General features: G+C 42.2%; 4 protein-coding genes across 5 annotated transcripts; 2 read left to right on the forward strand and 2 right to left on the reverse strand.

The window, feature by feature from the left end:
* Positions 1-2,398: 2,398 nt before the first annotated feature.
* On the forward strand, positions 2,399-26,355 carry utp20 (UTP20 small subunit processome component). Of its 2 annotated transcripts, none has more exons than XM_026148304.1 (61): positions 2,399-2,810; positions 2,986-3,066; positions 3,162-3,228; positions 3,332-3,464; positions 3,553-3,741; positions 4,005-4,086; positions 4,487-4,624; positions 4,735-4,890; positions 4,967-5,119; positions 5,225-5,359; positions 5,492-5,569; positions 5,647-5,825; positions 5,904-6,071; positions 6,935-7,023; positions 7,429-7,534; positions 7,666-7,816; positions 7,973-8,035; positions 8,115-8,282; positions 8,979-9,055; positions 9,306-9,385; positions 9,504-9,759; positions 9,849-10,031; positions 11,225-11,315; positions 11,450-11,535; positions 12,062-12,187; positions 12,727-12,893; positions 13,336-13,544; positions 13,661-13,804; positions 13,893-13,972; positions 14,069-14,304; positions 14,846-14,990; positions 15,125-15,212; positions 15,375-15,518; positions 16,773-16,826; positions 16,975-17,127; positions 17,233-17,388; positions 17,499-17,639; positions 17,721-17,858; positions 17,959-18,098; positions 18,185-18,267; positions 18,357-18,649; positions 18,742-18,881; positions 18,987-19,143; positions 19,491-19,589; positions 19,704-19,871; positions 20,961-21,127; positions 21,289-21,436; positions 21,544-21,660; positions 21,751-21,921; positions 21,999-22,130; positions 22,290-22,400; positions 22,485-22,634; positions 22,765-22,947; positions 24,097-24,228; positions 24,315-24,447; positions 24,534-24,715; positions 24,825-24,896; positions 25,005-25,295; positions 25,395-25,521; positions 25,625-25,770; positions 25,860-26,355. In XM_026148304.1, exons 1-61 carry the CDS (start codon positions 2,760-2,762, stop codon positions 26,013-26,015), a joined length of 8,439 nt encoding a protein of 2,812 aa, XP_026004089.1. In that variant the 5' UTR covers positions 2,399-2,759; the 3' UTR covers positions 26,016-26,355. The 2 variants fall into 2 exon arrangements, with proteins under 2 accessions (XP_026004089.1, XP_026004091.1); XM_026148306.1 differs by having other exon boundaries at positions 2,400-2,810; positions 5,907-6,071.
* Positions 26,356-26,416: 61 nt separating this feature from the next.
* Positions 26,417-32,857, reverse strand: arl1 (ADP-ribosylation factor-like 1). Its single transcript, XM_026148309.1, has 6 exons — positions 32,763-32,857; positions 31,018-31,155; positions 28,347-28,428; positions 27,856-27,967; positions 27,504-27,682; positions 26,417-27,411 (listed from the first exon to the last, which is right to left on the reverse strand). The coding sequence occupies exons 1-6, from the start codon at positions 32,764-32,766 to the stop codon at positions 27,381-27,383; spliced, it is 546 nt and encodes a 181-aa protein (XP_026004094.1). The 5' UTR covers positions 32,767-32,857; the 3' UTR covers positions 26,417-27,380.
* Positions 32,858-32,967: 110 nt separating this feature from the next.
* Positions 32,968-48,214, forward strand: LOC113009777 (protein LCHN-like). Its single transcript, XM_026148308.1, has 9 exons — positions 32,968-33,872; positions 38,336-38,435; positions 38,648-38,806; positions 43,466-43,622; positions 43,714-43,852; positions 44,163-44,294; positions 44,436-44,586; positions 45,224-45,292; positions 45,571-48,214. Exons 1-9 carry the CDS (start codon positions 33,485-33,487, stop codon positions 45,764-45,766), a joined length of 1,491 nt encoding a protein of 496 aa, XP_026004093.1. The 5' UTR covers positions 32,968-33,484; the 3' UTR covers positions 45,767-48,214.
* Positions 48,137-58,637, reverse strand: LOC113009776 (FYVE, RhoGEF and PH domain-containing protein 4-like). Its single transcript, XM_026148307.1, has 16 exons — positions 58,345-58,637; positions 55,681-55,821; positions 54,989-55,553; positions 54,387-54,864; positions 54,032-54,177; positions 53,645-53,801; positions 53,426-53,564; positions 53,184-53,242; positions 51,894-52,037; positions 50,655-50,827; positions 50,509-50,539; positions 50,319-50,402; positions 50,053-50,178; positions 49,817-49,960; positions 49,578-49,718; positions 48,137-48,609 (listed from the first exon to the last, which is right to left on the reverse strand). The coding sequence occupies exons 1-16, from the start codon at positions 58,463-58,465 to the stop codon at positions 48,310-48,312; spliced, it is 2,949 nt and encodes a 982-aa protein (XP_026004092.1). The 5' UTR covers positions 58,466-58,637; the 3' UTR covers positions 48,137-48,309.
* Positions 58,638-62,335: the final 3,698 nt, after the last annotated feature.

The raw sequence follows: 62,335 nt of genomic DNA on the forward strand, positions 1-62,335 counted from the left end.
TTCTTATTAATTAACAATAAACTTAGTGTACATGTACTCCTAAATTTAATGAAAGTGATAAAAAATAGACAGCTCTGTCTCTCTTTATTCTGACATTTAACTAATTCAAAATATATTTCAATATTTATCTAAAACAAAAGTTTACTCTAAATTGATGTTGTACAGTAAAAATGTTTTATGTTTTCTCCCTAAAGTGTATGTAAATATCTGGTTACAAATGTGAATATCCTGCTGTGTACTGAAACCCCTCTTGTTTTGCATAGAAATATACTGAACAACATACAAAGCATAATATATAAAATAACATTTACCTGAGTTTTTTCTTTGAAAGAACCCTCTAATGTCCATTCTTATATTTCAGTACATAACTGAAACCGATTTAGTCGGGGAGGGTAAGAACTGAAAATATGAAATAAACACACGTAAGCTAAGACTCTCTAAAAAATAGCATTTGTTCGGCTTTTCATTTCGCCATTTGTTGATTCACTTGAAGAGCAAGTAAAATAATATTGGTCAAGTGATCAGTTTCATATCAATCTTTCGTGATGCACCGTCATATTTACATTATTTGTACGGTACGAATGATTTGCTTTGGTACCTGCTCAAACTTAAGCTCTCCTTAGTATGGCTGGCTCCGTCTCTCCAACAGCGCACTCACGGGCAGCAGCTCCCCCCGCCCCCTCGCTCGGTCGCTTAGTGCCTGAGCTTGGATCATACCAATATCAGGGGGGGATTCACGCACAGTCGTAAATTCCCACCGTGTGCACTATGTGCTTCGAATATTGTGTGTACTTTTTGTTTTATACAGTTGTCAGCCAGGCATCTAACTATGAAAAAATTACACTCCAAAATACCCCGGGCTTCTGACAAAACAACCCGGGCTTAAGCCCCGTAAGCCACCCCCCCGCTCCGCCCCTGGATACACGGCTCAGAATTCAGCAAAGCAGATAAAAAGAGGGAAGGGACTTGAGAAGTTGTGTAAAGTGTGATTTTACTGGCAGTTTTGAGAATGTGGACTAGATTTTGAAAGTTATGGGACTGGATTTTTCTGGATTTGAATCCTTGTTGTTGCTGCAGCACCAGAGTCAGCTGGGCTACAGTTTATCAGACTTTATCTTTATCAAACCTTGTGTGGGATTCATTAATCATTTCAAAAATAGGAATATAGCAATATTCATTTTTCTAGAGTAGACTATGATATAGATGAAAATAATATCTTATGTTATTGTCTATAAATATATGCTATAGTAATGAAATGTCTGCACACACACAGACTGTAAACACCTGGAGAATCAGAATCTTTATTTCAGACCTATATGTAATAAATGTTAATAAAGATAAATAAATGAATATGAAATAAAAAAGAAAGACATTATATTCAAATGATGAGAAATATTGATCATTCCCTGTTTGAAACTCAGTAGGAGGTAACACATGCTTATTAAGTCCAACCCCTATTTAGCTGATTGTATATATCTGTTTTGATTATACAGTCTAATATATACATAGACATTATCCATAAATAAATTTACATTTTTTTTATTTTACCACGTGTGACCTTAAAAATAATGAATGTTTGTGCTACAACCCTTGTTAACTATACTTAAGCACCATTATTTCTATTTTGTATGACATGGTGTACTTTTGTAAATGGTAACCCAAATCTCCACATAGTAACTCAAGTATGATAAAAACCAGTGAACTACATCAGGTATGCAATGATCTTTGGGGAGTATATAAATGATTATATACATATCATCCTTTATATAAATTCACTCCCAACATAGTCCTCACAAAGGGGAAAATATGTGTTTTTGTATGAGGCTGTAAATAAGTTAATTTATGACTGAAGATGAACATTTTAAAATTGGGGACTGACTAACTTTTAAAGCCATCTTCAAATAGCCACTCAAGAAACTAAACTCTTTCCAAAAAAAGCGCCACTACCATGAAAAAATAATATAACTCTAACAATTTATACATTAATAATAAACCATAAAGTATGTTTTTTTCTGTTTACAGCAAGCCTCTCACTTTTGGTAAAGACTCAGATGTTATTAGTGTGAATAGTTGCTTGAGTGGCACGTTTACCAGTCTGGTCACGTCTTATTTGGATGGATGGGCAGATATGATGATGTCCTTTATGAAATAAAAATGTTGCATCCACCATAAATATTTTTTCTCCAGTCAATTAAACCTTTAAATGAAACATAACCCATAACGCTTACAATAATGTGAAAGTTTAGTGGACACCAAACTCTGTTGTCCTTGTTAAATGTAGGTAATCGGGATATGGTCATATGATTTGGACCCAGTGGCGCTCCGTAGAACGATTTCAGGCAGGTTTCAGTTAAATTATTTCAGATAAACACTGCTTTACTATTGTTTTCTTTGTGTCGAAGTCTATTCTGGTATGTCTAACAAAGTCTAAAAAAATCCTTATTTGTTCTTTTTTTGTGCATTTAGAACCTAAATAACTTGAGAAGCAGAGAGACGAGAGAGCACAAACGAAACCGGAAGTAACTATGGGTTACTTCTCTCGCCTTTTAGCTTGTCTTCGGTCTAACCACGCGGAGAGAGGAAAACTTCCCATAATTCTTTGCTCAGCATGGCTGCCTCCTGTTGTCGGCGTGTGTGTAAACAGTTGTAACATTAGCTAAAAGAAAGAAAGAAAAACAAAGTGCAGTTTTCATGAGTCTTTTAAGCCGCACACAGATCTCTGGAAATCCGCTCTTTTCTTATCAAGCGACGAGGCCAAGATGAAGATCAAATCCAAGTCTTCGTATCACAAATCTGAGAACACCTTCAGGGTAAGAGCCCACAAACACTGCGGCGTGTTAATAGTACAGCAGCAAAGACAGAGCTGGGGAAAAGCTAGTTTGGTATGACTCTGTCACATTTAGAATAATTTGTGTACCATCTGCAGCACGTTTAAAGTCATGTGATCTGGGTTTGTTTTGTTTGTTTGTTTTTGTCTTTTTTAAGTTTCTCACATTTGCTGAAAGACTCGCCAACGTCAACATCAACGTGATCCATCGCATTGACAGAACTGGATCTTACGCTGAGGTTTGGAATCAAAATGTTCCGCTTCTTATTACGAACACCACTCTCATCCATTCATCTGTGTCTTACTGGTGAGGACTGTTTTGCTCTCTTTGCAGGAAGTAGAAACATACTTCTCTGAAGGACTGACAAAATGGAGGGACCTCAACTTGACAGAACATTTCAGTATGTATAAGGAAACATGAAGTATCCCATACTCAGGGGGAGCTTGTGTGTTAGTATTTTATTGAAGAGATTTGCACACAAAGCTAATACTTTTCCTTCACAGCCACGTTTCTGAAAGAGGTTTCCAACAAGAGCCAGTCATTCAACATGCTGGTTTTCCATCAGAAGTCCATCGTGGAATCTCTGAAAACCCACCTGGCCGTCCAAAACAGTCTGGCCTACCAACCCCTGCTAGAGTAAGAAGTATTTTATGTTATTTTTTGTAGCTGTAGGCTTGCATAGAATCATCAGGCTGCAATCTAAGCGCCTAATTTCTTCCTCCAGCCTCGTGGTGCAGCTGGCCAGAGACCTGCAGACCGACTTTTACCCCCACTTCCCAGATTTCTTCCTTCTGATCACCTCACTGCTGGACACAAAGGACACAGAGCTCCTGGAGTGGAGTTTCACCTGCCTCTCCTACCTCTACAAGTACCTGTGGAGGCTTATGGTGAAGGACATGACCAATATCTACAGGTGAGGCATTACATAAAGTCAGAGGGGCGAGTGATTTTTATTTTTTAATGAAATTTGAGATAATCAGGAATCTATTTTTAAGACTTAAAACGACCTAAGGAGCTAGTTTTGGGAAGCAAAGTGGGTGAAAATGGGTGTATGCTTTGTAATTTGACCCTAGAAGTGCTCTGGTTTTCCTTCTGCATCCTTCGCAGGTTACTTGTGTTACTAGAGATCAGATGCACATATGATGGTTAAATGTGAAACCTCTTTCCACCCCACAGTTTGTATAGCAGCCTGCTGGCACACAAGAAGGAGCACATCCGCATGTTTGCAGCAGAAAGCTTCTCCTTTTTGATGCGAAAGGTTGGTGATTTGGGTTCATGTCTCCACTTCTTGTTACTTTTGATTTACTTGTCATCTGCTGCGATACATTTCCATTGAACATCTTCTATTATTATAGACGGTTCTTGTACAGCGCTTTTCTCCTGTCCACTCAGCACTTATTTCTACCTCTAAGTGCACCTTTATCTAACACTCACACACATTCACACGCCGATGTACTTGTTGGGAGGGACTTGGGTTAGCATCTTTCCCAAGGATAGGTTGGCATGCAGACTGGAGCATCCAGGGATCGAGCTGCCAAACTTCTGATTACCGATGACCTGCGCTAACTCCTGAGCTTGTAGCAGTTTCTTTCCTTCTACTGTATTTCTTTATTTGTTGTCGTTTTCCCCGATGAACTGGTGTATCACTTTGTCTGCAGGTTCCAGATCTCGATGCTCTGCTCACCCACGTGTTCTCCGACCTAGAGGAGCACCCTGAGAAGGTGGAGGGAACGGGCCAGCTGCTGTTTGAGATGTGCAAAGGAGTGCGAAACATGTTCCACTCCTGTGCTGCTAATGTGAGTTAACAGAGTGACTGCGCGGGATGGACGTCACTTAGGTTGAATTAAGCACTTTTAGGTGTTGTTTATATAACCTGATGTGTTAAGCAACCTTTTTATCTTTCCAGGCTTTCTCTGTGGCATTGCGTAAGCTTGGCCCAACAATGAGCCGTGGAGTCTCTCTCCCGTGGACCTCTGTTAGGGACGCTCTGGATCACATGGCCCAGGCAGCAGCCGATCACGTGGACAGAGAACACATGCTGGTTTTGTGGGAGTCCCTCCAGGTAAGGCTGGACTCTATTTTGTGTCTTTTCTGCGCCTTTTTCACGTGTTTTGATGGCGCCGTGTCCTCTTCTTAAGGCCAGCATGTCGGAGGTGCTGGATATTATGGAGGCAAAGGGGAAAGACGCAGACCCGGCAACAGAGCAGCTGGAGAGCCTTCTGTTCATTCTGCACACCCTGGCATCCCACAAGGGTGGAGCCAAGATTACCAAACCGGAGTCTGTCTGCCAGGTGAGAGGAGAATCTAAGAGACTGAATTATATATAGAAATGCGAGAAATTCCATGGATTATGTGCGGGCATATGAAGGTGGCGTCTCATGGTACGATCCTCGCAGACGGTGTTGAGGCTGATTCAGAGCTCGTCTCTGTCAGCTTCCTGCTCCCGTCTTCTTCTCCAGATCACATCCTCTCTGCTCCTCGGGGAGAACGTCAGCCTGCCAAACTCACTCATCCAAGAGACTGTGCAAAAGGTTTGTGCATGTAAAGATGGGTTTTTTGCGTCTGGTGTCACAGTGTGCGTAAGGACTGCATTATAAACACGACCAGAAAGAGAAAGTTGCCCGTTGCTTACGTGCAGACTTTCTGGAAATCTTCTTTATTAGATATTTCGGAGCACTGTGGGGCACGATCTGATTCTGGAGTTCACCAAAGAGATGTTCACCATGAAACAGTTTGAGCAGGTGAGTTCACTTTTTATTTTCCTCTGTTTCTTTTAAATCTCGCGGACTAACTGGCTTCCTCCTCTGCTGTCCTCCAGCTCTTCCTCCCCACCCTGCTGCGCTTCACCACAGGGCTGTTCAACCAAGGTGATGCCCTCTCTCACCACAGCAGCCTGGATGTGCTGGTCAGTCTCATCCTCGCTAAAGCTCCGCCCCCCACAGATGGCTCCATGGCCTTTGAAACCTACCCACTGCTTTTCACTGGTCAGACAACAGGGTGAGATTCTACGGTGAAATGTTATTTTCTACTGTTGTCGTGTCATTTTCCACGAGGTAAATCTGTTTTCTCCTCCAGCAGAGTGTTTAGCAGGAAGGAGGAAATTCAGCGGAGCCATGCGGAGTCAGAGACACTAGCTGTGCCTGAGCTGGTGCTGTCAATGATCAAAATTCCCGATGAGCCGGACCAACCCGTCAGTAACCTCTCGCTGCCGTGGGCTGCACTTGTACTGCTGCCTCATCTCAGGTAACTCCTCCCTGCAGGCAGACTCCTTTTGGTCACGTGTGCAACAGCATTGGTCAAAATGAGGAGGTGGTCAGGAGAGAGCTACAACAGTGAGTGTCTACAGGCATTTGTAAAGCGTCTTAGAGGCTCTGTCATGGTTTGGGGCTTTTGTCAGCCAGTGCTGTTGGGATCTTGTCAAAATTGATAGAAATATGAACACAGAAGCACATCAGTCATGGATTGGCCTCCCCTGGAGCTCGAAGCTCAACGTTGTTTAAGTCATCTTAACCGAGAACAAAACAAAAGGCAGCCAACATCCAGAGAAGATGCCTGGAGAGGATTAGTTTTGGTCCTGCATTGTAGTTTCATACATTCCTTTTTCTCCTGTCTGTTCAATGCGTAAAACTGGCTTTTGTCTGGCTTTTGTGCTGGGAGCCTGTAGTTTGGACAAAGGTTGCTGTGAGCTAACTTTACTAGTTGTGGCTCAAAGTTGCTGCTGCCAGGGAGCAGAAGTGAGGCATTCAGGAGCCAGGGATCCATCACTTCCTCTGGATTTTCATGGCAAACCCGACCCGAGTGCTTAAAATAAAAACCGACCACACCTCAGAGGCAACCCAGAGCAGCGGTCCCCACCTTTTTTGCGCCACGGACCAGTTTATGTCCGTCAGTATTTTCACGAACCGGCCTTTAAGGTGTCGCAGATAAATATAACAAAATAAAACCAGTACCAAAAAACAAGAAGATTTAGTCGGCGTTGGGGGCCCCTGACCCAGAGAGTTGGGGAAAGTTTCCGTTTTTTCTTTGTCAGCTTACAGTGTATTCATACACAGGCAAAAAAAGAGAGAAACATGTTAAATGTTAATATTTACACTCTTTTGCTTCAGGCCTCTGGCTCCAGCCGCTGTCGTACCTGATGTGACAGCTTTCCTAAACCGCCTCCTGTGTGAGATCGAGGCAGAGAAACTAGGGAAAGGTTTGTGATTATTTGTGTGGTTGGTTTTTTATTAACACAAATGTTTTCATTTGGTTGCAGTTTCATACGGCTCAGTGGGGTAATTAACAAGTACATCCAAAGCAAATAAAATAAGGACTGGAATTAATCATTTACCAACAAGTTAGAATGACTGGTTGTGATTTTAGTTATTTTTTAAAAGTCTGAGTTAACCTTAAACTTCATGTCTGGGATTTCTACAACCCTAAATTTGGGCACCAAAACAAAAACAGATTAAATGAAGGAAAAAATTAAAATACTTTATATATTTAATCTCCCAAAATTTAATGAGGTTTTCCCCAAAACTGGTGAGGGGTGAAAAAGTAAACAATGATTTTTTTAAAATTGCAAATTGAGTGACTCCTTTCTTTCCTGTCCTCTCTCCAGCTGCTCTGTTCGTAGCCAGGCAAGCCCTGAGCTGCCTCCTGTCTCTGGACAGCTCTGCCCAGCTTCTCTCACTGGTCACGGTGGAAAAAGTCAACTCGATCCTACAGTAAGCTCTGCGTGTGCGACCTAAAACACATTTAGCACCCTTTCTCTGTTGCCGAATGAGTTTCCATCTATTGCATCAGATTCAAAACACCTTTCAACAACCTGTAACCGCTGTCGTCGTGATTGTCACAGGAAATTTCCCACAGACCTGTCAGCTCTGCTGCTAGCAGACTTGTACTACACCCGTCTGTCACTCAGTGGGGTTTCAGAGCACCTATCCCACAATGCCTTGCTTGAACTCTACCAGATGCTGTACTGCAACCTCTCGTCCAACATTTCTAAGGTTTGTGCCAGATCACGGGACATTTCAGAATAGTTTAAAGACCAAATTTTCCCCCCTTAAAGTTAAGATATCTCACAACCTGAAGGCGCTGGTGGTTTGGGTGTTGGTGAAAACAGACATATTTAAACACAGTTTTGTTCTTTTTTTAAAATTCAGATTCGTCTGCTGACTCTGAGGCTCTTCTCTCAGTTCGATGCAGAGCTCCCTCCACAGACTGAGGTACAACACCTGCAGATTCTCATTAAACACATTTAAAGTTTGGAGTTATTGGAAATGTTGTTCGACTGTCTTCGTCCAGGGTGAGGATAATGTGGAGGTGCAGTCGGTGTTCGCAGTGTGTCTGCAGGCGCAGTTGGTGCCGGCTTCAGTGCACGACTACAGAGAGAAGCTGCTTCACCTCCGGAAGCTGAGACACGACCTGGTGCCGCGCAGCCTGCCCCGCGGACCTCCTGGCACCATCCAGCAGGTGTGGAGAAGAGCAGTGATGAAAGCATGACAGGATGAATAATGATGCGTGTTCTTTATCATGTGATAAGTTTTTTTTTTTTATTGTTGCAGAGAGTATAAATACAGTATGTTGGCATATATAATAATGTTACGGTGGCCCTGAGAGGCCAAATGGGCCGCAACTTAAGAAACACCAGCAATAAGATAAACGCTGCAAAAGCACAAAAACACAACGGAAATAGGAAAAAACAGTTTTCCAAAAGCACAAGGGAAGTGTTTCTGGGGAGACAGTAACCCTGACGGACCAGTTGTAGAGGATTCATCGGTTTTATGAGCAAAGTAAAGATGAGAGGCAAGTGTGTTAGCCTAACTATTAGCCTAAAAATCCATCATCAGCATTATGTGAATGATGTGATTAAAACACACTTACCTAGCATGTTTTGGTTCCTGCAACTGGTCCGTCAGATTATTGTCTCCCCAGAAACACTTCCCTTGTGCTTTTGGAAAACAGTTTTTTCTATTTCTGTTTTCTTTTTTCCTGTTTCCGTTGTGTTTTGTGTGCTTTTGCAGCGTTTATCTTATTGCTGGTGTTTTCTTAAGTTGCAGTCCGTTTGGCCTCTCAGAGCCACCGTATAATGTAGTTACAGAGAAGTTATACGAGTCCCGTTTATTTTTAGATGCTTGGGTGGATAACCTTCCTCTTGTTTGACTTCAGGTTCCTCTGCGGTACCTCATTGCAATGCTGTTTGTGAACTTCAGGCCACTGTGGGACCCAGTCATTGAACTTATTGTGTGAGTGTAAAATAATCACGCTTGTTTATACTTCAAGAACCATGTACGTTCCATCATCTATGCTCCAGTCTTGTTACTTGGGCCTTTCTAAATGAGTATGCTGCTATCGAATGCTGGAGATTTGCTCTAAGCTGGCCTTTCTGTCAAATTACAGACATTTGTCTGCATTTCCTTTAAAACTACATTGACACTTTGAGGTATCCATGGAAAACATTTGGCGTAAATGGGTTTCTGTCTTTCCTCGTTGCAGGAGCCATGCCAGAGGCATGGACAACAAGGACTTCTGGATGGTGTACCATGAACATCTGGAGATGGTGGCCGGGCTGGCAGGTAAGGCTGTTTGGTACTTGTGTCACAGCATGTAATTATAATGGCATTTATTTACCTATGAATCCCTTGAACTGCCAAAAACACGTTAAAAGGGAATTCTGCTTTCTGCATGTAACAGAGAAGGAATTGGAAGAAGAAGAAGACGATGATGATGAAGAAAAGCTCAGTGTTCAGAGCGAGCCAGGCTGTGATGTCATTGAAAGCGGGGATGTGGGGACTCTTTTCCTAGAGCAGCTGAAATTGGCCTCCGACCCCAGTGAAAGGACAGACTTCACTAACTTCCGCAGTTTACTGTGGCGCGCTATGGCCCAGTTTACCGACAGAGTGGAGCCACGCAGCCGGGAACTGACCCCGCTGCTGCTCAGGTTTATCAGGTCAGTGTCAGCTGATTGACCATTTTCCTTAAATTCCATCATAAGAATATGTTCTGTTATCTGATCTTAAACTCGGCGCTTGTTTGCAGGAATGAGTTTTATCTCACAGACCTGCTGGTGGCGCCCACTCAGGACCTGAGGAAGAGAAGCGATGCTGCCCTGGAGGATAAATCAGGGATGACTGAGCACATGGAAAAAGGGGAAGAGGAGGAGGAGGCAGAGGAAGGAAGCAAACAGCTGAGGAAGTCCCTTCCAAGAAGAGCAACGGCCAAGTAAGAAATATTTGTAATACTGCTGTCCTCAAAGCGATGACGTTGTTTTCAGGGTTCTGATTTGCAAGCTGTTTTTGATTTTACCATAATTGTTTTACCCACGTTATTGCTCTGATGTCAAAGCGATAGCTGCTTTATTATTTGTAGTTACTAGTGTCATGTCTGGTTTCCATTTTCACTTTAGACTTCATGTAAAGTGTGTTTAAGGTATTTAACTGCACAGCATTCAATTTATTTGTTGGATAATTGTCTAAAAATATCTCCCAAAAAGCCACCTAAGTTCCTTGTTATTAGAGACCACTCTCCTAGATTTCACCTTGATGTGGTTTAAAAGAGCAAGTTATAAAAATACATTTCTCTCCAGGTTTTATGGGGTTAAAAGTGACCAAGAGACCAAAAATGTGTTTGCACCAAACCTTTATCAGATGTTATTTCTGCTTTGACGTTTGGCATTTTACCATGGAAGTCTATGTGGATCGAGTCTCTTTTGGATTCAGCCTCAAGTGGCCAATCAGGGAACTGCAGCTTTTGCCACAATTTCTTTTTTTTTTCTTTTTTTTTTCTTTTTTTTTTTTTTTTTTAGCTCTATGGGTTACCAGTTCAATTTAATTCAGCTTTATTTTTATAATTCCAAATCACAAAAACAGTTGCCATCTGGGGCTTTAGACTCTACAATAATAGAGAGAAAACCCCAGCAATCACACTTCCCCCCTATGAACAAGTACTAGGCGACAGTGGGAAGGAAAAACTCGCTTTTAACAGGAAAGAGCCTCCAGCAGACTCAGGGAGGGGCGGCCATGTGTTGCAAGTGCTTGGGCATGGGGGTAGTTTTTACCCAGTGTGCAGAATTAAATAAAGACTTCATAGAATAGAATAGAATTCAACTTTATTGTCATTGCACATGCACAGGTACAGTGCAACGAAATGCAGTTTGCATCCATCCAGAAGTGCTTTAGTGATATAGATATATTACAATATATATTAGCAATAATAAAGATATGTGAGTATATTACAGAAATGGGTCTATTATGGTATGTTATAATGTACACGGTATGAAGTATGTTCATCAACTTATATGTACCAGAAAACTTTCATTTTTTAAATAAAACTTTGATATAACTATAATATAATTCTAGTGTATTGTACAGTAAGTAGAAGAACATAATGAACTGAATTTGTCTTTTGTTTCTCAGACAGCTCATCGCTCATCTGAAAGTATTTGCCAAGTTCACCAACCCTCGAGCTCTCTATCTGGAAAGCAGCCTCCGTGAGCTCTATAATCAGGTAGTGCCCAAGTCTGTAGCACACCCTGTCCTTAAAACATACGAGTTGTTCCCTTACTCGAGTCAGTTTTGAGGCAGTTGCTATTTTCTTGCAGTTGTATCACAGATTTCTTCTCTTATCTATCTGTTGTTCAGCTGCTCACCCATCAGGATCAGCAGATTCAGCAAGTGGCCCTGGAGTGTGTCATCACGTACAAGGACCCCAACATAGTTCCGTACAAGTAAGGAAACTACCTTAATCACCTCAGGAGACGGAGAGGACGTGATTACAGTGCAATTTCTCTTTGGCAGCAGCTCTCTCTCCCTCCGTCTCTTCTTCAGTGGTTTTATTGTTAAGGCTCTTATCATCAGCCCTCTGTGGTTACAGATGTAGGAATGCTGAGTTCCACCTCCGTGCTGTTTCTGTCTTACATTATGTTCTCTGCTGTCTGTTATCAAGATATCCATTTACCACACATTCAGCCAAGCTGCAGACAGACGGTCTGATCCAGGGGCCGTTAGCATTACAGACACGTGTGTGTGTGTGTGTGTGTGTGTTGCTTTGTTCAGGATCAGCCTGACACACTGAGCTGCTTTCAGAGTCTTAATTACATTATTTTGTAGATGGAATTCTTATTCTTTCATATGACACATGTATTGTTTGTGCTTATGAAACTTATTACAATATGGAGAAGATATTTTAGCAAAGGTTCTGCAACACCTTTACAGAGTGATTAGACCTGCGTGTGTGTGTTTGCATTTTTTCAGGGAGAATCTTGAGAGGCTATTGGATGACAAACACTTCAAAGAGGAAATCGTCCATTTCAACATCTCTGAGGAGACCGGAGTGGTTGATGCTTCCCACAGAGGCAAACTTATACCGCTGCTCATGAGGTACTGTACAAGTTCCACTGTAAAGGTAGAGGCAGCATAAGCATGCATGAGCAATATCATCATTTTAATTTACCACACAACAACAACAAAGAGAAGGTGTTTTGCCCAAAACTTCTGACTCTTGCACAGTATTTTTACTTGGTTGTTAAATAAGGTTACATATTGCGTTTTTAGTTCATAGATGAACTCTGGTGTCCTCGAGAAAAAGAGGATGTTGCTTTTGTTCAGATTCTGGCTGTTGGTCTGATAACCTCCAGTTACTGAACATTTCTTCTGTGTTTTGCTTTTTTAATAGTGTGTCTGATAGCAATTACAGGGAACAAGCTTCTTGTTCTGCATTACATCCGTCCAGTGTTTTACATAAATCAGTATGATCACAGCTTCATGCTGTGGATTTGTGGAGAAGTAGTAAAACATTTTTACTACCTTTAACTTTCATTTCTACATTTATTTTGGCTTTAAGGGGAAAATTTCTTTCAGATAATCCCGTATTTTATCGTAAGTTTGTACAGCTCAGTGTTGTGTTGTGTACGACGCAGGATCCTGTTTGGTCGTCTGCGCTCCAAAGCAGGCAGCAAGTTTCAGGGGAAGGCGAGCGCTACCTACCGGTCCTCCATCATTCTACGCTTCCTGGCAGGATGTCAGGCTGAGGAGCTGGAGATGTTCATTGACCTGCTTTTTGAGTCAGTCAGCCATCACTGCCAAGGTAGGATATGAAAACGTCACAAGTAATTTATAAAAACAGACAGAGTGTCAACGGGTAGCAATTAATCCGAGTCAGTTTGTGGTAAAATGTGCATCTTGTCTGCAACGCATCACTTTGTAGTGAGGGACTTGATTCAACTGGTGCATTCCTACATAAAAGGAAGGTTGCAGAGTGCCTGCATCTATTTACAGTTTATATATACATTTTCTATGTTTGTAGAACGGCAACAGATGCTCGACTTTTAAGGCTTTATTAGAAACAGATGCCATGTAGTTTTGTTGAGAGCCCGAAGTAATATTGGACAACATTGTTGCACATTATCAGATAATCCAAGTGAGATCATCTAGCAAAGTGCTTCCACAGACTATTTGGGTACAACAGGCACTCGCAGAGAGCTGCAAACCAATATTTCATTCATCGTTTCCTCCTCCTGTGTCCTCAGGTTCATGTCTGGCTGCAGTTCAGAGGGCGGTAGCAGAGACCGACCTGTGTGCTGTCCTGCCGCTGGGCCGTCTTCACAGCCTGCTGAACACTATAAATGTGGTGATCCAGAAACTGGGCCACCTCATCCACGTCTACCTGCCCAAAGTGCTGCAGATCCTAGTGTGTGTCACAGCGTCCGTGTCCACCATTTTGGACCAGAGAGAACAGGTAATCAGAATTATTCTTTCAGGGTTGAAGTTGTTTAATAGTCCTAACACTTTTTAACAGTCCTTATTACTTTCTGTAAAACATAAAAATAAAGAAGTTCGTATCTGCTTCCTCAGCTGCGAGCAGGCTGCATCAATCCTCTGAAGAACCTGAGGAGACTCGGGATCCTGAGGATCCTGGACTTCTTCAATTGCTTCGACACCTACAGCTTCAGGCCGGATGAGATTGATGCTGTCTTTGAGGCAGCGGTCTGGCCTCAGGTCAGAGAAAGATTTTTGTATTCTTACTAAGTATTTCTTTACTTTGTCCCGGCTTTCTGATGAGTTTCAATTTGTTTTTTATATGCAGGTGCGCCGTCTCCCAACAGAGAGCACCTACTCCCCCACCCCTCTGCTGAAACTTATCCATGTGTGGTCCAAAGATGCCAGGTCAGCATCCTTCACAAATGTTTCTGAGTGTCGGCTGAAAGCTTCATCCAGGCTTAGTAAAGCGTGCTCAAAGATATATTTTTTTTACCGTCTCAGGTACTTCCCCCTCCTTGCCAAGCAGAAGCCGGACCACCCAGAGTGCGACATCCTTCTAAATGTCTTCGCCCTCCTCTCAGCTAAGAAAGTATCTCCAGCAACCATCGCAGTAGTAATGGACATAGCCGAGTATTTGGCAACAGCTGCAGACTTTGTTGCCTCAGAAACTGAGACGGAGCTCAGTGTCAACGGCTGTGTGTTTCCACAGCCTGCAGAGGGAGCTCTCATCGCAGCAGGTTAGCAGATCGTGACAGGAATTTGATGGCGTTATTTTTGTGCTTCTATTCAGAGCGCATGTAAAAAAAGTTTGCAAGCACAAATGTTGCATTTTGAGGAGAAAATTATTTTGCGTGAAGAAAAGTTTAATTTGAGCAAACAAAATTAATTTCCGCGTGCAAGAAATGCATTTCAGTGTTTGCTATTATCCATATACACACATATACACACACAATAACAGCCCCTCTCGCTCAGTTGTTGCCACAAAACTAACCAATCACAGACTGGCAAAAATTCTGATTGGCTGTTACAGTCTCCGATCAGCTCGCTAGCTACTGCATTCCGGAAAGACGGTCCAAAATGTAGCTAAGTCAATTTTTTGGTTAATAGGTTTAATTATTTTATTTTAAAGTATTCTAATTTTTTTAAGAGGATTGTTAGTTTTAATCTAGTTTAAACCCAACCACTCCACTGGACTTAGCTACATTCTAGGATGTAGAATAGGATTCATTTCCCTCTGCTGCTGATCACCGTTAAACGTGCACATGTTGTATCCTCCAGATTCACTTACTCAAGGCTCCAGATTGCTGCTGCCTCACATTCCCACGCTGCTGCGCTACTTCAGCGGAATTGTACGCAACACAGACAGACTCAAGAAGAAGAAGTTCAGGGCACAGGTGGCCAAAGAGCTCAACATCCTGTCCAAGTGAGTTGAATGTCAAGTGACTCATTTTGGGTTGAGATAAAGGTTATGATTATGATTGTGGTTGTGGTTATCGTTATACACGCGGTTGACTCTTCCCCAGCTAACAGTAGGATGTGTTACTCTCTCGCTGCCAGGGTCAGCCGATTCGTGAGCAGCAAGGAGCAGAGCTCGATGCTTATCAGCCTGCTGCTTCCTTACCTCCAGAAAGGCAACAAATCACAAGTAAGACTTACAACTGAGTTTGTTGAACCTTGAAATTACAGTCATTTAACAATCTGTAGTAATTAATTAATTAATTTATAAAAACTTTTACATAAAAGCCAGAGTTTTGCAGTGTTATGGTGTGTGCTCGAGAAGTTCTGCTCAAGATAAACTTTGTTTCAGGAGACAGAAATCGACCTCCTGGCCACCATACAGAACCTGCTGAGACAGTGTGACAAGCCCTCCGCCTTCCTCCGGCCGCTCAGCAAACTCTTCTCCATCATTCACAACAAGCTGCCAAGGCAGGCCCTCACCAACGTCTTCAAGGTACAGCAGAGAACTAATGCAGCGTTACGCTGTCTGGAACTTATAATATAGGCATGGTGAGATCAACCATCAGCCTGTGGACAGATGCAAAGCAGGCCAGAGCACTTAATCTCACCATTTTCTCCACCACAGTCCTGTTAGCCACTGTGTTGAAATGTGTTTGGCTGTGGGTTATTTTTATTTATTTATTTATTCTTATTCATATCGGGGGGAGGTGGATGACTGTATTTGAAGTTACCAGCTAAGAGTAAATGATACTCAGCAAAAATAAAATAAAAATTCGACTACTTTTCCAGTTCACTGCACACCTAGCTAGCTAGCTGCTATAGCGGCCATGTGTTGGCTCCCGCCTGTCGTTCTGTCATTCAAAGCAGCCACGCCCCTATTTAGGCCTAATTTTAAGCCTTAGTTGAAAGAGGTGCATTATGTAAAAATTCAACACCCTGTCGGCTGTTATGAACTGAGAATTTTGTACCAGACATGTGAGTTGGTGAATTTATCATGAGAGTCTATGGGGATTGACTGTTTTTTTAGAGTCAGCCTCAAGTGGTCATTCAAGGAACTGCAGGTCTTTAAATTTCTTCTTGTTTTCACTTAGCTACACCGCACTGAATATCCTTTATGTTAGCTAAACTGTTCTGTGACAGTGCATCAAGCCACATAAAATAAAAAGAGAGATGTGTTCACTCCTGTACAACATTAGCTGTGGGAATTATTGTATGTCGTTACACTGGGTGTCCAAAAATAGCATAAAACAATGGTGTGAAACATAAGGCCTGGGGGCCAGAAGTGGCCCGGCACTGGAAAATGTGAAGGGGGAAATCAAATTTGAACTTTGAACTGTATTTTCACAAGTTTTGCAGATTTTTCTACTGATACAGAACTTTCCCATAACCATTCATACTACACTAATGTAATCCAGTAATAGATTTCTGTAATTTTAAATGTTTACTGCTTACAGTTTAAGCCGGTATTCCTTCATTGTGTAGAAAGTACTGCTGAAACTGCACTTCTTTTTCTAATAATAAAATATCTCAGGGATCGAATTTGTAGTTAAGCTTTTGTATACTGACAGAAAGTGGAGTTTGACCAGTCTGGTGGGCTGTATGTGGCCTGCGATGGCCAGTGTAAATGAAGAAAAATAACCAAAATAGCAAATAACCAATGTTCTTATAAAAAACAGTTAAAAGAAAGTTGTTATTAGTTTTTGTAGCCCTTTTAATTGACTCCTCCTGTGCGCTGCTCTGTTCTCAGACTCTGTCGGATCTGGACCCTTCACTCACATACATCACTGACTTGGCAACAAAGGTGAGATGACTGTGATGAGGAACATTAGAGAGGAAATAATGTCCAACTTTTCTACAGGTCTGAACTGTAACCTCTGCCGTCATGTTCAGTCTGGGTCACGATACAAAGAGCAGCAGCTAACGGGCTTTTCCTGTGCTCACCTTTGCAGCTGAACGCGTTTGACAGTCGACACTTGGATGAGATCCATTTTGACGTGCGTCTGACGGCGTTCCAAGACGCCACCAGACGAGTTAAAGGCATGCAGACTCTGGACCTGGACTACATCAGCACTGTCATGCACAATTGTTTCCACACCTATGAGGTAAATAAATATTCACTGTTACACTTTAGAAGTTGTTTACCTTCAGGATAAACATTTCATTGGCTGATGTTTTGCTTCTATTCTCATCTCGCTCCTCCGATGCAGATCGGGGACATGTCACTGGGAGACAACGCCACCTTGTGTCTGTCTGCAGTGATCGCCCAGCTGGCAGCGGTCGGGCCCGGAGAACAGATCTACAGGGACGTGGTGCAACACATCATCCTGGACGCTGTGCACAAGGGCCTCCGCAGCAAAACGGAGGTAACAGCTGTAACTATGGTTACCGCTTTCTTGTTTCTGTCAAATGACACAGATGCTGTGAAGCCACTAAACTCACTTGCTCACTCTGTTGTGCTTCTTTATCTTTCAAGAGTGTGCAGCATGAGTATACAACCATACTGGCCTGCCTGGTGAAGACCTTTCCTTCCAAGAAAGAGTTTAGAGACCTGGTGCAGCTCGCCAACTACAGCGACCCCGAGTCTGACTTCTTTGAGCATATGAAGCACATCCAGGTAAAAGAGGGAACACAAAAGCTCACACTTCTGCCTTCTCCTCCTCCTTTATCCCACTGATCACCTTTTCTCTCTGTTCAGATCCACCGTCGGGGTCGTGCCCTGAGGAAGCTCGCCAAACAGCTGACCGAGGGTACGGTGCTGTTGACGCCTCGTTCCCTCCAGAACTACATCATGCCGTACGCCATGACGGCCCTGCTGGACGAAAAGATGCTGAAGGTTACTTGATTGTGGTTTCATTTTAAAAGTTAAGGACGTATTTTTTTCCTTTTTCTTTGTGTCTAAAATCTTTCCTCTTTCTCCTCCTTCCATACTGCAGCATGAGAACATGATATCAGCATCGGTGGAGGTGGTGGGCGCGGTATGTCGCAGGCTCACCTGGTCCAAATACCTCTACTACCTCAAGCAGTTCGTCCACATCCTGCAGACAGCGCAGGCTGAACAGAAACTGGCTGTCAGGTAAGGTTGCATATATTTGTAATCTGAGTATATCTTTTTTGTCTTTTCTTTTTACACTACCTGTTGTTCTGCTTTACTTGCTCCAGTTTGCTGGTCACAGTCTTGGAGGCTTTCCATTTTGACCACCAGACCCTCAGCAGAGAAATGGAAGCCGCCAAAGCCAGAGAGGGTGAGCGGCTCTGGGGGGTGACATGAATTTTGTTGACTAACTACATGAATAAATGAAGTAAAGAAATATAAATGTGTGTCTTTGGGAAGCTGGGAGTGTGGAAATCAACGCAGACGACGAGAACGTAGCTGCGGATGACGAATCTGACGCGAGCGACGATGAGGAAGCGATGGAAGTCGATGGTAATGCTTCCACTGATGTCACCATGGAAATGGAGGAAGCTCCTGCCACTAAAGTCAAGGCGCAGGCAGCTCCTAAATTATCCACGGCAGTGAGTGGACTGCCGCAGAGCGCGGAGGAGTTGGAGTCTCTGATTGGTTTGATCCATCAGACTGTTAATGAGAGCGTCCTGCCCCGTCTCCACAAGTGTCTCAATGCAAAGGTACGATGCACACGAACGTGTGGATGTGTTGGTAGTTTTTCTAAAAACCTTCAGGAGCAGAGTGTTGGTGATAATGTGTGGGTTTCCTCCAGGTGAAGCGTGACGAGGAGCACAAGGTAGTGAAGTCAAAGGATGTGAAAGACGAGGAGGTGGTGCGGATACCAATCGCCTTCGCCATGGTCAAACTAATGCAGACGCTGCCTCCGCACGTCATGGAGGTCAACCTCCCCGGGTACGCAGCCGTGTGTCCATAAGCACAAAAAAGATCATCTGCTGTGTATTTCAAACCTTAGACAGTAATATGACATCTGATTGATTATTTCTGCTTCTGTTACAGGATTCTGATCAAGATTTGTGTTCTGCTGAGGAACCGTTTCCAGGAGATCCGTGACGTGGCAAGGGGAACTCTGGTGAAGATAATCGAGACTTTAGGCTGCAGATACCTGCAGTACCTGCTCAAAGAGATGCAAGGCGTTCTGGTCAAGGGATACCAGGTAGGAACACACACGCAACAATGCAGTCCTGCAAACATCAATAAATGCTTCAGGTCACCTTAGCTTTAATATAGCGCACGCATCATGCAGCAGTATGTGCTTAAAAGAGTACCTCAAGTAGAAGTATGCCAACATAAGTACAAGTAAGTAAAACGTGATAAAAGAGCGTGACAGTTATGTTTTTATGTGCATGCTCAGACTTGTATGAGTACATGTAATTGAGCTAACCCTAGACAGGAAATATAATCTAATGTTACAGTTGATGTCATAACAGTAGAAACCTTTGTTGACATGAGGCAAACCTGATCAGCCTAATATTTGTCTGTTTTTGTCCCTCCTCCATCCAGCTCCACGTGTTAACATTCACAGTGTACCAGCTGCTCTCAGCTCTCACTCCAACCCTAAAGAGTGGAGACCTGGACCCCTGCATGAACATGCTCATTGATGTAAGCTTGACGTCTTTCAGGAACATTTTTTCTTTTTACTTTTTTGTGTTTATATTAATCTCTGTCCCCCTATTACACTCTCCTCCTCTCTGTTATTGTTGCTCCACTGACCAGATCTTCAATAACGAGCTGTTTGGGACGGTCGCCGAGGAGAAGGAAGTGAAGGGTATCGTTTCCAAGCTGATGGAGGCCCGCCACAGTAAGAGCATGGACTCGTACGAGCTACTGGCACAATTCTGCAGCAAGGAGAGCATCACCAAGCTCATACTGCCCCTGAAGGAGGTGAGGAGGGGTTTGAACTTAGAAACAGAAGATAATTGGTAATCAGTCACAGTGGCGGATAATATTTCCAAGTGGCCAACAAGATTTTTTTGTTTGTTTTTTGTCAGTTTTAAGATTACCCTGACAGGATGAAGATGCATCTAAATGTGCCAAATAATGAATTATTGACTGATTGTCAGGTTATCAAATATAAAATGTAAAAAAATATTTTAAAAATCAATAATTATAAAAAAGCTAAAAATAAAGATGGTTACATTCGGTTAAATTTTTTAAAAACTTTCCAGCAGACTTATTGACATGAAATATTTGGCAATCAGGCGCTACTGATCACATAAATCATGTTTCTTGCCTTTACTAAGACTTTGATTAATGTACAAACACAAGGTTACCTGCCTAGCTAAATACCCTTTGTGAAGGCCTCTAATAATGACTTTTTTTACAATTAGTTTTCTGTTATAACTTATCTGCACTCCAGTAATGTTTTCGGGATGAAATCACCTGAGCTCTTTTTCTTCTTTTTAACTTATAGCTTTTAAAATCTCTAAAATCTGTTATTAAGTAACAAAGTAATTAAGTAACAACTTTAAACACAAAAACATATAAACAATAATCATAGCTAGTACTTACATGGAGTTTACAAAAAATTGCAAAGCATTTCTTAACATCAGTGAAGTAACAGCCCTACTGTGTGGCTAGTTTAGCTTCATTAAAAATGCTATCTAACATACTTGAATTGTCAGCTAGTTAGCTACCTAGGTAGTTAGCTAACTAGCTGCTGGATTGAATTAAATATAACCATATATTTAATACACATCCGTTTTATATAACTCTTGTACATAAATAAATTTTGTTAGCTGTTTTAGCTAGCTAGTGTCTTTAACATTACTTAATAGTATTTCTTTCTTAATTTTTAAGTCCATGTTTTCTTTCGTTAGCAACAACATTTTTAACTAAATTGTTAATTATTAACAACAAAATTCATACGTCGAACAAAATGCCGTTGTCGATACAAATTTTGGTGAAATTTGGTGACGGGTATATTACGCACGTATATAACTTTTATTCTAACGTTTATTTTTCTCAAACCAGATCTTGGAGGCTACATCGAGTTTGAAGGTGTGTAATCGGGTGGCTGCAGTACTGCGGCGACTGGTCTCAGGTCTGCTTGTCAACAGCGGCATGACTTCGCAAGACATCCTTCTGCTGAGCCATGGCCTTGTCAGCCAGAGCCTGCCACTTCTAACAAAAAGAGACCGGTACACACACACACACACACACACACACACACACACACACACACACACACACACACACACACACACACACACACACACACACACACAGTCTAATATCAGAGTGCAATAAATTATTTCTAATATTTTGTCCAATTTCCTGCCTATGTCATGTTTGCTTGTAGGGACAAAGCATCAGCTAAGCCTCCCCCAGATCCCAGACTGCCCCCTCCCAGCTGTCTGCTCCTGCCTCCCACTCCAAAGAGAGGAGGTCAGAAAGCTCCCGTCAGCAGCCGCACCAACATGCACATCCTGGTGGATGCCGGCCTCAAGGTGCGCTTTCTCCAACAATACGAATGATCTCTGTAACATGGCACCCTGTACTTTTATCTCAAGAAGGAATAAATGTGTGTTAATGTGTGCACGTGTCTAATGCTCAGCTGCTCCACCTGAGTTTGAAGAAATCCAAAGTGACATCATCCGATCCCTCAGTCCTGGAAATGCTGGATCCTTTTGTGCACTTGTTGCTCACCTGCCTCGACTCCATGCATGTCAAGGTACCAACACTTACCTGGGCATCTTTTTATTTCGTTTATCATGGATTGCTTAAATAAACCTCCATCAACCTCTGCTTGTGTCCCTCTCAGGTGATCACAGAGGCTCTGATAGCGTTCACTTGGCTGTTAAAGTTCCCTCTGCCAGCAGTAGAGCAGAACGCTGGGCAGCTGACCAAGCAGCTCTTTGTCCTGCTGAAGGATTACTCCAAGGCTGGAGCCGCCCGCGGGGAGAATTACCACCTGGTCCAGAACTGCTTCAAGGTATAAAATGCATCGTACTCTTTAAAGTGAGGTTTAAAGATGATCGAGAATGAGGTAACATGTTTTCTTTTTCCTAGGCCATGACAGTTCTGGTGAAGAATGTGAAAACCAACAACATCTCTGAGACGCAGCTGCAGGTGCTTCTGGGATACGCCGAGGAGGACATCTACGACCAGTCTCGCCAGGCTACTGCCTTCGGTCTGCTCAAGGTAAACCAGTGGAGCTGTAGTCAGAAACATTTCTAATGTAATGTGCAGTGTGCTTACGTGTGTGTGTGCTTACGTGTGTGTGTGTGTGTGTGTGTGTGTGTGTGTGTGTGTGTGTGTGTGTGTGTGTGGTGTGTGTGTGTGTGTGTGTGTACACTCCAGGCAATTCTGTCCAGGAAGCTCGTTGTTCCCGAGATGGAGGAGGTGATGAAAAAAGTGGCCAAGTTGTCGGTTACTGGCAGCAACGCTATGATCAGAATCCACTGTCGACAGGTACAAACTCCTTTTCTGCTTTCACACCGACTCATTGGCAGACTCTCAGGTGCAGCTTCTAAATGATGTTTTTATGTGGTGCAGATCTATCTGAAGTACCTGCTGGACTACCCGCTGGGGAAGAAGCTGAAACTACACCTGGAGTTTGTGGTGGCACAGCTGCGCTATGAGCAAGACACGGGCAGGGAGTCAGTGCTGGAGATGCTGGCATACATCTTCCAGACTTTCCCTCAGGTGTGTAAAAATATACAAAATAATAGAAACGGCATACTCTGCAGGATAATGAAATCCAGCCGCACTGCACATTCACAACATCGGTCCTGTTGTCAAACATTGCTTCTTCTTTTCTTTCCCTCCCATTCAGAAAATTCTCTTGGGGCACAGCGCTCTGTTCTTTGCCCCGCTTGCTCTTGTTGTGGTCAACGATGACTCGGCGCGGTGCAAGAAGATGGCAGCCATGGCCATCAAGACTCTGCTCACACAGTTGGACTCGAACAACCAGAACACGCTGTTCTCCATTGTCAGCACTTGGCTGAATGCAGAAAAGGTACATACAAAAACGCTTTACTGGTTTGGAACTCATTTGCTCTTCATACGTGCTTTATTTCTTGGTGGAATAGTTTCCAGTTCTTAGCTGAGAGGAGTGGCCCTCGCTGCGGTCTTCAGTTGCTGTAACCGATCTGCTTCATTGTTAGACGTGTGCGTTCAGAAATGCTCTTTTGCATTTTGGTTGTGTTTTTATGAGTGACTGTTTCCTTCCCATCTGTTCAAAGCACTCTGGCCGTTCTCCTGAAACAGGATGTTTTATGTTTATCGGATTATTCTCTGTAAACCCTGTTGGTGGTTGTGTGACCAGCAGCTTCCGAAATACTCAAACCATCCCTTCTCGCACCAATAACCACGCCACGTTACTTAAATCATCTTTCCTCCCCATTCTCATGCTCAGTTTGAATTTCAGTGGGTTGTCTTGACCATGACTACATCCCCAAATATGTGGAGTTGCTGCCATGTGATTGGCTGATTAGATATTTGAATTAATGAGAAGTTGAGCCGGTGTACCTAAAGTGGCCCGTGATTGTATAGATTTTTGCAGGGGAACAGTTTTACAGTTTGCTTGTTTTTTAGTTAAAGTGAACCGTTATAATAGATAATTTTTAACGTTTTGTTTATATTTTATAGTGTAGTAATGTCAAAATTAGTGCAGTCAGCGTTATTAACGCGGCTAATCCCCGCTAGCGAGTTAACGCGGATCGCCCCATTTAGCCCTCGCATGCGGTGATCCGCGTTAACTCGCTAACGGGGATTTGCCTCGTGAATGCGGTTATGGCGTTAACGTCCTATTAACGAGATTAACGCTAACAGCACTAGTCAAAATTTATGAAGGGCCAAAATCCACAATAAATCATTCATCGGTCACATTTATTTACTATAAGCAGTTAGGAGATGGTTACATAACTGACTGGTTGATGTAATTTGTTTAATTGTGCATGTAGTGGCTACATTTGGAAATAGTGACATTAAATTAATAAGTTGCATGAAAGATTACATTTCTTCAACAGAAAAACAAACTTGATGCACTTATGTCTTGTGTCAATTATTTATTTATTCAACATTTGGCAGTTTTGGCCCTCCATATATTAAAGGTCCTATTACAAAATCTGTCCTTGTATAAACTGAGAAATGTTCTCCTTCCCAGGTCAGCCTGCGGCGTCTCGGGGCACAGATATGCGGCCTGTTCGTGGAGGTGGAGGAGGAGAAATTTTCCCGTCGACTGGAGGACCTGCTGCCGTTGCTGGAGAAGGAGATCGACCCCGACAACTATGAAGATGTGAGTCATCACACAGGGAGGAGCAGAAGTGCGATTGAAGGCAGTGAGTTCAGAATAAATGATTAATTTGTAACCTTCTCTTTCAGATCGAAGAGGAGCAGGAGGAGAAAGGAGCTGACAGGCTGCTCTTCAGTTATCTGACTCTCCTCACTAAGCTGAGCAAACACTGTGGATTCCTGGAGCTCAGCAAGCCTAGTGACACACTCCGGAACATCTGGGGTAAAGAGCGCACATGCATCACCTCGCCGTTACTGACAAATGCATTCTGCACATGCTCATTAAAACATGTCTTTGCCTTATTTTAGGTCACATCGAAGCCCACCTGCGGTACCCTCACTGCTGGGTGTGGCTAACGGCCTCACAGCTTTTCGGCCAGCTGTTTGCAGCTCACCGGGCAGAGCAGCTGGTCGCCGTTTGGAGAGGCGAAGGAGATGCTTCATCAGAGTTGGCAGCCACCGACTTTATCACCTGCAACCTGGATAAGAAGGTAGAGCCAAGATGCTTGTTTTTGTTTTTTTCCCCTCTTGCAGCAGACTTCATTTCTGCATCTTATATTTTAAATGAAATCTTCTTTCCCTTTGTTTTCTGAAATCTAGATGAGAGAGTTGGCGCTGTCTTTTTGCTATCAGCTGCAGTCCAAGTACCTGGACACGGCGTCAGGAGAGCAGGTGCGCAAACCCCACCGAGCCACACACCTGCCTTCCTGCACCTCATACATTTAAAGATCAGCTCATACAGGTGTTTGGCTAACAGAGGCGCTTCTGCTTCACCCACAGGTGATCAAGAACTTGCTGTTCGTCGGCAAGGTGATCTACCTCATTTCCCCCGAGTCCCAAATCATAACTCCTCAGGAAGAAGAGAAAGAGGGAGAGGATGAGCAAATGGAGAATGGTGATGAGGGAGATGAAGAAGAGGAGGAGAGAGAGGAAGAGGGAAAAGAAGAGGAGGAAGAGGAGGAGGAGGAAGATGACAAAGAAGACAGGCCTCCTTCCCTGCTGTGGCTGATGAAGAAGCTGTCTCTGATGGCAAAGAGAGAAGCTGCATATGCTCCCAAAGTTCCCCTCAAGGTAAACTTAGAAACACTTGTCTTGTTTTTTTTAAACCCAGTGATGATTTGAAGTGCCCGTAATGTGACACTGTTTGTCCTTCACTGTGATTTCTCTCAGAGAACGTGCGTGTTTAAGTTCCTGGGAGCAATGGCCATGGACTTGGGGAAAGAACGGCTCGCCCCGTATTTGACCACAATAATCACGCCACTGTACAGAGAGCTGGACAGCACATATGCAGACCAGGGTAACTGCTCTGAACCGGTGTTGCCAAGAATAAAAAAAACCATCCTGACAAAAAGTGTTAGATACACCGAATGACCCCTGTTGTCTCCTAATCTCTGATCCAGATCCCACACTGAAGAACCTTGCTCAGGAGCTCATCGAGCTGATGAAGAAACATGTGGGCCTGGAGAGATTCTCCCTGGCCTTCTCTGCCGTCCAGAAGGAATTCTCACAGAGACGAGCGGCACGCAAACAACACAGAGCCATGCAGGTATGATAGACATCGCAATGAGACACACACGAGAAACAGCTTTAATTTGCCATCGATCGTCCTCACAATTTCTCCTCCGGTCTCTGCAGGCGGTCGCAAACCCAGACATCGCTGCAAAGAAGAAGCTGAAGAAGCACAAGAACAAAATCGAAGCCAAAAAGAGGAAGATCGAGTTCCTCCGGCCTGGATATAAAGCCAAGAAGCAGCGAAGCCACGCGCTCAAAGACCTGGCCATGGTGCAGTGAGCCGAGGACGCTAGGAGGGGATGAAAGCTAGGCCAGCTGATGCAGAACAGACTCAAAAGGAAGCATGGATAAGAGTATACCCAGAATCCTGTGGGCTTCCGATTCAACTTAACACAAAAGACCAAACAGAAGCTTGACTGTGTGTACAGAGCAAGGACGCTGTGGAAAAACCCAGAATTAACGTCTGTTACACGTCACGGCGCAGCACTCATTCATGTGAATTGCAAAGCTGGAATCTATTTTATATCTTCTTGCTGTGAACAGGCTACAGTTTTGACCCAATTTCTATCCCGTGCAGTTAAATGTACATGTATTTGTAATTAAAAAAGATCCATCTGTTTATTGTCATGTCTAATGTCACTCGATGAAAAGCAAAAAAACAAGTCTCAGTGCTGATACAATCACTGAAAGCAAACTTTACTGAGAATAAGTTTCACTGTACAAGCAGATACAACCATAAAACTTTGAGCATACAGTTAGTGTTCAGTAGCTGAAAGACTAATATGCCAAAGCTGCACCCAAAAACTTAACCCCTAAATTATTTAAAACAAATCAACAGAAGGAAAAATAGAAACTGGTGACAAACCATCTGCCTGCTATATAGTACAAAAAATGGTCAGGCTGCAGTAACACTTGGCTAGACGATGGCTGATACAAAGAAACGTGTTCTTCCACATTCTGAGTCAAAATTATTTTTTTGCGATTTAGTGAATGTTGTTTTCAACGAGGAATGGAAAATCAATGCGAGTCCAGTGTACTATAAACATTCTGCACTGAGGTGGACGTTCACCCTCTCAGGAGCAGGACTGTCGGGTCTTGTAATGTTTGTGCCTTTAATGGTCAAACGCTGCCTCCTGGTGGATATTTGCTGGATCTTTTCAGTGACTGTAGTGCTCGTCACATGGTAAATGCTGTCTGGCTGCAAAGCATCCTTCAAGAGGATTTAAAACTGAAGCTGAATGAATATTTTTAATCCATGATGACTTCAAAACTACCGTAAATGTATTAATAAAATTAGAAACATTTATTTATATATGTCACAGTTATCAGCTGTCACTTTGTGTTGCCAAGATATAGGAAAATGTTGACACCACATTTAAACTGTTGCTCATCCATTGCTGCAGTCTTACAGTTCTCCCAAACCTTCATTTGTCTGTGTCCAGTCCACATGTTACTGCAGCCTCTGCTGCTCGGTCCCAGGCTTCAGAGGCGTTTGGCATGGGGAGGACTCGGCCAAAGGCTTCAGATGGGTCAAATGTAGGGAAGGTGATGGGGAAGGGTAGGAGTGCAATCACCTGTCCAATGTAAAAAGGGAAATGGGGAGCAGTCCATTACAAGACTTCTGACAGAACAGGTGCCAGCCTTTTACTGCCGACTCTTCAGGGAATCCACCAACCTGCAAGCAGTGAGAGTAAACCGAGTTCAGAGGAGAACACGTAAATGATATCCTTCCATTAGTCTCATTGCTCTGTGTGATTAGCAGCCTACCACTCCATAGCCTCGTCCAGCCCTGTGCCTTTGGTGGCTGAAGTCTTAAAGATCTGCCATTTTCTGTCTTTAAGGGCAGGCAGGCCCAGGGCGTTGGCCACCTCGGTCGGTGTCATGGCCTGATCCATGTCCTGTTTGTTTGCAAACACCACAAGGATCGCCTTCTTCAGCTCCTCTTCCTGAACAAGACATGGTCACAAAACTCCAGCGTGAAAAGTGGACCTTTTTGTTACAACTTTCAATAAGCAGCTGCTGCACATTATCAGACAAACGGAAACAAATGACGGAAGCCGTTTACAGCTCCAGCTGCTGGGTTCATTATCACCTGCTAGCTGACAGTTAGCACACTTACCTCCAACATAGCAACCAGTTCAGACTTCGAGATGCCCATCCTGTCACGGTCACTGCTGTCGACGACGTAGATGACTGCGTCTGTGTTTGAGTAATAACAGCGCCAGTAGGGCCTGTGAAGCAGAAAATTAAATAGAAATGCTGATAAACTGGAGACAGGTAGGATGAGAGGAAGGAACTCCATCAAAGAGCGAGTGAGAGGTGGAGACTGAGTGCAACAATCCAAAAATAAAGATGAAGGCAAAGATACCAAACACTTGGAAGGTGAAAACACTGAGAAAATAATGAAAATGAATGATGGCGAGCTAAGAACACAACAGCTTCTTACAGCAGTAATCTGTGTATGGTCTCAACCAAAGATGAAATTGTTTTGCTTATTCAAATGAAAAGAAAAATGTAAATCTCCAGTTAGAAACACACGCAGGCCTCAATTCTCTACTCTTAACAAATCCACAGGAGGCTGTTTTCTTGCATTTTCACAGCACCACCTACCTGATACTCGTCTGTCCTCCCAGATCCCACACCTGGAACTTCAGGTTCTTGTACGTGACCGTCTCAACGTTGAAACCAATTGCTGCCGACAAAAGAAAATATTATTCATATAATCAAGTTATGCACTATAATAACGAGATGAGGAGAAAATGCATACTGCAAAGATATTTGTGGTGCAGTTTAAAGATGACATAGAAAGACAAATAAGGCTCAATATTAAAACACTTTATTTAGGAAAAGAAATATGTGAAAGCAGCTGAGTAGCTCCAATCACTTCAGGTGTATTAAAGGGTTTTTATTGTAATGTTTTATCCAACGGTTTCCTGTTTGTTATGGGAAACAACAAAATACCCTTATCTTTAAATAACAGCTAAATAAGTCAGGTATCTTACAAAAAAAGAAATAAAAAGATTCTCACTCACTGACGCAACATGGCTTTGAGGGAAGTTTGGGTGGAACTGTGATTAAGAACTACTAAAAATGTAAACAACCTGTGAAGTGAACTTCACACACAGAAGATAGTTTGAGTTCTTAAAACTAAATTAACCAAAATCTGATTAAAACCAGTCTCGAGGTCAGCTGAACATTTTTGGATATTTATGGTGTTGCTCTCGATTGGTTTATACAGACACCTCTGTCTCCATAGCAATACATTTAAACCTTTTCTGTCCCAGCCACAACTCAACTCAAGTCAAGTCAAGAGGCTTTATTGTCACTCCAGCCATGTGCAGTACACAGTGAAACAAGACAACATTCCTCCAAGACAAGACCACGGTGCTACATATAACAGACAATCAACACAGGACTACATAAAGTGCAATGTGCAAAAACTGCAACAAAAAAACCCCAAACCTGTATTCATATCTACTTACAGTAGCTTCCACGTCATCTGACATGATGCCAAGTCAAATCCGCTGTGATTGCATAAAACAGGTTTCTCACAGAAGGGATGTTTGGGGTCAGAGTGCTTCGTTAGTTTGCTCAGCTCGCTGGCCTTTGATGTGTCAAACTCTGATAACTCCCACTGTCTGGCAGTTGATTAAAGGCATATTACACGAATTACACTGGTTCTCTCTTTTTCTCTCACTGAACCACATTACATTTTCTTATCATTCGCCAACATAAAACCTGAGCCATGGAAATCAGTCAGGCCATTCTTTGCCAAATGCACTAATTTTATCTGGCTGTGGATCAGGTCATCTGTGCTGGAGATGCTGGGTTATCTTAGCAGGGAGGTAGTCGACTAGTCACGATTACGTCGACTATTAAAATCGTCGACGACTGATTTAATAGTCGACGCGTCGTTTGAAGCTTTGTAAGATCACAAAAGACGCAGGAATAAGTAGCAGGATTTAAGAGTGTAATAACGGACTGAAACAGAAGATGGCAGCACTGCACGTACAAGGATGCCAGCTCCCGTTAAACCCCGAAGAAGAAGAAGAAGAAGCAGTGTCCCAGAATTCATAGCGCGGCCCTGCTCAGTAGTGATGGGATTTCCGGCTCTTTTTAGAGAACCGGCTCTTTCGGCTCCGAACCGGCTCTTCAGGTTGTTTTGTTGCTTTAATTAATTTATTATTAACAACAATATAAAATTATGCACAAAAGGAATTACTAATGTAAAAAAAAAGTGGTTTTATTTATATGTTTATATATAAATATATGCGGTGGCCCCTAAAGACAAAGCACGTACAAATGAAACACTTAAAGCTGTAAGCTAATGATAGTTATATAAGAGCAGATGCATGCTGGTGCAATAAGCTGTACATTTTCCGTCCAATGGATGCATGATCTGATTAGTCGACTAATCGCAAAAATAATCGGTGACTAGTCGACTATCAAAATAATCGTTTGTGTCAGCCCTACAGGGAGGCACTTCATGTAACAGTTAAATCCACCTATAATATCTCACCACTGTTCCAAAATCACAGTAGAGGTGACCAATCATAAAACGGTTTATGTATTTCCACCAGCACAGCGTACCACATAATTGCTGGGCCCAAAGTCAGTGGCACAGTTCTTTGCTGCATGATTCATCTCACATGGATATCAAAGCTACTTGTGCAAGTAATGCCATGTACAAATCATTGGCAAACCTGTCAAAATATTGGCTGGCTTTCAAAAGACACCAAGGCAGAACAGGCTCTGCATCAGCACCGCGCTGGTGGAGTATGTCTCATACGGGTACAGGTGGAACAGGCACTGCAGCATTTTTCTTCACAATAACAATATCGGTAGCTTTTTTTCACTTTGAATTACTGGAATGTGGGAGGAGGGGAGGGGGTGTGGTATTGCTTATACAAATATTTCTCGAAGCAGAAAAACAGCAGGAGTTTGGAGCTCCTGAACGTCAGGCACACGAGTGTGAAAATTTAAAGTTGAACTTGACACAGCAGGAAAATGAAGGCATAAAGACATTCAGCTGCTCCCTTTTTTCAAAGGCGTCACTATAGCAAATCTATACATGGAGACCCACATTGTATATGGCAGATTTAATGATGGATGCCTCCCAGGCTTGGGAATACCACAGGAGAACACTAGCTTGTGACTCCCTTGAAGCTGGGTTTGACTCCCCTCTTGATATCAGTCTAGAATCTCTAAGGTGAATACGTTAACCGCTACACTATGGAGCCACTAAATGTGCAATCGAGATACAGACAAAACAAATACGTACTGGGAATTGTGGTCACCACCTCTCCAACCTGCAGTCTGTACAGAATTGTGGTTTTCCCGGCACCGTCCAAACCCAGGATCAAAATCCTCATCTCCCTGGTGCCAAACAGGCCAGAGAAGAGACTAGAGAAGAAACCACCTGAAGAAGAAGAAAAAGAAAGGAGTAGTGAGAAAAAAGGATGAATGTGCAGAAATATTTACTTTTCATCAAACACCTAGTTTCCTTGGATTTTTAGGGGTAGTATTGCTTTTTCTTTTTTAACATTGACAGAGTGCTGGTGTTGTGCCAAAAAGTCATTTCCGATGTTTATGTGTTTTTTTTTAATGTGTAATGTCTGTGCTTGCATTGGTTAAAAGATTGTAGTCAACAGGATTTATATGGGGTTTTATGAAAAACAGAGAAATTAACTCGAAAGTATCTTTATGACTTTGTGACATTGTACCCACATTATAACCGATCCAGACCTTTTTAGCCACTTCAAATATCTTTATACAAATTTTATGTTATATTTGTTGCAATTTCTCCTACCCCTTTATCCATATCCTTCTTAAAGGAGACAATTTCAATGTCAATGATAGTTTTTAACTGGGTAAATAAAGGATATATAAAAATCACTTTGCCAGAAAGTGATTGCAGCTTCTCCCTTGTGACAGGAATATTGTTTGTATCTCAAGATAACTTAACTTCACTCATGGCTATGGATAAATTTGACATATGTTTAACATAGTTATTTATCTAATTGTAATGTTATTTAATCATTTTTTGACAGACGATCACTTTTTGGCACAACACCGGCCAAAATAAAAATCTTCATCGACAGAGACCAAGCTAGCAGTTAGCAAAGCCCGAGATTAATTGCAGAGTGTATTAATGATAATACACACACATACTACATACTGTAGGTATACTGAACACGTGGGAGCTTAGCTGCAGATGCTTTAACGCAAAGACATAATTGGACAGATAAAATCATGCCTTTTTAATCACAACCATAAATGACCAAACAGGTACAGAATACCAAATACTATACAGCCCCCAACAATGGACGCAAGTCTTTGCTTTTCACTTTTAAGTAGGTGAAAATGTATGATGCCCTGTGCGAGAGATTCCACTGCTTCAGTTCTTAAAATCTTTATGAAAATGTATATAATTTATGATTTTTCCCACCAAAGTTAAAAAGCTGTGTAAATTATAAAATAAAAGCAATTTCTATTGGTTTTAATTTATCGTAAGCGCCTTGAGACAACTGTTGTTGTGATTCGGTGTTATAAATATAAAATTGATTTGATTTGACAAGCAGAAGTGACCAAAAAGGAGAATATGCCGAATACATTTAGGCTTGTAGTTCTTTACTCTCTTCCTGATTTCCATGGAAGCTACTAACCGATTTACTGTCACTGTCAACCAGGCAAACTGCAGTTAGCTTAGCTACACACAGTGTTATGGAGTTTTGGTATTAGCAGAAAATAAAATGCATGTCATCATTCATGATCAATGCCAGTATGTTCATGTTTTAATTACAACAGAAATGTTTGGTCGGGGAATATTAACAACATGCTGTTAATAAAGAGCAAAACATATTCACTGTAAGTTGCTAATTTTGGCAGGCAAGCTAACTGGCTACACTCGCACATTAAATTAAACAAACAAACAGGGATATACCGGGATATAATCATTAATACACACGAAGATTACATGTAACTACACAAAATCACGTTTTGCTGAGCAATTGTGAAAATACTCACCCATTTTGATAAAGCCAGGGTCCTTATTTCCACACTAAAGTGCCAGATTTCACAGGATGCGGATCTTCTTCCGTGTGGTTGACGTGTCGCTGAACGACGTCACCAACTTGTCGCTTGGAGTTTGCTTAGCAACATTCGTCACACACAAAAGCGCTAATAAAATATAAAATAAAGAAATCGCGACAAATGGAGCAAACTTCAGTAACTTTGGCTAATAAATGAATAATTTGACCGTTTATAAAAAAAATATTACTATAAAATGTGTCGTATTGGCTACGCTGCTTTATAAAAATATAATCGTAGTGATCGAAAGTGCGGCACGCGAAAAGAAGACGTTAAAGCGCAGGCTACATTCAAGAAGACAAAAAGCAGTCGCGTTCCTAACTGTTTTGAAGCCAGTCTCAGCCAAGGGAATGTGACAAATAAAATTGCGAAGAGTTTTGAACGCAACTCGCATTAGACGAAGGAGTTGCCCTCTCTGAACAGCATCAAATTTATGATCACCAGATACTGGAAAGATTTTAAAGCTAGGCTTTCAAGCTGCTAATACGTAATGTTTATTTAAAACGAGATGCAGCCGTTATGAATAGCCGTTATGAATTAGGAGTAACTTCGCTGTGAAGAAATTGCTCTGAGTTCTAGTTATCCACGAATGGACCTGGTCACTGTCGGCTGAGACATCATTTACAAATCCGCGGTGAGACTGAGGCGGGACCGCCAGGATGGTGGAGCGGTCGGACCGAGCCCCTTTGCTAGACTGGGAAGAGGTTCCGTCCGCGGAGAAGACCGGAGGTACTTCTCCGACGAAGGAACGACTGTCGAGTCCCTCCAACAGCCGTGCCTTAGGATGCTCCGCGCCCGGGTTTGGGTGGAGCAGCGGACCAGGGGGTCCCATTGCCAGCAGGTCTGTCTCCAACGCAGACGGCTGCAGCGCCCCGCCCGCGACCTCCAGCGATCTGGCGGGTACAGACGAAGCGCTGCCACCCGACAAGGAGGAGCATCTCTCGGATACAGGACCGAGAGAGGTGTCGCTAGAAGACAGGATGGTGAAATGGGAGGAAAAGGACCAGATAGTGTCGGTGTTTGTGGTTACATTCAATACCAGATCAGGTCAGATCAAATGTACTTATATGGAATTTATTTAACCTTATAAAAACAAATACAGGCAGGCTTTAAAAGAAGGGCAATGATCAGCTTATAGACAGGTCAGAATAAACAGATGCAGCTGTTGTGTCTGACGCTCAGAATGACCAAGTCTGCAGACCACCACAGGTGTGGCTTTTTCTGACCTGCAACAGTAGTTTGGAGACATTATCTAAAGGCACGACATCTTCTGCAAGCCTAGTGGCAGAATAAGCCATGACAAAATGTCAGGAAGAGTGCTGTGGTAGAAAATCAATCAGCTGGTGCTTTATGCACAGTAGAGCCATACATTTTTAATGACAGATATGTTAAAGACAGGGGCGAACCCACTATGAAACAGTTACTTAGGAGGCAGGAGATCAGGTTACGATTCACTGGATTTAAGGCTTCATGATGATGCTTTGGAGGCATGCAGTGCAGGATATTCCCTACAGGGTGGAGCTGGCCACTTTATGATTTTGCGGTGTCTGGTTGAGTGAAGACCAGGAGCATGGTGTGATGAGCAGTTTTATTTTCTAGATTTGACGAAAAGAATCATAAGTACCTGTGTTACAGGGGCTTCACTGAAAGACCTCAATTAGAAACCAGCAAGCTACCAGATAAGCTGAAGCTGAATCAGTTCCCAGTTCCCACTCATCAGTGTTACCGTGGACTTCCAGGCCACTCATGACCCGATCCCACATGCTTGCTTATTGCTGGAACCACGTGATAATACATTTTTATCTCCACAATATAATTTCCAGTTACATCATTCTGTTAAGGAGTCTAGTCTGTGGTATGATAAAAACAGGATGACACAAAAGATGTTCATTTGTAGGATTTTAAAAGAAAACCAGATCAAATGAGCAGCGGCACATTGGACAAATTCTTCTTTAACCACCACTTAGAAACATCAGTGCCCTTCTAAGTCGAACGCCACCCAGATATGTTTATAAAGGAAGGATGCATCAATATAGAAGTATAGTGTCTTATAATGGTAGAGTTGTCACAACATAATATAATGGCAAATATTTTTATATGAAGTCAAAGGAGCTTGCAAAGAAAAGCGTCTGGACTTCTTTAAGTTGCTTGAAGACGTTTCACCTCTCATCCGAGAAGCTTCTTCAGTTCTAAGGTCAAATGGTGGGGAGTCCCAGATTTAAACCTAGTGGGAGTATCCCCCCACAGAGGGACAAAAGGACCCCCTGATGATCCTCTAATCGCCTGAGCCAAGGTGTGAAACTGGGTGTGGGTCCCAATCAGCCAGGGTTTCGGGTGAGCTCATTGTGAAACCTGGCCCCACCTTATCATGCGAATTCCTGAGGTCAGATGGCCCTGGATGTGAGTGGGCGTTAAGGCATCTGGGGAGGGAACTCAAAACTGGATTATAGATGGCAGACAATTGGTGTCGTAAACCACCGTCTCTGTTCAAAGATGGTCGCTCACACTGGACATAGATGGCTTCTTTCACTCCTTTTTCAAACCATCTGTCCTCTCTGTCCAAAATGTGAACATTGGCATCCTCGAAAGAGTGACCTTTATCCTTAAGATGCAGATGGACTGCTGAGTCTTGTCCTGTGGAGGTGGCTCTTCTGTGTTGTGCCATACGCTTGTGAAGTGGCTGTTTGGTCTCTCCAATGTAGAGGTCTGGGCATTCCTTGCTGCACTGTACAGCATGCACCACTGATTGGGACCCACACCCAGTTTCACACCTTGGTTCAGGCGATTAGAGGATCATCAGGGGGTCCTTTTATCCCTCTGTGGGGAGATATTCTCCCACTAGGTTTAAATCTGGGACTCCCCACCATTTGACCTTAGAACTGAAGAAGCTTCTCGGATGAGAGGTGAAACGTCTTCAAACAACTTAAAGAAGTCCAGACGCTTTTCTTTGCAAGCTCCTTAGACTATGATGACCTGGATGACTGAGAACCTTCACAGACATTTTTATATGAAATAATCAAAATCATTATTTGTAAGATGAAATTATTTACACATACATATACAGTTACTTACAGTGAATATATTTATTTTTGTCATTACTCATATTTTGAGTGTTATTCATTATTCATCACATATCAAACAAAGCAAAGTTACTGGGGGAGTTATTATGATTATTTACCATGATTTCTTTCTTAAAGCTTCTATGCACATTACTGTAACATTGTTAGAATATCGATGTGTATATATATTTTCTTGTGACACAGCTATCTATACACTACACCAGTGAAACTAAAGGATTCCCCATGCTGGTTTGACCTACCACCTGGTATGGCCCGGATCTGGCCCCACACAGTGTGCTTACACATGGCCCACATACTGCGAAGAATGACGGCCCTTTGGTGGCCCAGATCTGGTTTGACAGATGGGGCCCACACATGGGCCAGCACAAGGCCAGTTGCAGACAAACTGGTGGTCCTGTGCTGGCCCATATGTGGACTACTCTGGCAAACCTGATCTGGGCCACCAAAGGGCCGTCATTCTTTGTGGTATGTGGGCCATGTCTAAGTTGTGTGCAGCCACGGGCCAGTTGTAGACACACTGCTGCTGGCCCTGTGCCGGCTCAGAATAGTTTCAGCTCTGGTCCCAGATGTCAGCCTAATGTGTACCTTAATCAAGCCATGTAAAAACAACATGTGCCAGAACATGCAAAACAGTGCAAAAGTAACATGACAAAACTCTGTTCACACAATGAATGGACTGATTCTTATATAGTGCTTCTAGTCTCCCTGATTACTCAAAGTGCTCTATACAACATGCCACATTTACCCAATCACACACTTTCTCTAAACTGAGTTCTTCCTGACTACATTCATACTCTTGACATGCAGACTAGAGGAGCCAGAGATTGATCCACCACATACGTCTTATCATGCCAGAAGTCAGCCAGCAGTGCCGGCTTGATACCAGATCCGGGCCAGACCTGCTTGCTATGTGGGCAGACTCACTTCGGCGTGACTCCCATTGGCAGCACTTATCAGATGAATGAGAGCGAAGGGAACTGAAGTGAAAAAATTTGTACTGGATAAAAAGGTTAATAATGGAAAAATGGCAGACAGTGAGGAACAGCAAAGTAGAGCTAATTACTTGAACTGATATACCGTTATAATTGTAAAATAATAACACGTATACAGACAAACAACATGGTGAATAAATACATATATTTCTCCTCCTTAAGTTATAGAAATATATGTGTCCTCTGGATCTTGTGGTACTCTGCAAATATCTAATTTTAATACTTTATAATGTTTTTTTAGAAAAGGCACTGAACTGAAGTTATATAACACGAGTTCTTCATCAAGGTTGTTTTCTGATACACAGCATTTGATGTCAGATACGAGATGAAGCGCCGTTTTATGACTCATTCCTTACATCGAAATGAAACATAATAACACAGAGGCAGATGGACACATGAAAAAAAAATCATCATTAGTTTGTACTTGAAGGTTCAGTCCCTGAGCTCATATGTGCTCATGTTAGTAAATAAAGCAGTTTATCGCAAATATGCTTATGAAATTTGATTTAGATTATCATGCAATATATTGAGCATCACAGAATCGCTGTATTGTCATTGTGGGCAAGTGTTCGTGGTTTTCATTGCTGAGTAACTTCTCTCGTATTTGTATCTGGTATGTGGATGTGTTATTTGGGCAAATGTGTTCCTGGAAAGTGTAAGTGTCCTAAGGTGCACCAGGTCCTAGACAGAATTCAATATAATTCAATTTTAGTCATATAGCATCAAATTACTGCAACAGGTGTCTCAAGCTGCTTTATAGCAGCTTTAGGCACTCAGACGACCCCCTATGAGCAAGCACTTGGCAACAGTGGGAAGGAAAAACTCCCTTTTAACAGGAACAAACCTCAGGCACACCCAGGCTCAGTGTACAGGGATTTTGTTATTCCACCTATAATAATGCTGTAGGATGCTGTGAGAATGTTTAGACAAAATTTGGATTTTAGGATAATTCCTCCCGGATGTTAGTTGTGCATCCACACCCATAGATCATAGATCAAAGCAAAACCAGATGTTTGTAAAATTACTTTGACTTTCCATTCTTAGCAAGACCCATGAGTAACATCTGGTCCATACACCTAGCACTGCATGAGAGTCAAAGTTAAACACTTGAAGTCACTACCAGCTGTCGGTAAAGCATCTTTTCTTCGTGGATGACAGACACCAGCAACTTCATATTAAGCACTGATCAGCTCATATTTCAGCAGAAACTCTTACGCAGAGATCTCATGATGAGATTGAAAGGCACACTGGCTGAGTCACCTTCGGTTTCTCAGCTCCTGTCAGCTCATATTTGCTCAGCTGCGTCAACCAACAAGTAATGAATTCCAGGGAATATAGTTGGACTCCTGAAAACACACTGTCTGTTCCTGTATCAGCCTATATCCATTTATTCAAGTTTTATCATTATTATTGTCTCTGTGCTGTTTGGGTGTGATAGGAAACATGCTGGAGTGGTGTCTGCCCAAAGACATGGACCTGGATGGAGTGGAGTTCAAAGCCATTGCCAGCGGCTCCCACCGAGTCAGCACAGACTTCATGTAAGGATCAGTATCTGTGTCTCTTACACTCTTACACAGCCGAGTCGCTAATTTTAAGTATTAGGATGCACCCCCATGTCCTCATCCTGGCAGGACAGAGCCGAGGAAAGTGTTGCCTGACAAAAAAAAAAAAAAGGAACAGCCATCTGGCAGCATCTTTGCTTTTTCATGACTCACGGCCTCATCTGTGTCCCTCTCCCCTCTTTCCACAGCTACTTCCGTAAGGGCTGCTACTTTGGCCTCGCCTGCTTTGCCAACATGGCAGTGGAGAGCACGGTGGAGAGGGGGGCCAGGATGAAGTCGGTTGGGATCCTGTCTCCCTCCTACACCCTGCTCTACCGCTACATGAGCTTCCTGGAGCACCAGGTCAGGTAAGAGCACTGAGCTTGTACAATGGAGAGCTCTGCTCATCAAGATCTATGACTTTCTATCAACGAAACATTTAGACCAACCAACTGAGTGTACTTTTTCGTTTTTTAGTAAAGAAAATAGCATATTTTTGGGAATTGTGGGTCACTCTTATTTATATTGCATGTTTAAAAGCAACAGAAGTTTACCCAAAGTGCACATGAATTAACAATGTAATTATCCCTGCAGTGTGCAAGCAGGGGGTGGGGAGGGGGGGCTGTTTTCCTATCTGTTTTTGGCCCGGCACCTATCCCCTTTCTTTGGTAGGAGTGTGCATGTATTTTTCTAGCTTTCATAATATTTTGAATAGAGAATACTTCAAAAACAGTAATGGCAACAAAATAAGATGAACATCAAGCTACAGTTGAGAGAAATATAAAACCCCTACCGAACGGACACAAAATGCAAAGGAAACTTTTTCAAAGACAGTGGAAATTGGAGTTATGTGATGTGATGCCTATTTTGAACTGGTTTAAGGCCAGTGAGTGAGTGACTTTTTGTTTATAATGAAAAAGAGTTGACCTTCGTTTTAGTCGACTGTTCAAGTTGAACTCTAAGAAAACTGGTTTGAAAATTTAAAAGGACCTAAAATAGAACCCTGTGGTACACCTCAATTAATGTTACTTGTACACAACATGTAATTACCTGTAGTGACTGAATGCAGTGTTGATTAAAAGTCTTGACCCCCTCCCCCTCTGTTTTTTTCTTCCTAATAGCCAGACTTGTAATTTTTTAATGGGGAATGTTTTAAAGCCACTTGACACTTTTAATTACTCAACTATCTAAACAGAATAACCAGAGTTTTGTCTAAGCATAACACCCATCTTCAGATACTTTTGTTATCAGCAGCACGTCACATAACACATATTTTGTTCACTTTTTTTTTTTTTTGTTGAATCTACAAAAATGCCAAAGATAAGCTTGAAATAAGTTTGCAAACTAAGTCAATCACAAAGGGTCATTAGCTGAAAATTTGGCATATCATGGCACTGTGTGCAATGCGTCCTTAAAAAAATCTGGGGAAACTGGATAAGTGAAGGATAGGAGAAGAAGTGACAGGGCTAAAAACTAAATGCAGCAGACAAACGGAATCTGAAAGTCATGTCCTCAAGGTCAGTGTCAACATTTTCAAATTCCAGATGACTAATCAAACAAATGATAAGAAAGCTTAACTTAGAGAGTTCAGGCTAAAGAATAAAGGTGGGCATACCAAATATTAACTTTAAATCAAGAATTTGTATTATATAAAGTATTTCCTGTTATGATTGGATGTTACAATAAATTCCTGCACCTATTACCAGCTGTTCTATTAAAAAAACTATAAAGAAATGAGTACGCAGTACTGTAGGTTCTTTTTGGTCACTTGTTAATAATCCAGATAAATGAAAGGATAAATATATCAGAAGAAGGTTTTGATCAGACCACATGTCTTCTCCCAGAGAATAAGTATGTCCTGATCTCAGATCAGATGTTTAAATGTCCATGTTTCAAGTCAGTGTTTCTCTCAGTGCTGAGATCAATCGATAAGATAGTGAGAAGTCATAAATTCAGCAAATCTTCCACTTTGAACAAACTGCAATGAGTTATTCATTGATCGATAAATGTTTAGTGTTATATTGTGTCTTTATTAGAGATTAGACTCACCCTGGGTCAGTATGATTATTCACAACCAAATGTAGCATTAAGAAAATGGCAGATTTTGGCCAATTCTGAGTGAGTTTTGCTCACTAGAATAACAAACGGTTTAAAAAGATTATCACTAAGTGTCCTACAAAGAGACAACATCAGTGTCTCTACAGCTATTTTTGGTATGTGGAATGGAATCTTGTGCTTGGCAGCAATGAAGTGCTAATTTTCACCTCTCTTCACTGTTAATCTGTGCAGTTGTGCAGAGTGCCGTGCAACATGCTCTGAACAGAGATACCCTGAGTCCACGTGCACAAAGACTAAATTGGCACAGAACCAGGCTTCCTTGTTGATCCTCTGTCATGTGATCTGCACCAGTGTATCCCGTACAGTCTTATCGCCTATAGTTCACCTCTCATTGTTATCACACAGTGCAGTTTTGGTAAGGAGCTGCAGAAGAGCAGTGACACTGAGACTAAAGGCTAAACGATCATTTCTGTATATCATTATTTCATTAATCACCAAAAAAAAAAATCAGTAGCTTAACAGTGAGCATTCAGTGTCCATGTTTCCTTTCTGTGCTGAAACAAGTCTGAAAAGATGTAATCATAAGAAATTTCTGCCTGATGTGGGTGTGCAAACTTGGCTAGTGGGAACACCCTTAGCACACAGACACACCTGGTGCAGACTGGTGTGTTTGCTGTCGAGCAGCTGCACAGGGAGCAGTTTGGGGTTAAGGACAACGTGGAGGAGCCGGCGGCGCCGTTTTACTTCCACCGCTCAGAATCGCTCGATCTCTTCTATACAAATAAGTGAGAGCTCTACATGCAACAGAAGACACCGGCTTGCTTACAGCAACAGCTCGCACTTTCCATGCTTCCTGTTTTCTCTGAAAAGAAGCACATTCCTCCAGACAACACTTCACTTCCCTTTATTGTTACTAGTGGTGTGCACAGGCCCTTTTACTCCAGTGCCTCATCCCAAGCCGTGCCACACTTCCTCCTCAGCAGCTCCTCGAACACGTCTCCCTCTGTTCTCGGACTCTCTTTCTCCCTGCTTTCCCTGACAGTCCTCTCTTCCTCTTTCCACAGTTCCCACACCCTGGCCTCTCCTGGCCTCCAGTCATGCAGCGGTCATGCTCTTTACTCACCAATTCCAACATAGCTCACACCACATTCCCCATCTGCTGGCTGCCATTGTAGTCGTCTGTTTCTTACATAATGGCCTCTCTTGCTGGTCACAAGGCAATTAAGATATTTAGCAATTTGCGAAGAGTTTCCCCCCTCGCTCGCTCGATCTCGCTGCTTTTTTAAACATGTTCTGTTATTTGTTTTCTCTTTGCACCCGCAGCTTGTGGAACTCATTAGTTTTGCAGGGAAAAGCTAAAAAAAGAAAGGTGTGATGAATGAAATTGTGTCTTGGCATAGAGTAACTGCAGCCTGAAAACTCTAAGCAACTCCCACTGCAACACAAAACACATTAAAAACATTTACAGGTGATAAATGTGACCCTTTATCTTGTAGTAAAACCCGACAGTGGAGCCAGAGCGACTAGAATTCTACCTTGATTTGAGATTAAGCACAAACAGCTACTTGATAAGTACTTACCCTGTGTGATGAACCTTTGAGGCCTTTAATAAGATTCATTGCTGAAACTACTGTTTTACTAGTTGAGTCACAGAAAATGGATCCACAGTAGGTTTACAACAACAATAACAAAAAAGATTTATCAGGCCAAAAAGGAGCATTTGGTAATTTTAGTTTCTAATTTGGAAGAAATAAAATTTGAAAAAAAGACAATATTAAATCATTTCTGAGGTTCAGGAGTTAAGAAACATGATCAACTTAAAGTTTAGCTCAAATCCATGAGGAGTAAGCTGCATATTGGGAAAAAAATTAATGAGCTAGCGTGACTTTCCCCCTTTTTTGACAGAATGGTAGCTTTGGCAGCACAGAGTAAGAGTTTAATGCAGTTTATTAATGTTAAAACTGAATATATTACATTGCTGTTCCAATCTAGTTTATCAGTGAAAACTCAATGAAACTCATAGACTGTATATAAAAGATGGATGCAGTTGCCCTAACTTTACCCACGACCCCTGGTAAACGTCAGCATTATCATTTTGGCTGCTGCAGCTGAGGCAGGTGCTAAGTTATCAGATAACACCAGCTAGCTGATGCAGACCAGATGAGTGCACGATAAAGTTACCAGTTGAGGGATTACAGATTTTAGCATTTCTGCAATGACTTCATTTTACAGAGGTTCCTGCCACCAACAACACTACAAATTAAATAATCAGCTGATCTGAGCAGGGTAAACAATTTAATAAATCACTGAACATAACACGTTTTTTTTAGATAGCTTTTATTTCTTTCATGTGTGAAAGAAAAAGATATTGTCTAAAATATCAAGATATCAGACTTTTAAATCACCAAATATTGGTATCAGTATCAGGCTTCTAAAAATCCGGTTGGGCTCTATTTATCCTGATGTGCTAGACTAAGGTTGATACTACTTGGAAAGTAAGTCCTGAAAAAAATGTGAATAGCTTTCATTTGGCAGCTTTAAGTTAGTTATTGAGACTTCTTGGTAGCATTTTCTTTCCCTCAGACTGACGTCCAGTCCACCGCATATTGATGGGAATTTGAGCCACATTAAAGCATGATTTAAGGGCCATACAGAAATTCATTTGTGTAACAAAACCCTGCCGATGATCATTTGTTTAACAACACCGCTGCACTAATGAGCGAGAGTTATGTGTTCCACATTTTATTTTGAAATCACGGCTCGCTCTGATGAACAGTGTTTGCGTTTTAACTTAATTAGCTGATGGCCTGAGCAGCACCATCTGTGCAGACACAGAGCAGTGAACTGATTTGAGACGGTGTCTGTTAAACTGATCATATGGTATCTGCATTTCTTTTTAATAACCCGCTGTTTTTTTGTTTTTTTTTACCTCTTTCTTTTTTTTGGATGCCATTGTTACCTTTCTCTAGGCTCCAGCTTCAGTCCCCGGGCCACTACTCTCACCTTGAGGCCTTCTATGAGGACAAGAGAGCACTTCTGCCCCCTAGTGGAGACGCTGTTGTCACTGCGTTACCAGCCAATGCTTGGAGTGCAGCAATCAACCACAGCATGCATCCTGAGATGAAGGTGGGATGGACCATTTTATTCCTAAAACAGCTTAAATGATTATTTGTTCTTCAGTAATGCATATTTCTTCACTTGGATACATTTGGAGCAGATCACCCACCCGGCCGGCTGCATGTCCCACTTCATCCGCTTCTTCGGGGAGCAGATCATGGTACTGTGGAAACTGGCTCTTCTCCGCCGACGCATCCTCATCTTCTCTCCTCCACCCGTGGGTGTGGTCTGCTACAGAGGTGAGAAACATCTGGATGAAGGTTGACTTCCCTGTTATTGCTTGTCATCTGGTCCTCAGCAAGGTAGTGAAAAATGTTTCTTTCCGGAAATGTTAATCAAGTCCTTAAAAAACAGAATCAGCCAATTAAATCTTTGTTGTTTACTAAGCTGTCACGGTGTGGGGATTTCACATCACAGGACAAACAGTTCCTTTCCAGCTGTAGCAGCTTTTGTTAGCCCACACATCACGCGCACATTACCTGCTCTGCTCCTCTCGGTCTCCCCCACACTCGTGCATCATTTCTCTAATTTCTCCCTCCACCCCGTCAGTGTACTGCTGCTGTTGCCTGGCAAACATCTCTATCCCCGGGGTGGGCGTGGCCGTGCCCGAGTTCCGGCCCTTCTTCTACGTTAATGTGGCTGATATCAGCGCCCTGGAGAACGAGCTTTCCTATGTCGCGTGTAAGTAGATGCTCAAAATAAGTTGACGTTTGTTAAAAACAAAAAGCCTCACTAAAAAAACAGACTCATCGGGCTGATGTGTAACCAGGAGAGCTGAGCATGTTCTTAAATTTGAGGGATTCTGCATGTTTGTATGTTTAGGCACCACTGAGAAGATCTTTGAGGAGAAGAAGGATCTGTACGACGTGTACGTAGATAACCAGAATGTAAAGACCTACAGAGACGGCCTGAAGCCGCTGCTCCGCCTCAGCACAGCCGACAGGGAAAAGTATCGTAAGCTCACCGAGCAGAGGTAGGCTAAAGTCTGCTTTTTAAAACATTAACAGGCTCAAAAGTTTGAGTTTTGTTTTGGGTTTTTTTTTTTTTTTACAAATATTCTTCTTCACTTGGTAAATCTTGCTAGTACGCTTTTAGCTTCAGAACGGCCTTAGTTTTTCATGGCATACCTTCATTAAGCTGACAGGAGTGACTATCGGTGCGGTCTTCTGCTGCTGGAGCCGATCTGCTTCAAGGTTCAATGAATTGTGTGCACAGAGAGGCTCTTCTGCATACTTTGGTTGGGCCCAGCAGGTATTTGAGTAAGCTCAGAGCAGTCTGGACATTCTCCTCTGACCTCTGACCTCCGTACGGCATTTTTGCTCACAGAACTGACCCACTGCTGCCCCTACTGTACTTACATGTAGCAAAAGTTAACATGATAACCCAGGAGAAACAGTTTGCAGCTGTAGCGTTATGATTTAACTCTATACATTTAGTCGTGCTAATGTTGGTGGTTCGGACCTGCTGGCTGGTGGGGTTAGCATGTTAAGCCTACATACAGCCTCACAGGGCTGCTAGCCTGGCCTTCGTTTTACTGCTAGCAGCTGCATGTGTGCACGCTGGGATGACTTTGTCTTATGAGAACCTCTGTAAATTGTGTGTGTGTGCAGACAGATGCTGCTGTACTCCCAGGAGGAGAATGGAGACTGTGTGTCCAGTGAAGAGGATCTCTTTATTCTGTGAGTACAGAGCAGTCTATTTAATCGGTCTAGTGACTAACTACAGTACTCGGAGCAGACACGGCTCTATCTTATGAAGATTGTAGAGAAAGAACAGTGAACAGGCAGTGAGCCTGCTTTATTATCCTCATGGTAGCTATTACGTGTCACAGAGGGTCGTTTTGTGCTGATTTTGTGATTTCTCCACAGTTACTGTTATGAATAGTGGAGGAAAAAAGAACAGATTGAACAGATTTCAGTGACTGACTCGTCTGCCTTGTCTGCCTGGTCTACCCGAGGTTTTTCCTGGAACAGAACAACAGGATTTTCCAGACGCTGAGCGAGGTGGCAGGAAGCCCCGACCCCACCGTAACCCAGGAGAGCGTGAGGGCCATGGGCCTGGATCCGCACGGAGACAGGCTCTTCCTGCTCCACCTTCTGGAGATCTACGGCTACGACACCCTGCTGGTGTCAGAGCAGCTGTGCTGCAGCTGAGAGTCGCCACTGCTGGTTTTAGAAGGTGGGCTGACTTGCCTCGAGCCAACTGAGAGTGCTGCACTTCATGGAGTCTTCAGGACAGTTTGAGCGTCCAGAAACATCTCTGGAGCTTTTGTTTCGTTTTGTTTTCTATCTCCACCTGCTTCTTTTGTTTGCTGTAGTTTTGCTCCTTCATAACCTGTTGGCAGGATCAACAATAAGTCAGCTGCTGTGGTACAAACGAAAGTAACGTAGTTAGTTTTACTCAGCACAGCTTCACAGAGGAGATAAAGTAACTGTTTGAATTTCTCAAACTCGGCCGAGGAAAGAAACGCGTCGTTTGAACACCGTAGGAAGCCTCTCCGAACCCAGGATCGATGATATAACTGATGCTAAACTGGAACAAACAGAACTGGGGCATCTAGTGGAAGATGAAGACAGAGAGATGGAAACTTTTATTCAAACTTGTTCAAACTGAAAATTAATGTATCTAAGTAAAAGAGTTAGGGTTGTTGTATAAAATATCGATTTTTCCTTTGTGTCGTGTGTCCATGTGTGACTGGAGGGCCAAATTTCAGGCCACTGTTGCTCTCCTTGTATCAAGTGCTGGATTTAAACATCCAATTAAGAAGCCTCTTTGTCGATATCAGGGCCTCCTTTTTTGTATCCTCACTAACAGGTCAAACTGCCTTCCTCTTAAGTCCGTAAGCATAAGCGTTTAAGTGGCATTTAAAGCAGCTAATGGAAGATGTTGCTGAGTAATTTCATTGACATCTCCCAGGCAAAGCTAAGACTACAGATCATTTGTCTCCATGCACACAGAGGAGTTTTGAAATGGCTTGTTGGCACCCAAAGTCTCTTTCATTTTTCATTTTAATTTACCATCTCCAGTGTCAAGAGAAAGTAAGGAAGAGAATGAACTCACTATATATTTTCACCTCCAGCAAGTCAGGGGGTGAGTGCTTTAGCTTTTTATTGCCTCCTTTTCTGGATGCTGAGTATGGAGCTTGCTGGCAGGAGGAAAAGAAGGAGACAAAGAAGATTGATGCAGAGGGTTGTTGTGACAAGAGGATGCTAGAGATAGGGTGAAATGGAGGCAGACGATTCGCTGTGGCGACTCCTATAGAGAGCAACCGAAAGAAGATGATACTGTGAAATACTGAGGTCAGTGTACGTGCAAAAAAAAAAAAAATCGCTTTAAACAAAAGCTCAGGTCTTAGACTGATCCTGGCTCTGTATGATGTCAGTAAGAGAGGATATTCCTAATATGGTAGCAGATGCCCCACCCACTTGCTGTCTGGAGGGGCAGCCAATCAGAAGAGAAGGTGAAAGTGAGCTAAAACTTCAAACACAGGATGAACTCAAGGGCTACACCAAGGCCCCTTATAAGTTGAGCAAGGATCCTTCAAGTACATCCTAGTCCTAGAGCTGAACCATTTAGCTGGAAATGAGAATATAGGTTCACTTTATCTAAAACACTAATGCATTTTTTATAATTATACATTTGTTTGTTCAGGTTTTTTTTTTTTGTTTGTTTTTTTAAGAGTTCCTTTGTCTTCAAAAGCTCACTGCTAAAATAGCATGAGTTAGCTCTTTTAGCAGATAGGACCACGGCACCAGCTAGCAGCAAAGTTTGTAGAGCTGTTTTGTAAGCTGCACACTGGATTGATCAGTTTTTGGTTAAAACAACTGTTGATCGTAGATAAAAGCTGGCTTAAATGTGAGGTTCTACTGCACAACCAACATGTATAAAGGACATCAGAGCTCTGGTGGCAATTTTATCAAAAGTAAAGCTTTTCCTGTCACAATTGTTCATGTAAAAGTGAAAAACTATCCTAATGGAGCTTCAAATCTGCTTTCCTTCTTGTGGGATGTTTTCAGGTTTAGCCTGCACGTTTCCACAAGTCAGATACAACTGCCATCAAACACTACAGCCAATGTGTGAGGAAGTTTCTTTATTGTCATCACATGACCGCTTCATGGACATGCAGTCAGACAGGAACATTTGTATTCATCATCTCAGTGACTGAAACACACTGTACAGTAAATGAACCTGGTGCTTTTGGTTTCTATGTGCTGCAGACATGACAGGATGTAAACATTCCTTTTCCAGTTCTTTTCGTGTTTTTGTTGCTTAGCTGTAAACTGTTGAGTGTAAATATCCACTTACTGTAATAATATGTGAAGAAATGGGATCAGCTGAATGTGTTTTATAAGGCGATCGTGATCCCGCAGAGCCTCTGTGTGTCACTGGAACTCTTTGCAATCGTGTGTTCTACTGTCTGCTGTAAGAAAATAACCTTGAGCACATTTTCTCTCTCCACTTGGCACCTTAGCACTTGTACAGAGCTAAAGCAAATGCAGTCGTAGTTGAAGGGATAGTCTCACTCACGTTAAAACGCCTTCACTTTATTTATTTTACTGTAAACCATTTCTGAAATAAAGTGCACAACACTTTTAAAGACAGTTTTCAGAGTACTGTAACCTTTGTATTCATGAACTTTCATTTTACAACAATGGACATTTGTTCTGCTGTTGCATACGTGACACACTACAAACATTCAAGAGCGATGTTCCTTGTTGCCACTGACTACAAAGTTCTCACCACTGAGACTCCCATTAATGCCAGACCTGATTCCTCTGCTGTTGTCACAAACAGCCAGTGAGCATGCTGTACGCCATCCTGTCACAGCAACTTTCAGAGCACTCAGCCAGCTGCGTTTGATGTCCCGAGAATCGCAGGTGAAAGTGTGGCTGGTTTTGGACTGGGTCAGACAGAAGCAGGACTGACCCTGAAACGCCTGGGGGAAAGCCTCTACGCTGCAGCCCAGTAGAGGTATAGTGAAGAGGGGCTTTAAATCCTGGAAATGTAGGGACACAAACAATGATTCAAAAAGGGTTTGTTTTAAATGACAAGACCCATAGCAGGGCTGCAATAAAAGACTGGAGGCTGAACCCTTTTATAACATGACACCATCCTTCACCTGTGGGAGGGGCAGCACACCAACCAGCAGTACATTCGTTAAGAACAGAAAGAAAACCATGTGCACCAGGAGACCAAATGACTTGTGGAGGGATGTATTTAAAAGCATGTTTGGCATAGGTAGGCTCTCTTTGCCTTCACTGGTTTAATAATAACAGAAGACTCCAGTCAGACACGAAGGACGTTTGTCATCAAAGGGTTCTGTTGTACAGTAAGGAGTGTTTGACCAATTATCCAAACACTGGTGGTGGCCAGTCATACCCCTCAACCCCCTAGTGCAGGGGCAGGGGAACTCCAGGCCTCGAGGGCCGGTGTCCTGCAGGTTTTATATGTGTCCTTGATCCAACACAGCTGATTTAAATGGCCAAATTACCTCCTCAACATGTCTTGAAGTTCTCCAGAGGCCTGGTGATGAACTAATCATTTGATTCAGATGTGTTGACCCAGGGTAAAATCTAAAACCTGCAGAACACTGGCCCTGAAGGCCTGGAGATCCTCACCCATGCCCAAGTAGATGCACCTATGGTATCAATTTAAAAGTCCTACATTACTTCATTCTCGAGTTATCACTTTCGCAAACTTTGTGTCCGTGTTGCCCACCTGCCCGGCAGGGTGACCGCAACACCCCATCAGTCTTTTACAGCTGAGGGGCAAACACTGCTTGTACCATACCATCTTTACAGTCCCAGCTGCATTTCAAGTCTGTCTTCATTTGACTGTATAAAGTATTTGCTGTGTTGCAACATAATATCCTGGTGTCCCAAAGAAACACAGTTTTACCCTTATACGTAAAAGCAAAATCCCTTCAACATTATTATTATTCCTGACTTTTTCAGAGCACTTTACCTGTGGAACGGAGTACAGGTAAAGAACCGGAGGCTCAGCCCTGGTGAGCACGGACCACACTCGCTGCCAGGTCTGGGGGTTGTCCCCATACTGCAGGAAACCACTCATTACACTGTCAGTAGGCCCTGGAGATGCTTTGGACTGTGGAAAAACAAAAACCAATGATCAAAATTTGTTAGGTGGCCTTTTTGATCTAAAACAACCCATAAAGTTTAAATAGTTGAAACGACAAGGCTCACATCCAGCATTCTTCTCTTTTTTCCATCCAAGCCCTCCCCTCTCGGGCCAGTCAGGATGGCGTAACAAGCTTTACACACTTTGTTCAGCTTGTAACCGTCATACTCTAAAGCCACTTTGTAGTCTGAACACTTCCAACACACCACCTGTAGAAACAGAGAAACCATCATGTGTGAGCTGTTCTCAGATAAAGTTCAGTTTTGTGTGATACAAAGCTGCAGTTTATCATGTCACCCACAAAACCACAGGCACGGCAGTGATGTCTTCTTCTGGTAAGGGCGTTAAAAGGCTCCATGCAGGACATACACAGGATCACCTCATTGTCTCTGATCCAGCGAGGGGCTCGTTTGCCAAGCTCCTCTGTCTGTGGAACACATTTTGTTTTAAAACAGTCTCCAGCCCCCCGGCAACCTTGAATTAAATAAGCTGAGGAGAATGGATGAATAAACATTGAGGAAAGAAAATCCTCCTTTACTCCATATTCCTAGAATTGATACAACTTACTGGTTCTGCTACAGTAAGCTCCCTAGAAGCCAGTCTGAAGGTATCATTTTTCTTCTGAAACACATCAATGGCTTCACGAATCACCTGGGGACAAAACTTGCTTTAGAAGATGAGAAAACTCATTTTTTCCTAATCAATGTATCGTTTAATGTCTAGAAAATAGAATTTAATAAACAAAATCTGATTATACCTTTATCCATTCATCCCGATCTTGCTTGGAGCTTGGAAAACCAAAATTGAATGCATTTACAATTAATAAGTGTAACTGTTCAAAACAAAGTAAATAGTTAAAAACATAAACAAGAAGAACTGATGTGCTTCAATCATGACATCCACCTGGCCTGCAGCTCAAGGATCCTTTCCCTTCCAGATATTTGGAAGGTGTATGGATGATCCTCATTGGTGGTTTGCTGCACCTGCATCCCATCCATCCCGATCCTGCAGCGCACAGTGAAACGCTGACCGACCAGGCTGAACTTTGGAGAGCAGCACAGCAGGAAGTTGTTAAACTGTAGATAAAAGTTACCAAGCAATCAGTTATGCAATGAACTAGTGTTAGACTGATGACAGCTGGAGTGAAACAAAGATATCCATTTAAGCAAGTTATGTCTTCATGCAAGCTCAATCATCCAGGTAAGGAAATCCCAAAACGTTCATTCTGTTCATCTGGATGTAACATTTTCAATGGGAGAAATGTTTCGGCACTCATCCAAGTGATGAGTGTCCAGGATGTGAACATCCTCATCATTGAAAGAGTGTCCACTGTAGGTGTGAATAGACTGCAGAGTCCTGGCCTGACGAGGTGGCTCTTCTGTGCCGTCTGCTTAGCCAGAGATTGTTTGGTTTCCCTGATGTAGAAATCCTGGCAATCCTCCTGCACTTAACAGCGTACACTATGTTATTCTGTTTGTGTTGGAGGACTGATTCCTTGGGGTGGAGGGATAACTAAGTTTTAGCTTATGGAGCAGTTGTCCTTTTCTCCTCGATCGGCTGGAGCTTTCTTTAGGTGCTCGCTCAGCTTTGACAAATGTCCAACTAGGATAACCACATTTACTCAGGGCCTTCTCACCAGGCCAGGACTCTTCAGACTATTCACACCTACAGGCCAGTGGACGCTCTTTCAATGATGAGGATGTACACATCCTGGACAGGGAGGAATGCTGGTTTAAGTGAGAGTCAAGAAGGCCATTCAAGTGAAAATGGAAAGCCCATCTCTGAATTGGGGAGGGATCTAAGGGTGCAGCCATTCCCCAACTCTGAATGGTACTCATGGCCATTGATCAGTGTTCATGAGAATTTTCATAATCATGAAGAAGGAACTGACCTCCCAGCCCATTGTTCCTTCACTGGGCTGGTTTCAGTCATTACTGTACTGTTTATAAGATTGAAACCTGCAGTCAGCTGAGACTGAAGACGTCACTTGGATGAGTGACGAAACGTTTCTCCCACCGAAAACGTCCAGATGAACAGAATCAACTTTTTGGGATTAAGCCACTTATATTACTAACTTTACGACAGAGGTAAGAGAAAAATCAGTCACAGATAGGGTGTGCATGTGTTTCTATATACACCAACCAGGAACAGGTGTCTCTCCATGGCTGATGTGTTCCTGGCAGCAAGCTTGAGCAGACGACCTTCCCTGAGAAACTCGTTGGTTGGATTCACAACTTCCTCCTCTCCAACCATCTCATAGATCTCCAAGAGTCGCTTCAGACCCTCCTGTTAAGGAAATGTTCACAGATAAAATACTGGAACAGTTCAAGACAATATCAGGAAACCTTAGAGGTGGGACCAAGTCATTGTTTTGCAAGTCTCAAGTCTTTATCCTCAAGTCTCAAGTAATGTCAGGCAAGTCAGAGTCGAGTCTCAAGTCACTGGTGTAAAAGTCCGAGTAAAGTCACAAGTCTGAAACTTTGAATTTCAAGTCCTTTCGAGTCTTTTTAAAAAAATAAATAAATAAAATATAAAAAAGAAAAGTAAATATTAGACCATGTAATTTTTAAATCTTTGTTTTTCTCAACACATGACGAAATAGTGAACTTAGAAAATATACACAAATTGTGAAATTGCACCTCTATAAAATGCAGCTCAATTAAACCTAGCTCCAAGAATAATTTTCACCGACAGTTCTGAGATAAGCTGCATGTTATTCTTGGATGCGCTTGTAGGACCAGCTTTAAAATCGCATGACAAAAATATCATACACATTTTAAAAAAACAACAACAAAAAAACAAAAAACAAACCCCACACGTATCACCAAGGGAGCCTGGACAACATTTGCTAGTTAGATGAAGTCAGCCATCTCATCGTAGCAAAAGCACCACCACCTACCGTTCTTTATGCAACTTCAACTGTCGGAGAAAGTTGGAAGTTGTTCCATCTGTCTGTGATTCTCTTCTTGCATGTTTTGCATATTGCATTTTGGTTTTTTGTTCACTACTTCATAGTTTATGTACCTGAAAAAAATAACTCCTTGCAGCATTTTTGAAGTTTTTTTTTTTTTTAGTTTTTTTTAAAAATCTGGTTAATTTGATTGGCTGTGCTACAGCTCACGCACACATATGTATGGAGTGTGGTTTGAATAAATGAAGTGAACTAATGGTGCACACTTTCTATATAATATGCGTGTAAAATTTTATATTTGGGGTGAAATATCAAGTCTTTTCAAGTAAACCGGTTCAAGTCCAATTCAAGTCCCAGGTCATTGGTGTAAAAGTCCAAGTCAAGTCACAAGTCTTAGAACATTTTTTCAAGTCAAGTCTAAAGTCATAAAATTAATGACTCGAGTCCAAGTCATGTGACTCAAGTCCACACCTCTGGAAAACCTTACAATATTGCTAAACAGTATCAGTAATGTTACATACGGCTTTTTGGATGGCACTGTTAGAGTGTGTGGCTGCCATGGAAATGGTCTGCAAGGACTCTGTTGGAGGAGACAGGAGGCATTACACACAGTAGGCAGAAAAATGGGGGACAGTGATGATGAATGTATAGTAATTAATAAGGCAACACAAAAATTCAACATAAGCATCCATTACTAATGGTGTGACAAGACCATCAATAACAAAATGAACAGGTCAATGGTATAAATACACAGACAACTTGCTCTGTGTAATCTCATAATCCGGGTCATCTTCAGGCAGTTTCTTCAGGTAATCCTTCAGCAGCATCTCATAACGTGGAACCCTCTGGATTGGCTCCAACATGTGGTGCTGCAGGGTGAGTTTGCCACAGATCCCCTGACTCTAAAACAGACATACAAAACCTTGTGATGAGAGAGGAATATGAATTTGCGATGATGTATACCGTGCAGAATATTTCTTACCTGTATGTCCTGGATGATGTTTCTGAAAGCAGAGGAGCGTTCGGTCCAGGTCCTCACCAGCTCCACTGCATGGTCGAAGTTTCTGACGTAGTCAGCGTACATCCTCAGGAAGGGTGCGTGCTGTAGCAGAACCTTACCCAGGCCTGGGCTCTTACACCTACATTTAAGCAGATGAGAGGGCAAATGTAGGGAGCCATTACATGTTGGTTCACATTGGCTTTAAAATGAAACAATAATTTGGACAAGAGTGCAAAAGCATTTAGCTTTATGATAATATGAAGGTTATGAGCTTCTCAGGTTAACTGTATAAATAGCAATAATAACAATAAGGCAGTTTGTATTTGGGTTGCAAGTTTATGAAGTGTACCAACTCTCTGAAAGACTCACCAGTGTGTGATGCAGTTCTCCAGGTCAGGCAGCAGAAACTGGCTGTGGAAAGAGTAGATTGAGGAAATGTTCGCAAAGATATTTCTTATCACCTCGGGAGGAAATGAGCCTCGACCTGCTTCTTCTGTTAGGCGTGAACAGAAAACCTGAGGTGGGAGGCAGCGAAATGCAACATCACATTTAGTTTCACAGATATTAATCTTCTACACAGCAAGTAAACGTCACTTATGAACAGCAGTGATAACATGATTATTCTACAGGATTAAACAGTTTTTAAGTTTCATTTCAATAACTCTCCGTTTAAGCATTGTGCACATATTTGTCTTTTAGACGTGCCAACAGCATAAACACTCACCTGGTCTAGCAGGTGGAGGCGGGTCACATAGGCCTTCTCTGTTTGCAGGAGTTCAGTAGCGATGTTAAACAGCTTCTGCTCGGTGCTCTCTTTATTGTTCGCCTCATCTCCTTCCCTCTCTTCTTGCTTCTGTTTCTCCTCCTCATTTTGTTCAGCTCTCTCATTGTGAATCTTCTCATCTTCTGTGGTTGCCACTGTCCACTGGCAGCAAAACTTGGAGCCATACCCTGTAGGCATCTTGCCTTCTTCCATTTTGTCATTTTGCCTCATCCCATTTGCTGCTGGCTGTTTGTTCTCCTGCACAATGCCATTCATTTGTCCTGGGAAATGCTCTATGCCGCTGTGTAACAGATGCTCTTCATTTGTGGTAAGACTGCGTCTATGCTTAGCTGATGCTTTGACGGTGATGGCAGGTATATTAAAATTGGGTGAGTGCAGCAGTTTGAGTGGAGAGCGCTCAGCTTTATCTGAGGGAATCCTAGAGGGGAAAAAAATATAAATAAATAAATAAATGTAATCAATTAAAAAAAGAAAAAAAAAAAGACTTTTACACTTGCTATGCAACACGCACTACAAGAACATATCACAAACTGAACAACTACCTGCTCTCATCCAAATACACAATCAGGTCAGGCACACTCAGAGACTTTCCTGCTCTCTTCTCCCGTCTTTCTATTTTCTCGCTTGAGATTCTGTGCAGTCCTAGCAAGGATTTAGAACTCTTGGCAGGGCTGTAGCTTCCCATCTTCCCTTGAACAGGGCTCGAAGCACGTAGTTTTCCCGTGAGAGGTCTATAGTTTCTTGGGGACAGCTTACCGGGGCTGTGGCCTTCTTCTCTCAGAGGGCTACAGCTCTGAATGCCTCTTTTGCCTGGGCTTGGAGATCCTGATAGTGGCCTGCTTGTAAGATTCAGAATCCCCTGAGGATGTCTGGCAGGGTTGATGTGTGGATCCAAAACCCCATTCAGAAAATAACGTCCCCCTTCTTTACTTGGAGAGTCTAAACAATTCTGTGGGCTTACACAGGAAATAGAAACGCCATTGCATCTATTCTGGTTCTCCTCTGTTCCATTATTTTGCTGGGGTGGCACTTTTCCTGGAGTGAGACTGCAGGCTTGATCTTGTCCTACCCTCGGAGGGCTCTGGAGGTGATCTGGTTGAGGAGGCACTGCAAAGACAGACATTGTGGTTGCTGAGCATCTTTGCAGAACAATGAACAGCTACAGTAACAAATTTGCCATGTGAGGCAACAACATTGCAAGTTGTGTATGCAGTTTGCAGGATTTTAAACTTACCTTGGGGTTTAAAAGGTGATCTCTTCGTTGGGCTTTTCTCATCATCTTTTTCTGTAGCAATTTTTGCGATCAGTTCTGGTCCAGAAACTCTGCCATGAGCATGGCCACCGTTGTATGAACCACTCACACCACTGCTCACATCTGAAAACAAACACTGTTATTAAACCACACATGCTTTCTGCATGTTGTAGTTATTGTAGTCAGTTGGTTACACATTCAGAAAACTAAACATTTAAACATTGTAAAATCATTGAGCCACAATTTAAACTTTTCACTAGTATCAGCTACAGCCAACGACCAGGAATCTGCCTCACAGATCCTCCTTTTTGCTTTCGGGGAACAACATAAGACATCTCTAAACTGAAGAGGATGATTCAAGGTCATTTTCCTTTACCAAAATTTCTACTATAGTTGCATTATTAAAAGCTCTGATTTTGTTTTTTTAATCTCGTTAAATGTTTTTATGCATGTTCACTGGACATTTTTCCTGGTTATTTTAAAGCATTTCTTCTTCAGCTGCTAAAATTTTTATTGATTTATGAAGAAGAGTGCAAGTGTCATTCAAATATTCTTAGCTTTTTTTTTAAAGTTTTATAAATCAAGAAAAGTTGTTTTTATTTCTAAGTAAAAGTATTTTTTTCATTTTCTGAAAACGTTAGCTGCCCCCTCCAATTCTTAACTAACGTACTTAAAGGTTTTATTTAAAAAAAATAATAATAAATTTTAAAAAAAGTGTGCTAGTCCATTTCATGCTTTCTATCAGGTGGTGATTTTCCCACAATGATATTGTTATTAATAATCTTGTTAATATTAAAAAGTCAAGTACCTGAATTCTCTGCAGTGACTGAATAAAGCTCCCTTTTCATGCATGCACACACAGTAAGGATTCTTTTACTTTCCAAATCCTCCACAAGCATTTTTCATTGTTAGTTAAACTGGTCGTAATAGTTACGACCAGTTTAACTACCCCCCCCCCCCCCAAAAAAAAGTCCCATTAAAACAAACAAAACAAAACAAAAGAAACCACACACAGTATTTATGGCTTCATTGAAATCTGACCTCTAACTGTATTGACTGACATCCTTACCCAACAACAACTACTTGTAATTGTGTAACTTATCGTTTCCTTACCTGCACATTATAGCCAAACCTACGCAGTAATATTAGCTACTTGTTAGAGAGTGTAAAGCTTTCCAACTAACGCCTTGCTGAAGTGTGGTGGATTGATTGGTCACGTGGAGGGGCTAAAGCCGACATTCTCTATGTAATACTTCCTCTTCTTACTTCTGGGTATTTCATCACAGAGTCTAACCTTTGCCAGTTTTATTAGTTACATCAGCGTTTACAAGACAACATGAATCTGAGAGGAACTGCAAAGAAACACACTGACTTTTTTTTTTTTTTTTTAAATAAACTATCATAAAGTGAAACTGTGTCTATGAGGTTTTTAAAGGGCACGTAGGTAGATCATTCAACAATACAATTCTTAATAACAATCAACAACTAATTTGGGAAATTTGTTATTTTTTCCTCTACCAGCTGAAAGCTACTGTTAGGTTTTCTTACCTTTAGATGGAGCCAGAGTGGGTTATTCTGCCGTGCAGAGGGCATGGCGCTGAGCATAATTGCATCATACAGTAAAGGCAATGTTTTAAGTTATCTTAAGGAAATCTTTGCCTTTTCTTCCCATTTCTGAACATGCAATAAAAACTACTCTATGCAAAAAGCTGTGTTCTAAAACACAGCTTTTTGCATAGAGTGGTAACCTAAAGAATAATTTGCATTCAGAATATGGATGCCACTCTTGCATGCGACAGTACCATTGACACCAACATACTTCTAAGCACATAATTCTGCCTCAGTGAGGGAACAGTAAGACTTTGTGTGGACGCTTTTGAGTGGAACTGACAAATGGTGGTCTCAAAGCACAAACTGCCAAAGTCCAGGCTGAATCAGGGGGAAGAGATTTCACATCAGTAATCCAACAAGCTACGGTGCCAAATGTGGCTAAAAAAAAAATTCAAATACACACAGAGAGAACAATCCAAAGGGACTGGATTTACAAAGCAACCAAAATAGTATTAACTGATGTAATCCGTGCATAACAAGGAGGGTCAATGCCCTTACCCTGCTGCCCTGGTCACCCTCATACAGAGCCAAAACTGCCAGTGTTAGCTGTGCCTTTTTATTTTCAATGCATTTTCTTTGCTCTTAAGCGTTTCGACTTGCAGACAAAATATTAGAAAGCCCTTTAAAGTATAAATATTATATGCACAATTACAGCACCACAAACAATGGCCTCCGGAGGCTAAACATTATCAACTTTATAGCATGCAGTCTCTACTGCTGGACTGATAATTTAGAGTTCACTAGTATTAGCTTATAAATTTGTAAAACTGGCAACTACACATAGAAACGGGATATTACAGAATACAATAAGTACTGGTTATGAGTATGAGTGTAATATGAGTTTTATTGTGAATATTAGCTTATATCTACCAGCTTTCACTGCAGTTTACATTTGCCCCTTGAAAGGATAAACTACTAGCATCAACACAAAAGCTAAACTCTCATCTGTTTATTTATTTTTAATTAACACCCAAAGTTGATGCAGTCTAGAAGCCAATAACATCATAAAGCCTTCCAAAGCGCAAAGTATCTCACCTGAGGTTTGACAGTCACCCACAGGACCTTGGACTTTCCGTCTGACCGCCACTCGTCTGAACTCCTCCGTCCCACGGCTGTCCCTCAGAGTCAAACTATTCCTCTTCTTCAGGTCAAACATGGTGACAGAGCAGCCCTGCTTTCAAATTCTGCCCACTGAAGCAGACGCTTCACTGAAGTCCACGAGCTCTTAATCAATCGGAGAGCAAACGCGAAATACCAGCAAATACAAGATCCTGCTTCACCTGTTTAATCAGCGTCACTAACGTCACGTACAGCTGCTGATAAATCCCCGCCTCTAATTGAAGTCCACTGGAGGAGGACGCAGACCAATCAGAGAGCGCAATCACTTTCACCACTGTGGATGGAACCGCGGAACTGAAATGGCTGAGCAAGCAGCCAATGACCAAAGCAATATTGCTTTGGTCATTGGCCATCTATATATATGGTTGGTCATCTATATATATCTATAGATGGATCGATAGATGAGGGCTGCATTTCACCCAGTGCTATTGGGGGTGTTGTCAAAATTTATGGAATTATTAATGCAAAAACTGCAAAAAAAGTACAATCATGTTTTAATCGACCTGGACTGGCCTCCCCAGAGCCTGGAAGTAAACATAAGCCATTTTTATTTGAAGCTGTTTATTGACACGCTGCCTTAAACACACACAAAAAATGTTTTTTACAATGAGTCCTGAGGCGAAGACAGGGGGATAAAGTGGCAGTAAGCCCTTCTCCAAATGATGTAACACAAGGTGAGCTCATAAAGTGGCAAATTTATTTTAAGCAGTCATTTGTAGCGATAGCAGTTACAAATGAAAGTGCACTAACAACAAGCCGCCTTCAGCTTTACTGCATGTTGGCCCAGTAAGACCGTGAGATGGGCGAGGCGTTTTGAGGAAGCCAGTGGGTTTAAGACTGATGAAACAGCATCATACCACGATGACAGTGCTTATTGATTACAACATATTTGTTTGTAAGTATTACCAATACACCCACGAGAGCATTAGAGCGCCATACATGGTATCTGTAATTTTTGTGTTTAATAATGTCAAAAGAATGCTAACAGAAAATGGCTACTAAATGTCGTCTAAGGATCTTGGAAAGAAAAGCGTCTCGACTTCTTTAAGTTGCTTGAAGACATAGATGGCTTCTTTCACTCCTCTTTCAAACCATCTGACTTCTCTGTCCAAAATGTGAACATTGGCGTCCCCGAAAAGTGTCCTTTAGTGTCCTTTGTCCTTTAGATGCAGATGGGCAGCTGAGTCTTGTCCCATCGAGGTAGCTCTTCTATGTTGTGGCAAGCATTTATGAAGTGGCTGTTTGGTTTCTCCAATGTAGAGGTCTGAGCATTCCTCGTTGTACTGTACAGCATACACAACGCTGTTGTTTGTGTTTTGGAGTTTTGTCTTTGGGATGAACCAGTTTTTGGCTGAGTGTTTGGCTGGGTCTGAAGTGCATCGGGATGTTGTGCTTTTCCACTGTGAGCGACCATCTTTGAACAGAGGCGGTGGTTTACGACACCAACTGTCTGCCATCTATAATCCAGTTTTGAGATCCCTCCCCAGACGCTCAATGCCCACTCACATCCTGGGCCATCTGACCTCAGGAAATCACATGATAAGGTGCGGCCAGGTTTCACAGTGGGTTCCCCTGAAACCTTGGCTGATTGTGCCCAAACCCGCATTCACACCTTGACTCGTGTGATTAGGTAGAGGATCAATAGGGGGTCCATGTCCCTCTTGTGGGGACACTCCAATAGGGCTTAAATCTGGGACTCTCCACCATCTGAAGAAGCTTCTCAGATGAGAGGTGAAACATCTTCAAGCAATTTAAAGAAGTCCAGACGATTTTCTTTGCAAGCTCCTTAGGTTGCGATGACCTGGATGACTGAGAACCTTCACAGACACTATTAAATGTCATATCACTGCACATTTCATAAACCTAGAATAGAAAAGCCATTGTCATTCAGTAGATTTACCAGTTTCTGTGCATTGACACCTGCACCCCCCATGTATTAAATAAAAAACTGTCCAGTATCTTTTAAATAAATATATTGAACAGCAATATAGGGGAAAAAACCAATGCACCAGTTTACCCAACTTATTCTAATGCAGTGGTTCCCAAACGTTTTTTGCTAGGCCCCCCTTTGTTTTTACAATAACCCCCCTCTCCGGAACAAAGACATCGTCCAACCACACACACCATGGTTTGTTTTCAAACTCCATTGCGGTTCATTTCACACCTCGAACCTTTTGTAAACAATGAAACACATAAAAGTAAACTGTAACAAATCACAGGTAGCAATAAAATAAAGTACTACCTCTTTTAAATAATGGAAAAGCAAACCATCTTTATGGTGTAATTATTTTACGTGTAGTTGTTTTGTTTGTTTTTTTACTGTGTAAGAATATTCAACATTGCATTTTTTTTTTTTTTTAATGGGTTTAAAAACATAAATTTGGACAGCCCAGTTCTATTCAGGATTCCTACCTTGGCACCACCGTTGTGCAGCCAAAGGCAAGATATGCTTCATCATATTTTCTAGTCTTTGGCTTGGAAGGACGTTGGTTTGGAAGCATATTTGGCGATGCTTCATCTTCTGCTTTGCGGCTGTAGGAGCCCCATTAAAAACCTGTCCATTATGCTAGCAGTGTCCAACCATTCTTTTTTTTAATCATTCATATAGGGCTCCCCTTGCGCCCCCCACTATGGGAACCAATGCATTTTAACACACACTGTAATTATAGTGCTAGTGTCATAGATTTGGACACTTATTTAAACTTTCACAGTTATCAAGATAATTACACTATTTTAAATGTTTATGTTGTGCCCTGATGATCTGGTTTTACCTCTGATGTGCTTTAGCACCAAATGTGCTGTAAACAGTATGAGAGACAGCAATGACGATGCAGGCGTCCCTGAGGGTGACATTTTTTGCCAGTTGTGCGTTTGACCCATGACATTGTAGGTCAGGAAAGCTGATGCTTTTCAGTATATGCCAGTATAAAACACTTTAACTTAGTGGGGCCAGAGCAAGTTTAGTCACAAGTATGGGACACAGGCCAGTGTTGTCTCCATCTTGGACCTCGCTTGATTTCTCAGTGCTTTTTATTTCTGATATGATGACAAAGTTACGGATCTCCTGAGAGAGCTTTTTGGATCAAAACTAAATTTGCCTTTTTGATCACAACAGCTGAAGCGTCGAGAGCTAGTACTAATCCATAAATGACAACAAAGAACAGAAGTTTGACAGAAGCAGCAGAAAATGAAACAAGCACCCAGAAAGAGGGCTGAGATTTCTCTGCCTGGTAATAACATGTGTAAACAGTAGACAGAGTGGAAGACATGGCTGTTAAAGAACATAGAGCATATATAAAAGACACACTCTAGTTTCTAGATCTGAAAAGTTCAAATTCAAATTCAAATTTTATTTGTCACACACACACAACCATACACAGTATGACATGGGGGTGAAATGCTTGTAGCTGTACAATGCCCGACCATTAAATGACAGAAGAAAAGTTTTACAATATTTACAATTTACTACAAAAATTTACAAATTAACTTAGGAAATTACAGTAAAGAATGTGCAAATAGCAGAAGAGATTATAAAGATAAGGATTATAAATTATAGGAATTATAGGATTATAGGAAATGTGTGGTGGTGTGTGTGGTGACGTGTGTGAGAGTCCAGTCTTATAGTGACGTGTTTGGGAGAGTCCAGTCCTACACCTGGTTCAGGCCCCGAATAGCCTGGGGGAAGAAGCTCCTCCTCATTCTCTCTGTTTTGGCCTTAAGGGAGCGGAAGCGCTTCCCAGACCTCAACAGTGAGAAGAGTCCATTGTTGGGATGGGAGAGGTCCATCATAATCTTCCTAGCTTTGGACTTGCACCGCTTGGTGTAGATGGACAGCAGGTCAGGGAGCTCTGATTGAATGATGCGTTCTGCCGAGCGCACCACCCTTTGCAGATCTCGTCTGTCCTGC

This window comes from Astatotilapia calliptera, chromosome 17 (assembly GCF_900246225.1).
Source record: "Astatotilapia calliptera chromosome 17, fAstCal1.2, whole genome shotgun sequence".
In the NCBI taxonomy this organism is placed as follows: Eukaryota; Metazoa; Chordata; class Actinopteri; order Cichliformes; family Cichlidae; genus Astatotilapia; species Astatotilapia calliptera.

What these genes read in the sequence shown, in the direction of transcription:
- arl1 (XM_026148309.1), bottom strand. An exon ending in GGAGGACAGACGAGTATCAG is followed by an intron (nt 27,968 to 28,346) that starts GTAGGTGGTGCT and finishes TCTGCTTCACAG; the next exon opens with GCCCTACTGGCGCTGTTATT. An exon ending in CTGGACGAGGCTATGGAGTG is followed by an intron (nt 27,412 to 27,503) that starts GTAGGCTGCTAA and finishes CACTGCTTGCAG; the next exon opens with GTTGGTGGATTCCCTGAAGA.
- LOC113009776 (XM_026148307.1), bottom strand. Translation starts at nt 58,465, where the DNA reads ATGTTTGACCTGAAGAAGAGGAATAGTTTGACTCTGAGGGACAGCCGT. An exon ending in GGGTGACTGTCAAACCTCAG is followed by an intron (nt 55,822 to 58,344) that starts GTGAGATACTTT and finishes GTTTGTTTTCAG; the next exon opens with ATGTGAGCAGTGGTGTGAGT. An exon ending in ATCACCTTTTAAACCCCAAG is followed by an intron (nt 55,554 to 55,680) that starts GTAAGTTTAAAA and finishes CTGTCTTTGCAG; the next exon opens with TGCCTCCTCAACCAGATCAC.
- LOC113009777 (XM_026148308.1), top strand. Translation starts at nt 33,485, where the DNA reads ATGGTGGAGCGGTCGGACCGAGCCCCTTTGCTAGACTGGGAAGAGGTT. An exon ending in TACATTCAATACCAGATCAG is followed by an intron (nt 33,873 to 38,335) that starts GTCAGATCAAAT and finishes TGGGTGTGATAG; the next exon opens with GAAACATGCTGGAGTGGTGT. An exon ending in GGGTGTGGTCTGCTACAGAG is followed by an intron (nt 43,853 to 44,162) that starts GTGAGAAACATC and finishes CCACCCCGTCAG; the next exon opens with TGTACTGCTGCTGTTGCCTG.
- utp20 (XM_026148304.1), top strand. Translation starts at nt 2,760, where the DNA reads ATGAAGATCAAATCCAAGTCTTCGTATCACAAATCTGAGAACACCTTC. An exon ending in TCAGAATCCACTGTCGACAG is followed by an intron (nt 22,401 to 22,484) that starts GTACAAACTCCT and finishes TATGTGGTGCAG; the next exon opens with ATCTATCTGAAGTACCTGCT. An exon ending in CCTGCAACCTGGATAAGAAG is followed by an intron (nt 24,716 to 24,824) that starts GTAGAGCCAAGA and finishes TCTGAAATCTAG; the next exon opens with ATGAGAGAGTTGGCGCTGTC.